This window comes from Melospiza georgiana, chromosome 23 (genome assembly GCF_028018845.1).
Source record: "Melospiza georgiana isolate bMelGeo1 chromosome 23, bMelGeo1.pri, whole genome shotgun sequence".
Lineage (NCBI taxonomy): Eukaryota > Metazoa > Chordata > Aves > Passeriformes > Passerellidae > Melospiza > Melospiza georgiana.
Genome location: NC_080452.1, coordinates 4,414,101 through 4,485,086, shown reverse-complemented (window position 1 = coordinate 4,485,086; position 70,986 = coordinate 4,414,101). Strand labels below are relative to the sequence as shown.

The 70,986-nt window shown below is 50.7% G+C and overlaps 1 protein-coding gene across 1 annotated transcript; it reads right to left on the bottom strand.

The window, feature by feature from the left end:
- Positions 1-22,255: 22,255 nt before the first annotated feature.
- Positions 22,256-70,752, bottom strand: PKP1 (plakophilin 1). Its single transcript, XM_058039888.1, has 14 exons — positions 70,551-70,752; positions 62,838-62,938; positions 50,451-50,872; positions 41,077-41,221; positions 38,107-38,314; positions 37,256-37,433; positions 35,054-35,168; positions 33,822-33,977; positions 33,542-33,718; positions 31,067-31,220; positions 30,434-30,620; positions 25,030-25,114; positions 23,649-23,748; positions 22,256-22,672 (listed from the first exon to the last, which is right to left on the bottom strand). Exons 1-13 carry the CDS (start codon positions 70,750-70,752, stop codon positions 23,677-23,679), a joined length of 2,202 nt encoding a protein of 733 aa, XP_057895871.1. The 3' UTR covers positions 22,256-22,672; positions 23,649-23,676.
- Between the last annotated feature and the right edge of the window lie 234 nt (positions 70,753-70,986).

Sequence of the window (70,986 nt, the reverse complement as noted above, 5' to 3'; positions counted from 1 at the left end):
GTAAACCCTACTCCTGAGCACAGGCAGCAGCCCCTGGCAGGAGCATGGAGGGGTTGGGTCCTGCCTGGAGCTGGGACTGCCCTGTGCCCAGCACTGGATCCCTGAGGTCCCTGACAGGTGAGGGTGGCGCTGCCCTGTGGGGCTGACCTGGAGCTGAGCCCTGAGGGATCCCTGCAGTGGCAGGCACAGGCAAGGGATGGCACATCTGGAGCACTGCAGGGAGCTGGTCCTGCTCAGCACGGCCCCTAACCCACCCCAGCCAAGGGCACACTGAGATGGGACTCACCCCATGGGGATGGGACTCACCCCGTGGGGATGGGACTCACCCCGTGGGGATGGGACTCACCCCATGGATCTGGGACTCACCCCATGGATCTGGGACTCACCCCGTGGGGATGGGACTCACCCCATGGATCCGGGACTCACCCCATGGATCTGGGACTCACCCCATGGGGATTGGACTCACCCCATGGATCCGGGACTCACCCCATGGATCTGGGACTCACCCCATGGGGATTGGACTCACCCCATGGAGATGGGACTCACCCCATGGATCTGGGACTCACCCCATGGATCCGGGACTCAGCCCATGGATCCGGGACTCTCCGTGGCTGAGCTGCTCCCAGAGCTCTGCAGGAGCAGTGAGTGTGAGGCAGGAGCCTTTAGCAGGGTCCCCCAGGTGCCACCTCTGGCAAACCCCTCAGGGACAGGTCCCAGAAACCACCCCTGCAGTTCTGAGACCACGGATCATCAGGACACAGACACACAGACAGACACACACAGACATACAGACACAGAGACACAGAGACACAGACACAGACACACACACAGACACACACAGAGACACACAGACACAGACACACAGACACAGACACACACACAGACACACAGGCACAGACACACACAGACACACACACACAGACACACACAGACACAGACACAGACACAGACACAGACACAGACAGACACACAGACAGATGTGTGCAGTCCCAGCTGTGCACACACACACAGAGGAGCGTCTACACTCCCAGCACCAGTCCCTGTGGAGCCCCTCCAGAGGGAGGTGGAACAGCAGCACCGGGGAGAGGGGGCACAGCTGGCACAGGGAGCACAGGGGGTGCAGAGGGCCAGAGGGCACAGGGGGTACAGCTGGCACAGGGGGCTGTTCCCCTGGCATTGCCAGGCCCTGCTGTTGCCTGGGCTGTCCCAGAGCCTGGGATGAGGCTTTGGGTGTCCCCCACTCCCAGACCCCCGTTCAGAGCTGCCAGGGCTGTGCTGGCAGAGGGGGGCCCGGGGGCACAGGGCAGGCAGAGGGGCACAGGGGCTGTGTTGGAGGGCTTGGGGCCATGCTCAGGGTCAGTTTGGGTTTCTCTGGGGAAGCCCTCAGGTCCCAGCTCTGCTGGTGGCCCAAGGCCCCTCCATGAGCACGGTGAGGGGAGGATGGGATTTCAGAGACCAAGAGCAAGGTCCCACACCCGGGGCTGTCACCGCAGGAGCTGCGAGCCCAGCGCCACAGCTGGGGGAGATGGAAATGCAGGTGTGAGCTCACAGGCTTTCCCTTCAGGTGTGAGCCCACAGGCTTTCCCTTCAGCTGTGAGCCCACAGGCTTTCCCTTCAGGTGTGAGCCCACAGGCTTTCCCTTCAGGCCTGAAATGACCCGAGCCTGGGAAAATCCTCATTCCACAGCAATTCCCTTTGGATGTCTGGCTGTGAGAAATGAACATGGGAGCAGCTGCTCTGGTGCAGGTGATGGAAGGGCCTGACCCCGAGGTGCCAGCACACCTCCCTCAGCCCTGCCTGCTCTCTGGGGCTGCTGCAGCCTCAGCACCTGCACAGAGCACTGGGCTTTATCCCAGTTTGCCTCCGAGCTGAGCCTTAAACCATAAACAAAGAGGAGGAGGGAAGAGCAGAGGAAGGGAAAGCATCCCTTATCTGACAGCTCAGAGGGCGCAGCACTTGCTGATGGGGTGGAAAATGTGAGTTCATGTCCTTGTCTGACACAAACATGGCTTTGAGCTCTGCTTTTTAACCCAGCTGAGGTGGGGTTAAAAACTGCAGCACTCAGTGCTGTCTTTGTGAGGTGCTGGTTTATTACAGAATCCCAGAGTGCCACCCATCCAGTGCCACCCCTGCCATGGCAGGGACACCTCCCACTGTCCCAGGCTGCTCCAAGCCCTGCCCAGCCCGGCCTTGGGCACTGCCAGGGATGGGACAGCAACATCTGCTCTGGGCACCTGTGCCAGGGTCTCACCAACCTTACAGGTGTTAAGAAAGTTAATCCACAAACACCAGAGGTTTATGCCCAAAAAGGAGACAGAGGAGTCCTTTCTGGCTTTATTCCAATAAAGGGAGAGGCCATGGGGCATTCCCCTGGGATCTCTCACATTTTCAGAGGACACAGCCTCCTTTTTATCCCAATTTCCAGCCACATTTCCCTTCTCTCTTTCCCCATTTCTGAGGTATTTGAGAGGTTCACACTTCCCAGAACACCTGAAACCAATGATTCCCTCTAATGTACAACCCTCCCTTTAAATTTTTAATTCTTATGGAATTTAGGGGTTTTCCTTCCTCATTGTTCATTTAATCTTTCAGTGTCTAATTTCATTTATCAGCAAACCTAAAGTTTATTTGTAAAAGCAAATATCTTCTTCCATTCATCAATCAGCGGAATCCTTCCCGTTGTTTCTTTTATCTCTCAGTGCTGGTTTTATCTACCAGCAGACCCAAAGGTTGTTTGGAAAGACAAATCCACTATTCCTCTCACAGGGGAGAATTTCCAATAACCAATGCAGATCTCTCCCTGTCACTGTCTGGGTAAGAAGCTGCTTTTTTTGAGCCCCCTGTAGGTCTCAAAAGGCCCCTGAGATGTCCCCGGTGGATAAATCAGCGCTCCAGGCTCACGGGCACGCTGGGATGTGGCACCCCGGGATGGGATGGGATGGGAAGGGAAGGGCTCCATCCCTCTGCAGCTCCGGGTTGGGAAGGGCTGAGAGCCGCTCACACCTTTTATCTGCCTGAAAACAAACACGGCAGTGCCTCGGCAGAGCAATAGATGCGGCTCCGATAGCACGACAAAGAGGGAACACTTTGATCCAGGGCAGCTCTTTGATCTCCGCTGTGAGTCAGATGCTGCTGATTAGCTGTAAAAATAGAGCAATTACGGGCACTGTTCACGTGGGGTGGCAGCGGCTGTGCCACGGGGGCTGTCCCTGTCCCCTGTCCCTGTCACACCTCGGGGAAAAGCGACAGGACACGGAATTCAACAGAATGTCAAGTCCAACTGAATATTAAAATCAACTAAGTCCTGTCATTCTCAATTTTTGGACCAGCATATCTGGAAAAGGAAAGTTCGGCTTTGAGAGGTTTCCACCGCAGGGTTTTTGTTTTGTTTCAGACCCGTTGGTGTAATTATAACCTGGCAAAGACTCAGAAGCATCTCTGGGCTGGAGGAGGACAGGTCTGGTCCCTCAGGCTGAGTATCTCCAGGATGTCCCTGCTCTCTGCACATTCCCAGGGCTGTCACCATGGGCTGGCTGCACCGGGCTCGGTGTGGAGCAGCTCTGAGCCCTCCTGGGTCCGGATGTCCCCGCTGGAACCCAGCCCTGGGTACCCCCAGGGCTCAGCCTGACTCTTCTCCAGCACTCAGAGCGGATCGGGCACAGGAGGGTCAGGTTTATCCCAGCTCTCTCAGAGCATGGCCTGATTTCAGCTCCAGGTCTCTCCCAGCAGTGGGTACAGATAAACATCTCCAGAAGGTGATTCAGTGCTGTGTGACTGGCAGGGCAGAGCCAGCACAGGGTCCTGGCTGGCATGGGAACCAGCTCCCGAGTGTTTGCTGGATGGGGCAATCAGTGCTGGATGTTCCTCAGCCCTGTGATTAACTGCGGCCTCCAAACAGCATCGTTGAGAAAACCAACTCAAGGATTCTGGAGATTGTTGGCATTTCTTGAACCCCATTTGCAGCCTGAAGTCTTTGGGACAAAAACCCACAAACAGGAAGGAAGGAAGGAAGGAAGGAAGGAAGGAAGGAAGGAAGGAAGGAAGGAAGGAAGGAAGGAAGGAAGGAAGGAAGGAAGGAAGGAAGGAAGGAAGGAAGGAAGGAAGGAAGGAAGGAAGGAAGGAAGGAAGGAAGGAAGGAAGGAAGGAGGGAAGGAAGGAGGGAAGGAAGGAGGGAAGGAAGGAGGGAGGGAAGGAGGGAGGGAGGGAGGGAGGGAAGGAGGGAGGGAAGGAGGGAAGGAAGGAAGGAAGGAAGGAAGGAAGGAAGGAAGGAAGGAAGGAAGGAAGGAAGGAAGGAAGGAAGGAAGGAAGGAAGGAAGGAAGGAAGGAAGGAAGGAAGGAAGGAAGGAAGGAAGGAAGGAAGGAAGGAAGGAAGGAAGGAAGGAAGGAAGGAAGGAAGGAAGGAAGGAAGGAAGGAAGGAAGGAAGGAAGGAAGGAAGGAAGGAAGGAAGGAAGGAAGAGCTTCTCTTTTGGGAAGAAGGAAAACCAATGCAAATGCCCCCAAGGCTTCTGCCCACGAACCAGGCGAGGAACCAGGGTGGCTCCAGGCAGGTGGGTACAGCATGAAACCCATCCCTGGATGGTTCCTGAAGAACCAGGTTCCCTCAGGCACAAAACTCCTCTGCAGTTACAGACCCCATTGTCTGGGATGGGTATTTTGGAAATCTGCCTCAGTGCTCCATGGAAAAGCACTGGGCCCAAAAGTTCTGCCTCAGGCTGTGAGGGTGACAGGTGCAGAAATGTTTCTCTGGCTCCTCCAGGGGAAGCTGCAGCTCTGGCTGGGGCTTTGCAGCCCTCAGAGAGCAGAGAGGGACAGCAAGAGCACGGTGGCAGCATCCTCAGCATCCTGCTGTTAAAAACTGGACCACACTCCCAGTGCTAGAAGTGATTTCAGCATGAGAGGAATGAGGGATTTGTCTTTACAAATGAGCTCTGGGGCTGCTGGTAGATAGAACCAGCACTGAGATAAAAGAAACAATGGGAAGGATTCCACAGATTGATAAATAGAAAAAGATATTTGCTTTTACAAATACACTTTAGGTTTGCTGATAAATGAAATTAGACATTGAAAGATGAAAGAAACTATGAGGAAGGAAAACCCCTAAATTCTGTAAGAATTAAACATAAAAAATTAAAAGGGAGGGTTATACATTAGGGGGAAATCTTTGGTATCAGGTGTTCTGGGAAGTGTGAACCTCTCAAATACCTCGGAAATGGGGAATGAGAGAAGGGAAATTGGGATAAAAAGGAGGCTGTGTCCTCTGAAAATGTGAGAGATCCCAGGAGAATGCCACATGGCTTCTCCCTTTATTGGAATAAAGTAAAAAGACTCCTCAGTCTCCTCTTTGGACATAAACCTCTGGTGTTTGTGGATTACTTTTCCTAACAAGCATTTATTATAATAAAAAGAAAGGCCTAAAGCAGGGGGGCCCAGGGGCTGAGCAGGAGCTCCTGTGGAGAATGGAGCGGTGCTGGGACAGCCCCAGCTCAGCAGGGACGGCCCCAATGAGGTCCCCAGTGATGTCCCCAGTGATGTCCCCAGGGATGTCCCCAGGGATGTCCCCAATGATGGCCCCAGTGATGTCCCCAGGGATGTCCCCAATGATGTCCCCAGTGATGTCCCCAGTGATGTCCCCAATGATATCCCCAATGATGTCCCCAGTGATGTCCCCAGGGATGTCCCCAGTGATGTCCCCGGTGTTCCAGGTGGAGTGTCACAGATTCAGTGGTTCAGATCCCCCTTTTTATCCTGTGTTTTCTCCCTCTGGATTGGTTTCTGTTTGGATCCTTCATTTACATGAAAATTTAAGGCACTCGGTGGGCCCATGACAGTTCTGCCCAGGCTGGCTGTTGCACTGGGGGTGCTGTGGTACATTGAGTATTTCTTATTGTTGCAGACATCTTTTCATTAAAATCCCTTCTTCAGGATTTTCCCTTCTGGGAAGCTGAGGCCCCCGAAAAAGAATGTAAACAATGGTTATCTGCTGCTGTGGAATGCAACAGGTGCACCTGTGATTGGCCCATGTTGGATGTGTACAATTAATGGCCAATCAAGGACCGAGCTCTCTCTGGGACAGAGTTGGAGAGAGCTCCTTTGTTATTCATTCCTTTCTATTCTTAGCTTAGCTAGCTTTCTGAGAACTTTTCCTTCTCTTTCTTTTTAGTATTGTTATAATGTAGTATATATATAATAAAATAATAAATCAAGCCTTCTGAACATGGAATCAACATTCTTGCCTCTCTCTTCACCTGAAAACCCTTGTGACCACCGTCATATCTTATAACTACCCTTTTAACCCTTTTACAATAACCAAACTAACAGCACATGCTCAACGATTATCAGCTATTTTACAGAGGTTTCTAACCTGTTTTTGACACTGAATCCAGGTGAGATGGGAGCCCATCCAGCACCCCTGGGACTGGGGCTGGTGGGATGGGCCTGGCATCCCTGAAAGGGGTCCTGGAACTGGGCACCTCCCTTGGAAAGGCCCCTGCCCTTGAGCAAGCCCCACAGTTGTGTTCCCTTCCCAGCAATCCCCCACAATCTGTGGGCTGAAATTTGCTGTGGATCTGAGGAAATTTGGTTTAATTTGGACTGAGGTTTCAAGGTTCCGCCTCAGAGACAGAGCAGGGATGTTTCCTGCTGGAAATACACACAGCTGGGCAGGAATCTCCAAGACAAAATTCTTGGCCTGAAATCTCCAAATTCTTCTGTAGGGCTGAGGCTCTGACTTCATTTATCCACGTTAAAAAACAATGTTCTCATCTTTATTTTGCCCAGGTGAATGTGACCCACGTTCCCCCAAAGCCAAGGACCTGCAAGAGAAGTCACATTCTTGTGGCATTTGAGAATTTGCCCAAAGCAAGGAATAAGAGCTGGGACTTAACAGAGCTCCTCCAGCTGGAGGAGCATGGACTTTGTAGCACCCAGAATTATGTTAAGAAAAGCTAATTCTACACTAACAGACGGTGGAATGGAGTTCATTTGTGTCAGGAAAATTAATCCACAAACACTAGATGTTTATGTCCAAAAAGGAGCCAGAGGAGCCCTTTCTTGGCTTTATTCCAATAAAGGGAGAGGCCATGGGACATTCCCCTGGGGTGTCTCAGATTTTGGAGGATGCAGCCTCCTTTTTATTCCAATTTCCAGCCACATTTCCCTTCTCTCTTTTCCCATTGGCTGAGGGACTTAAGAGGTTCAGACTTCCTAGAACACCTGGTACCAAAGATTTGTCTCTAATGTATAACCCTCCCTTTTATTTTTCAATTCCTATGGAATTTGGGTTTTTTCCCCCCATTGTTTCTTTCATCTTTCAATATCCAATTTCGTTTATCAGCAAACCTAAAGTTTATTTGTGAAGGCAAATATCTTTTTCTGTTCATCAATCAGTGGAACCCTTCCCATTGTTTCTTTTACCTCCCAGTGCTGGTTTTATCCACCAGCAGCCCCAGAGCTCATTTGTAAAGACAAATCCCTCATTCCTCTAATTTAAATCCACAATGCTGGGAAGGGGCTGTGTGCAGCCCCCTCCCCAGCCCAGCTGAGCACTGGGTGTGAGCCCAGCAGTTTCACCCAGAGCCTGCAGATTGAAAGGAGGAGCCCCACGTTGGGTTTGGGGCATTCCTGCCCAGGTGCTGCTCTTTTGAAGTTGCTTCTCCCGGGTCTGTCCCTGGAATGTGGATTGGGGCGACCAGTTGGGCCAGTAAAGCCCTTCCTCCAAAATGAGTTTTTACTGAAAACTGCAAGGAGCTGTCGTAAGCACATTGACTCACTTGGTTTCTCAGCTCTTAGTTATGAGCTTGTGCTCTGGACAATTAATTATTTGTTCTGTGGAGGCTTTGAAGATGCAAAGCAGGCTGGGAGAGTGGAGTGTTATTAGCTCATCTGAAATCCTTTTTATGTGACAGAGCAATGAAGTCCAGGATCAGCCTGAGATGCTGAACAGCACTAAAATCTGAATTGTCCTCACACCCAGCTCTCTGATTTCTCTCTGTCCTCATTCAAGGCTCAGTGACTCCTCAGTCCAAAGCTCTTTAACACAACCCAGGCAGATCTGGAGGGCTCAGCATCCCAGCCCTGGCAATCAGCAACAGCTCCAGGATTGACCTTACCCCGACAGAACACCTGGAAATTTGGAATTTGGGCCATTAATTTAAATCTTCTTTCTACTTATTTCCACTCAGACACAAAAGGGGAGATTAAAGACAGTTTGGGGTTTTTACAATTTCTGCCCTGATGTGGGTGTGTTCAGGTTCAAGTTCAGCATCTGAGAACCTGAGATTTTTATAGAGGAGTAAAATGAAGCAGCCCAGAAAGCCATGAATGAGCAGCTGGGGCTGACTGAGGGGTTCTGACCAGCTCTGTCCACAGGAAGCAGCTCCTGTGTGTCTGGCTCAAAGAACAGAACTTGTATTGGCAGTTTTGTTTGTGTTTCTGCCAAGGAGAACTGGCCAGGTCCCTGCCCTGGGCACAGCAGCTCCAACAGCTCTGTCACAGCTGGGCACTGGTGCTGCTCTGGAAATTTGGGATCTCACCAGAGGCACCTCAAAAGCTGGAATGTGCTGGGATTTGGGCTGCTTCAAGGAATCGTGTGTCAGAACTGGTGCTTCACCTCTGCTGGCCCCATTGCAGTGGTCTCACATGCAGAATAAGCCTCTTGCTGAATTCCAGACCATCCCTGAGCAGAAATATCCATGTGTTTCTCACGTGGGCTGTGCTGGTCACCCTGCAGAGCCCAGCCTGAGGCTGCAGCTCCAGGAGCAGCACAAGCCCAGCCTGTGGGAAAGGCTCTGCTGAGTGTGAGCCTCAGCCCTGGGCACGTGCAAGGCCTGAACATAAATGGGAATTCAATCATGAGCTGCTCCCAGGGCTCACTCCTCACTGCAGGTTTCACTGATACCATCTCATGAGCACTCCTGAGACCTTCCCAGAGTCTGCTACGAGTTTTGTTTCTTGGTGTTGCTGGACAGAAATGATTAATTCCTCTTATCCCTTGATACTAGGATGAATTAATGGTATTCCTTGTTTGAGGAACAAAATGTTTCCTTTTCACTGCCTTTTGTGGCTCCTGGCACCAGTTCCCAATTTCCAGCTCCCATTTCAGTGCTGGCTCAGAGCCCCACGAGGGCAGGGCTGGACAATCAGGTGAAGCTTCCTTGGCTACCCAGCCTCCCTTTGCACTGCTGTGTCCGACCAGAGATGGGGAAAGCAGCCACAAATTGCCAAGGAAATGCAGGCAGAAGGGTTTCCACAGAGGCTGAGCACAATGAACATGAGTCAGAGCACTCAGGATTTACAGAGAAATCTCTTAATCCTGGCCATAAAGATGCATTACCCTGCAGCACAAGGGTGGTGCTGAGTGTGCCAAGCTTTTCTCTGAAGACTTCTGCTTGCAAAGAAAAGAAAGCAAATGTCCTGGGCAGGGTAATGACTGCAGGAGGAGGGGATTTCAGAGGAATGGGGATGGCAAGGCAGGAGCTGGCAGCCCTGCAGTGCTGGGAGCCCCTCAGGTGCAGCAGGAGCTGCAGAGCTGCTGTGGTTTCACCTCTTTGTTGGGCTGGCAGCAGTTTCAGCTCCTGCCAGAGACACAAGGAATGTGCTGTTTGCCATCCCAGCCTGCCAGAGCTGGTGTGGCTTCCTGGAAAGGAGATTGTTCCTCTGCAGGGAACACAGGCTGCCTGAGCCTGTGCTCTCCCAGCAGATAAAGGGTCAGGTTCCAGCCCTCCTCTACCTGTGCTGTGCCTGTGCCTGTGCTATAATAGGAGTCCTAGTAAAATCTATGTATTGTATAAGTGGCCTTTCCCAGTCGAGTTGTTCTAAATGGGCTGGAGCTGTGATGTCCTTAATTGGGTGGCAGCTGTGGTTAGTGAAGATAACTGGGATAAAAGGGGGTGGGCTGGCTGGTCAGGGACAGCCTTGGAGGAGCCCTGATGAAGAAGCAGGAACAGCACTGATGTGAAGAGCTGATTGTGAGAAAACCACTCAGAAGGTATGGGACTCTAGGAATATGAAGACAACAATATGAATATAACAATTGGTGACCCCGATGTGATAGAAGATAGGACAGCTGTGAGCAGTGGCAGCCTGAGAGCTGTGAAGAAACATGGCCTTTGAGCAAGGAGCTGTGGTGAGACATGGCTTTTGAGTCATGAGGAAATGTATGTATTGTACTTAAATATCTATATCGTATTTGAATATCTGTAAGTAAAAGAAAAGGGGGAAATATAGTAGGAGTCCTAGTAAAATATATGTATTGTATAAGTGGCCTTGCTCTGATCTTAGTTGTTCTAAATGGGCTGCAGCTGTGATGTCCTTAATTGGGTGGCAGCTGTGGCTAGTGAAGATAACTGGGATAAAAGGGGTTGGGTTGGCTGGTCAGGGAGATCCTTGGAGGAGCTCTGATGAAGAAGCAGGAACAACACTGCTGTGAAGAGATGCTTGTGAGAAAACCACTCAGAAGGTATGGGACTCTAGGAATATGATAACAACACTGTGCCTGTGCTCTCCCAGCAGATAAAGGGTCATGTTCCAGTCCTCCTGTGCCTGACATCTGCTTGTCTTAATCTGCACTTCCTCAATCAGCAGTGGAAATAGAAAACTGTTCATTTGTCCCTCCATCCACCTGTGCCTGGCCATGAGGTGAAGCACGTGCTGGGCAGTTTATTTCTCCCCACTGGCTGTGAAGGGAACCCAGAACAACCATCTCAGACTCCAGTGTCTCATTTTAAGCTGTCCAAGTGTGGGTGCATTGACCTTTGGAGATTCCGCCTAACAAGGAAGGAGCAATAAAGGCCAGGAAGGTGGGGAAACCTTCCTAGATGTGGTTGTTGAGCTTAGTTTGTGGACAGGTGTTGGTGGCACCTTAAAAAAAAACAACCAAAGAAGCTGCCAATGCTGCAACTCCATCCATCAGGGGTGGGAGGGCAGGTGCTGTGGGCATCCTCTGCTCCCACACCTGGCATGGCTGCCCTGCCCTGCACTAGCACTGCTGGCACTGATTTTTTATTTATCCTGAATAAATTATGCTTGGAGACACCCCCAAGCTCAAAAATACAGAATCAAAGAACCACAGAACAATTTAGGTCAGAAAAGACCTCAAGGATCATCGGTTCCAGCACCCTGCCATGGGCAAGGACACATTCCATGAGTCCAGTTTGCTCCAATCAGGTGTCTGAGGGTATCACAGAGCACCTGAGGTTATGTGAGAAGTTTTCTGCCAGGATTTCCAGGAAGGAGGAGGCACAGGGAACTCTGTGGGATGCCTGAGCTGCCTCTTCTGCAGGGATTTGTGGAGGCAGCTCAGGACCAAAGCAGGTGCCCCATGTTAATGGCCTGGGACCTTCCCAAACCAGCAGAACAGACAACCTGGGGCCAACCAGGCACCTGGAAAGGAGAGAAACCCACTCCTGGCTGGGCCTTGAATGCTGAAGGAAGGAGGCAGTCATGGTGTCAGCCCCTCTGTGGCCCAGGGAAGGGTGATAGGGTGGTGGCAGCACCTGGGCTTGGGAACCTCGTGCTCCTGGCCCTCCTGGGAAGGAGGAGGAGCCCAGTGTCCATAAACATGGACAGAGACAGCCACAGTGCTCTCTCACATGGGGATTGTCCCTGCAGCACCCACCCAAGCACAGCTGGACACACCAATGCTTTGGGCCTGGTTCCTCCTCAGGGCTTGGCCTTGGGCTGTGCCCCACTGGTGCTCCTGTGGTGAGAGCCCAGCTCTGCACTGGAGGGTGTGGAGGGGCTGTCCGTGGACAATTCTGGGCAGGCTGCATTCCCCTTTGGATAGTTCATGGTGGGTGCCTGTGGCTCTGCTGCTGCTGGATCACAGTCACCACCCTGTCCTTGGCAGAGCCATGGGGCTGCAGGATACTGCACGTGTCCCCCAGCTCAGGTAGAGGGGAGAAGGGTCCCTCCCTCTGCCAAACCCCAGGAGATGTGTGGGACAAACCCCAGCCCCAGAAATCTGCTGGCACTTCCCCCTGCAGAGATGGTCCATGGCAGGAGGGTGGTGGCAGGGGGAAGATATTCTCACATCCCTTGCTCTTGGCTCTGTCAGCACTGGGCTCAGCTTGACCTGTCCCAGGGCAAAGCTGAGCACTCCTGCCCATAAGTAAAGGTGTCTGCTCATCCCATCCCATCCTCTTCCCAGAGACCTGAAAGTCACCATCAGCCTATCACTGCCTCAATCACTGGAGGAAAAGCTCATCCATCCATGGATTCCATCCATCCATCCATCCATGGATTCCATTCATCCATCCATCCATCATCCATCCATGGATTCCATCCATCCGTGGATTCCATCCATCCATCCATCCATCCATGGATTCCATCCATGGATTCCATCCATCCATCCATCCATGGATTCCATCCATGGATTCCATCCATCCATGGATTCCATCCATGGATTCCATCCATCCATCCATCATCCATCCATGGATTCCATCCATCCATCATCCATCCATCCATCCATCCATCCATCCATCCATCCATCCATCCATCCATCATCCATCCATCCATCCATCCATCCATCCATCCATCCATCCATCCATCCATCCATCCATCCATCCATCCCTCAGCACACAACTCTGTCCCTGCTGTGGCCGCACTCTCGGGCAGTGGGATCGGGTTGGCTGTGCCCTGGCAGTGGGATGGGATGGGATGGGATGAGGTTGTTTCTGCCCCTCTCTGCTCAGCCTTTCCTGGGATCCCCCTGGGCTGTGCCTCCTGCAGTCCCTGCGGGGCAGGGCAGTGACTCAGCCCCAGCCGGGCTCCCGGTGGATCCTCCTGTGCTGCTGCTGCACGTGGGTGCTGGGTGTGGGATCTGCTCCCTCACCAGGCAGCCACCACTGCAAACACCATAAACACTCCCTGAGACATCTCCTGCTGCTCCCTCTCTCCTGGCTCCTCTTCCGCTTTGGCATGTCCTATGGGAAATCATTTGTGTGACTTCTGGCTTACCCTTGGGAAAAAAAAGAAAAATATTTGGGATAGGCACAGCCAGTTTCTCATTGCACAGCCAAGAATGACAGAAGCCATTTAAGAGATGTGCTGCTGCCTGGGAAATCCAGGGTCCCACTGAAATCCTGCCAGTGACCCTACTCCAGTGATCCTTTCCAGTGTCTTTCTCCCTCCTGGCTGTGTCTCCTCCCCTGGAGGGAAACAGGAATCAATTTTCTGCTCAAAGACTCCCAGATAATCTTCAGTTCTTTCCTTTACATTTTTTGAGCATTTCTTTCAGCCCTGGGAAAATCAGTGGGACTGATTTTCCTGTTCTGCTGGGAGAGATCCTCGTTGGTTGAAGCAGGAGTTACCTGCACTGGGAGGGAAGGAGGCTTCCTGGAGAAAGAGGAAAAAACTTTGGGAAGAAGCCACTGAGATGCACAAAGCAAATCTCTGCTGCCCTTCCCTGGACAGCAAAGGCTGGGGCATCTACCACACCAAAACTTGCCCTGGGGACCCAAAGCAGGGACAGGGACTGCCTGAGTTCAGCTCTCAGTGAGATCCTTACCTTGTGAGGCTCTTTGTGGAGACAAGTGCCAGGGAAAGGCAGGAACAACTCTCCTTCTCTGGGAAAGTTTTTGGGTTTTGCAGTGCCAGGAACAGCCAATAAGTTTATGACCTTTGAAAATTTCCACCTGCTTTTTTCCCCATGGCATTCCCTTGGGAAGCCAGACCCACCCTGGACATGAGGGGATTCTTCCCTGCTGCCCAGCCTGGGGGTTTGGCTGCTTTGCTCCTCCTCTGCAGAAATGCAGCAATGCAGGGCCCCTGCAGGCTCTGCACACACACAGTGCTGAGCTCTGGGACTGCTGCAGGAACTGTACTCAGCTCTGGCCACCTCTGTCTTGGTTTGAAAGCCAGGTCTGTGCTAAGGAAGGCGGGAGCCTCTCCTGAAATGGAAAATGTAAACCTCCCCCCCCTCCAAATTGCCATAAAATTTAAATTAGGGGGCTCTCATGCAAAAAATATGGGAGCAGGAATAACAGTTCTTTAGTAGGGAAGAAAATAAAAGGATAAAACAAACAATGCAGTAAACCAAAACAACACTGCCAGAGTCAGAGCCCAGCCTGACACCCTGTGGGTCAGGGTGCTGGCAGCAGTCCCATTGGAATTGTGGCTCAGCCCTCCTGCAGTGCCAGGGCTGGTTCTGCTGGAGCAGGGATCCTGGAGAAAGGTGCAGTCTCTGCCTCTGAAGATGCAGGGGAAGAAGAGGCAGCTGCTGTTCCTCTGGGCAATCCAGTGCAGAAGCTGTGCTGGTGTTCCAGAATCTCCAGATTCTATCCGGGTAGGAATGCTTGGCTCCTCCCTCTGGGCTCCCATCTCCCAGTGGGATGCTGTAGTTCTTATCAGCCATGCAGGGACATTCAGTAGCTGTTATCAGCAGATGTCTGCCCAGTTGTGGAAGAGCTAAGGAAAACTGCCCACTGAACTGAATACATCTGCCACACAGATGGTAAATAGAATACAATTTGCTTGACAATCCAGGACAACCTCCCACCTTTGGGATACCCGAGGTCTCATCCAGGAGCTGAAATATTGGCCAAAGTGTTGATCAAGACCAGATCTGCTGCCTAAAAATGCCTGTCAGCAGTTCCACCTTCCCAATGGCATTCCCTGGTATCCTGCAAGGATTCTTGCTGTGCTCTTTTTGTGCTGAAGCATTTTCTTGGTCTACATCTGCTGTGATGATGAGGCTGGGAGCACCAGGGATCTCATTTCTGCCCCAGGGATCTCATCTCACTTCTGCCACCACATCCAGGAGGGGTAAGAGGGAGGTAATTACATCAGAACCTCTCATCAAAGCCTTTTCTGCATGAGAGGATCAAGCTGCAGAGAGCTGGGATGGGAGAAGCATTCCTGGGGCTTGGGAGTAGATGCCACATCCTGACAAAATGTTCTCAGTTTTCTTTATCTGGGAAGTGTTCCTCTGGGTGTCACTGCCTCACATCCACCCCGATGGAGACTCAGGCTCAGTTTTCTGCATCCCAGCAGTGCAGAGGAAAAATTTCCTGGTGCTGGATGCAACGGACCTGGCCCTGTGCTTGGGGTGCTTCCTGGGCATCCCTCAAAAGGCTCTCCTGAGACAAAGACAAGCTTAGGAAACGCTGAAAAAGGGCCCAAGAGCAATGTGGGATCTGCAACACCTTCTGTGCAAGATCCAGTCTGCAAGGCTGGGTAACTGTGGGATGGGAGAGGCACAACTGGGGGTGTGCAGGAGCCCAAACCCTGCCTGTTCCAGGACAGGCAGGCAGGGACTGAGTCCCTGTGGGGCTCTGCCCCCTCTTGAGCCAGCCCAGATCCCAGAGGAGCTGCCCTGGACTGGGGGTTCTGGGTGCCAGTGCCAAACCCTGCCCTGGGGCTGTGGCAGTGCCAGCAGCAGTGTCTGTGCCTGGCCATGGGGCCACAGCACAGCCTGATGATCCCTCCCAGCAGCTGGGAAACGCAGGCAGAGGGGCTTTGCTGAGCCAGCCTGTCCCTGCAGGGGCTCTGTGTGTCCCTGCAGGGGCTCTGTGTGTCCCATCAGGGGCTCTGTGTGTCCCTGAAGGGGCTCTGTGTGTCCTATCAGGGGCTCTGTGTGTCCCATCAGGAGCTCTGTGTGTCCCATCAGGGGCTCTGTGTGTCCCATCAGGATCTCTGTGTGTCCTATCAGGGGCTCTGTGTGTCCCATCAGGAGCTCTGTGTGTCTGCAGGGGCTCTGTGTGTCCCATCAGGGGCTCTGTGTGTCCCATCAGGATCTCTGTCTGTCCCATCAGGAGTTCTGTGTGTCCCATCAGGAGCTCTGTGTGTCCCATCAGGGGCTCTGTGTGTCCCATCAGGAGCTCTGTCTGTCCTTGCAGGGGCTCTGTGTGTCCCATCAGGGGCTCTGTGTGTCCCTGCAGGGGCTGCTGATGCTGGGGGGTCCTTGGGGCTGCTCAGGTTCCTGCCCTGGGCTCGGTGCTGCCTGCACAGTTCAGGCTGGAGCCTGGGCCATGGAATTCTCTTGCATGGGGAGCCTGGGAAAGTCAGGCAGTTCTGGTGCCTGGATGGGATGGAATCCCATGGACCTGAAAATGCAGAGTGGGGTCTGTGATGCCCTGAAGCATCACAGGCACAGAAAAGGATCCAGACTTTGTGCTGTGGGATGGGAAGGGGCAGTGCCAGGGGCTGCCTGGCTGTGGGATGAGGCTTTGCTGGTGGAGCCCCATGGATTATTGGGGATCCTGGGGCTGTAAGACCTGTAGGTTTTCCACGGATTTGGTGCCTGCTCTCTTTGGGACATCAAGTGCTCTGTGGATGCTGTGCACCCTGTAGTATCCATTTTCTCCCCTGGATCCTGCTGCAAGTCCCATTACAGTGAGCTAAATCAGTGCTGTGTGACTGTCAGCACAGCTGAGCCCCACCTTGCCCCCTCCCTGTGCTCTCTGTGTGTCCACAGACTTCCCTGTCCAAAACTGGCTTTTGTCTCATGTCCACACACAGGATGCAGACCCCAAAAGGACCCAGTGGTTTCTTGGGATTCATTTCATCTGCTGCACATGGACAGAGATCCAAACACGGGGTTGTGTGTTGGTTCCACTGGTGAGCAAGAATTCATTTCCCAGCTGGAGATGTGTTCTGAGCTACACTGTCATGAACTGCCCTTCTCAGTGTCCAGGGAGCTACTCAGGACTGGGCAGCAGGACTGACCTGCACCCCTTGTAGACAGATTGGGTAGAAGGCAGCTCCCAGCCTGTCCTTGATCTGACCTTTCTTAGATGTGACTTCAGGTGGGATTCATGCCTGAAGAAGCTGCACACTGGACATCCCCAGCTGTGATGTTTGTGATGTCAAATTTAATCCTCCCTAGGACTGCTGGATGTGCTGCTCCCTAATGGGCTTTTATAAAACAATTATTATATACCACACTCAAGGTCAGTGACAAACACTGCTGCTGTGCCAGGGCCCAGGAACATCTGAGTGATCACAGCTGAAATGCAATCAGGCTTTGAAGGGCTGTTGGGTCCACCCAAAGCTGGTTTAGACATTTGAGTTTGGATGCTTTGCCTTTGTGCTTAATCCTTTAGTGCTCACCCACCCTGAGCAGCCCGAGCAGAGCAGCAGAGGGTGCTCCTGGAAAGCAGCTCTGAGCCACGTGCAGGGAGTGGCACCTGTCCCTTGTCCCCTGCACGGCTCACAGAGTGAGCCCAGCCTGTCTGATGGGCTGCAAATCCTCTGTTCATGAGATCCTGGCAGTGGCAGAGGATTATTCCTCAGCCTTGCCTTGAGTAAATACCAAACACAGCTCAGAGCTGAGCTCATTCGCCTTAGCCAGGGGTCTGCTTTGAAAGCTCTCTGAAGGAGATCAAGAGGAGCTGTTCCTTATCCCCTGTGTGGGGCTGCTCCTGTGCTTGCCCACCCCAGCCCTGGCAGTACAAAATCCTTTGTTCATCCTGCACTGGGCTCTGGTTCCTGCAGGTCTGATGGCAAGACCAAATCCTTTGATGTTGTCACCAGCAACTCCATGGAGCAGGCTGGGGGTCCCCAAGGGCGCAGGTGCAGCTTCCAGTTTGGTCCTGAGTAGCAGGAAAAGTCTGGGCTCAACAAAAGCCACTTTGTATCCACCAGCACAGGCTCATCCTCCAAAACGGGAACTCACAGGGAGCTGCTTTTAAAGGGAAAAGGAAAGGGAGAGTTAAAGTTTCCAGGCAATGTGGGCTGCATTCATCATCCTGAGGCTCAGCCCAGCATATCCCAGCAGTGAGGAACTCCCTGAGGAGCAGGAGATGGCAGCTGGCCTGGGTAAGCAGCAGGAGGAGGAAGTACCAGCAGGTGCTTTTCAAACAGCTGAAGACAAAAATAGGAAAGGCTTCACAACCTCTTCCAAGTTCAACATAAACTACACTAAACCTGCCAAAAGCACTTGAAGGAACAACCAGCTGGAGTCAGAAGAATGAGCCAAAAATTCAGAGCATCTCTCAATAGAGGGGAAGGCCCTGCCAGGAGATTGGGGGATCAGTGGGGATCAGTGGGGATGACAAGAAGGAGAAGTCAGGAAGGAGAGGAGCAGAGAGGAGCAGTTATTTACCTTTTCCAGTTTGTGATGCCGGTGAAAAATGGGGAGGATTCCTACAAGCTGCTACATCAGTGACATTCCTGAGGATGGAGGAATGTCTGTGGAATTTTGGGGAGGTAAATGACAGACAAACATCAGCACAGTGAAATGTTGATACATGTGGGGTGAAATTATATTTTCTTTTGTGAGATGGGCGTGGAGGTGACTCCATGGACCATTCATGGCCAGCCCATCCCAGTGACAGCTCAACAAAAGCTCAACCTCATATTCCAAGGGAATATTCCAAGGGAATATCAGCTATTGTGGGAAGGGGCTAACAGCAAGCCTGTTAGCTAAAGGAGTGAGAAGAAGGTGAGAAGCAAGAAGAAGCTGATAAGGAGCTCTCTCCAAGGCTGCAACCAAGACAAGACACCAAGAGAAGTGAAGAATTGAAGAAAGATAAGAGAACTTTGCAGCTGGACAAAGAATTTTTAGAAAGTTAGTTGAAGTTATTTTCACCAATAGTGTTATGTTAACTTATTGTAGCCAACAGTTAAGGTAGAAGAAGTATAAACAATTAGAAAGTGTATAAAAAGTCAGCTATGTTGGCTAATAAAGAATTGCCATCTGTGACTGCTTGTGGTCTCTGCTTTGTGTCGTGACCGCCTCGACAATGAGAGGGCAAGGGCAGGGTTGGAGCAGAGATCAGCTCTGCGATGTCCAGCACAGGCCTGGCCTCACTCCCCCTGTGCCCTGTGCTGCTCCTCGGCCCAGGGAGGAGCCATCCCATGGGGCAGGGCCCCGAGGAGGGCCCTGAGTGCCAGGAGCTGCTGGGTCTGAGTGAGGAGCTCCTCTGAGCTGGGCCTGCCCAGCCTGGCCCAGAGAAACTGGGGAGGATCCCCCACCCTCACCTCACCTTTGAAATGTCAGAACCACAGAGCTTCAACCACAGCTCAGGTGGGGCAGGTCTAGGAAAAGCTGAGGGGTTTTCCCTGCTGCAGCCTTTGGATCCTTTCAAAATGACACCCATGGTAATTAACTTTTCCATGGACTGAAGTCATGGCTGTGAAAGCTCTTGGGAGAGAAATCCACCGAGGATGAAATCATGGAATCATGAAGATCCTGGGCTGGGAGGGACCCACAGGGATTCCTGAGTCCAACCCCTGCCCTGCACAGACACCCCAACAATCCCACCCTGGGCATCCCTGAGAACATTGTCCAAAACCCCCTGGAGCTCTGGCAGCCTCGGGGCCGTGCCCATTCCCTGGGGAGCCTGGGCAGTGCCAGGCTGGAGGAAATTTGATTTACAGCTTCCCTGCTCCTGTTGGATAAGACAGATCAGTCCAAGCTGATTCCTGCTGCAGGGTAACAGGGTTTTTTCCAGACCTTTCAGACCTTTCTTCTTTCCTAACACTGGCAAAACAACTAAAATAAAACCATCCAAACCAGAAAGCTTGAAGAAATTTCAGCAATTTTTATTGATTTCAGCTTTTCCAATGAAGCAAATACATACAGTACAGCCAAAACAAAACTCTGAGACATTTTTCTCACATACCTATATCTTACAGAATACACTGTAGAGCTATGGACTGGTAAGGCTGAGTTGGTCTCACACTGGTGTGTGTTCAGAAAGGAATGAAACTGCCTTTGACTTGTCCATGAGGCTTCTGAAATGCTGGGGTGGGATTGTACACACACAAAATAAACAAAGCATTTAGAAGGAAATAGACCAAAAAAGCTCTGCTGTGCCCAGGACAGTGAGGGTGGTGTTTATTTACATGGCTGGGTGTCCAAGTGCTCCTGCTGGCCACACTCCTTCCTCCTCCTCAGGAATTCTCCATCCCTGTCTCTGTGCCCTGTCCTGGGGTGTGCCCTACCCCGGCTCTTCAAGGAGCAAGGAACAGGAAACCAGCTCAGAGAGAGGACGTCACAATTAAAATTATGACTTAAAAAAAATACCTCCCCAGAATAAAAAGAATTATATTGGAGGTGAAAATAGCATTAATTTATGTTGGGGAGAACCTCACTGGGCTCCCAGAATAGCTGGTTATGAGCAACAGCAGTTACTCCCATGTCTGAATTTCCCTTCACTTCTCAGAGTTGGGCATCAAAGTCACTTCACTGACTTGGGTGTCCAGATTTTAGAGAGACTGGGAGGAAAACAGAGGGTATCAGAGAATTTCCCAGGGGAGATCCAGCTGCAGAACAGCTCTGGAATGGCAGAATGGTTGTGATTTCTGCAGCTCATGGCTCTCCTGAGTGGGCTTTGCCCTGAGGTTTGCAAGCAGTGACAAACAGCATCCTAAAAACAGCTCAGGGGAGGAACCTCTCTGGTGTGCCCAGCTCAGGGCAGGGACAACATCCCAGCCAGGTGAGGCTGCTCAGGGCTGTGCCCAGCCACATTTGGAAGAGCTTTGAGCATGGAGACAGATTTTATTTTTAGCTTTAAAAAAACCCTGTAATAAAAACAAGAGTAACAATGTTTTTTGTAATAAAATTTATGTGAATGATGAATCTGCCTCCTGGAGTCCAATACTCACTAATGAAATCTCCAGCACCTGTAAATTTAATTGTGAGTTGATGATCATAATGCTGTGGCTCTTTGTGCCTTGTACAGTGACTCAGTAACTGCATTAGGGGAGAAAGAAGCTGCACTGTTTTAAAATAAAGCCTAAATCACAGCCAATTAGAGTGAATTTCCTCTATATTCCATCATTCAATTTTGTAGTTGTTTCCCTAATTAGTTTTCCAGAGGAAAATATCTGCTCCCAGGACTTGTGTTGGATGTGTCATTACAGATCAAACCTGAATGCAAAATTGCACAGAACACTTCACACCCCAACTGAACCAACCCTGCAGATGCTGCAGCCCTTGGGGACATCCACAGATGGGCCTTGCCCAAAGCATTTCCAACATTTTGCATCTGGGAATGCACATGGAGCAAGGGAACTGCTGGAAGGGCTTTGCCCACAGACAGGGGCTCTGTGCTCTGTTTGAACCCTCCTGGAACACTTCTGTCCAACTGGATTCTCCTGGTTCTGCCTCTCCACTTCAAAGGGGCTTTTTTCCCTTTCTCATTTGGCTGCAGCTCAGCACAGACTGACTGAGAAGGGTGGCTGCTCAGTAAAGTGCACGAGATGAAGCCACCCTTTGTAGGCCAAGAGGAAAAGCAGCTGGAAATGACCTCTCCCTATGGGCAGGAGCTCCCTGTGCTCCAGAGGGGAACCAGCAAGGGCCACCTGGAACTGCAGCAGAGCAAACCCAAACCTCACAGGGCGTTCTGTAGTGGGCACAGGTCACGCCATGGATGTGAACTGAATATCCTGAGTCCCACCAATTAATGAGCCTGACACTTAAAATGAGACTGCTTTTCTATTTCCAGGCTCATCATCCATCCTTCCCAAGCACCTCCTGTGCCCCTGATGTTTGAGAAACAGGGCCCTGTGCCCCTGCAGCCTTTGAGGAATAATAACCAGCACAGGCAGCACAGACAGCCTCAGCTGCTCCTTCCCTGTGGGTCTGAGCTGTGTCCCCTCCATGGGAAGGATATTTTTCTTCTGGAGAGAGGAAGGTTGTGAGAATTGAGTTGCTCTGAAATGAGCTCAGCAGTCCCTCAGCACAGCCTCAGCATCACAGGCAGATGAATGCAATTCAAGATCCCGAGAAATAAAACATTTCCAAACCTGACATCACACAAGTGCTCACATTCCTTTGCACATCAGTACCAGTTCTTTACATTGATCAATAAAAACAAAGTATGATTGAAGAGGACACATCCCTCCCCTCTTTCATTCCTGTGGCAGTCATTGATTCCAGGGGGAAAACACTTGGCCTGTCCTGCTCAGCTTCTCAAATGCCACCTTTGTCCAGGCACAGTCAGGAACTGGAATTGCTTTGGTGCCCAGAATGGATCAGGACCTGGGAATGTTCAAGCTCTGCAGCTGTGTCCCAACTGTCCTCTCACAAACAGCTTCAGGGAAGGGTGATGGAGGCCTGGGAGAGAATCTGCAGGTGTCAATTTGCTTCTTGAGATAAAGAGTTCATGTGACAGGAAAGAAAATGTTAACAATTATCAGAGAAAAATCCTAAGCAGAGAAGAAGCCCTTGTTCATAACTGTGAGGAATAACCAGCCTTGGAAAGAAGAGAATCCTTGTGTGTATCTGTTAATAATGGACAGATGCAAAGGGGGAACTTGACCTAAAATTGACTTTTTATGTGTTTGTGGACAAAACCACGTTGTGACAAAATTTTAGCATGGCAGTATTTGGTGCATGGATAGGGTGAAGTTGGAATAAAATCCTGCAAGGGGTTAAACTGCACAATCACCCTGACTTTGGGTGGAAAACAGGGGACTAAGCTGGAGGAAGATCCTGCTCCCCACGTGTGCTCTGTGTGCTGCCTGCACACACCTCTACATCACACCCAGAGTTACACAGACACACTCTTGGCAAAAAAAATAATTATTGACATCGAGAAAGTATATAAAAGTCCCTTCTCCCCCCTAAAAAGAAGAAAATGCTTAAAAATATCAGTGTCATCCACATGAAATCCACATGTTTGGTTTGCTTTACAGTTGAGTTGAACTCAGAAACTCTCTACATCTTTAACATCCTCAGGAATCATGGAAGTGTTGCTCTTCCTGGACATGAACCAACTCCAAATTCTGAAATGGAAAATAAATAAAACAAAGAAAAAGCAAAACTCCAGATAATTAAAGCATTCAAGAGATCTTTTCATTACAGCAAACCCCAACTTTTAATCTTTTCTCTGAGCCTGGCTGCAGCTTCTCAGCTGCACAAACCTTTTCACTCTGGACTTTCACCCTCCTCAGAGTCCCAGTGCAAACATCCCAACAGAGCAGGAAGGGAAATCCATTCCTGGGCAGAGGGAGGGAAGGAGCTTTGGCACTGTTTTCCCTTGGTTTGATCACAAGGAAAATGCTGGGGAAGGCAGCAAATAATTCCCTCTGCATAATCTCAGACACTATCCAAGAGACCTCTGGTCTCTCCAAAGTGCTTAAAGCTTTTCCCTTCAGTGGGAATCATGAGTGAAAAGTGCCTGATGGGTTAAATCCTCATTTCTCACTGAATATAAACCCATAACAATGCCCTGGAAATTCTGCCCATGGTTTCTCTTCCCTGATGCTCTATTGGGATTTTCAGCTGACAGAATGTGGTTCTCAACTCTGACCTGAGGTTGGCAGGCAGATTAAGGGCTCAAACAATTAGTTAAGGCTAATGAAGCCATGGATGTGCTGGAATTCACTGCACATCACTGGCACTGTCTGGGTAACACTGCTCAAAGCTCAGCAATGAGGGCAGTGCCAGGGAGAATCCCAGAAGAGCCTCACCTGTGAGGGTTTGGGAAATGCACAAAATCAGTGATTGCTTGGCAAAGAAGGGAGAGGCACAGCCAAGCTTTGTCTGTCCTGTCACATCTGTCCTGTGACACCTCCAAAATGCACAGCTGGGCAGCGGGGGAAACATCTGCCCTGGGTCCAGAGACAGCACAGCCTCTGATCTCTCATAGAAACAGACTGGGATGGAAATCTCACAAACACACTTCTGGGGTGATCAAAAGTAGCAACAATCTCAAAGGATTCCTGTGTCCCAAATCCACCACAAGGGCCATGTTCTCACCTGCAGCCTGAATGTGCATGGAGAGGCTCTAAAATCTGGAGGAGAGGGTCCTGAAGGTCGTTCCAGCTAAAGATCCCATCATGTTCTTATCAAACCCTTGCTAAAAAAGCAGAAACATAAAGTGCATATCAATTTCTACACTGAGAGAAGGAATTGAGCAAAGTGTGCTTCATCCTCAGCCAACCTCCTCTGTCAGCTCCCTGGGTACTTCTGTCACCCTCACTGCTGAACTCCACAGAACCACAGAACCATGGGATGGTTTGGGTTGAAGGGACCTCAAAGCTCATCTCACCCCACCCTGTGCCATGGGCAGGGACACCTTCCCCCAGGCCAGGTGGCTTCTCCTTGCACTGCCTTCCACCAACCCAGAGCTGGACCCTTACAGGTTTTTGGAGGGAACTTTTATTGAATCATTCACTGAGTATTGTTTCATTTAGTTCCTCATCCTGCAAAAAGAGCAGAAGCCTTCACATGGTGCATGCACCCCTGCAGACTCCCATCCTCCTCCCTGACAGGCACCTCTGCAATAAACCTGTGTGTGAACACCAGAGTGACTCAGTCACACCAAAATGAGCTGGGCTGTGAGCAGAGCCTGCCACAAAACCACCCCAGCTCCTGTGCAGAAAGGCCTCACTGTCAATGTGGGAACAGACTTTGGGTGCTCTGCTTTTGCCTCCAGGTGCTCCCCCTTTGTAGGGATCCCTCCTTCTCTTTAATTTGGCCCTGTACTCCCTGCAGGTGCTGCTGCTTTTGAGTTGGAAAAACCCAAACTTGTTTAAAGAAAGCCACTGGGAGCTGGAGCTGGGAATTGGGAATTGGGAGCAGCTGGAGCTGGGGGCTGGAAATTGGGAATTGGGAGCAGCTGGAGCTGGAGCTGGCTCAGTGCCTGTTTGGCTCTGCACTTTCTCAGCTTCTGTTGCAGGGAGTAAAACAAATCCCAAATACTCCTCTCCTCTTGGTCTGAAAGTTACTCTGAGTGCAGGGGGGTGTAACCACAGGGCAGGGCTATGGACAGAGAAGAAAATGAGGGGAAAGAGAGGAGGGACCTTGCCAGGCACCTGCTGGAACCCGATGGGCTGCAGTGAAGGAATCCTCTAAATGAGGGTGGAACAGCCCAGAGTGGGGGAGCTGTGCTGGGGACCATTCCAGCACCCAACCCAGGGAGGAAGGTGTCTGACACAGGCATGACACCCTCTGCCTTGTGCCCAGAGTGAGTCCCAGCAGTGTCCCCCTGCCACCTGCTCAGATGCCAAGTGCTCCAGGCTCCTCCTGGGCCCTGCCCTCCTGGCTGCTGGATCAGGGCCTTCACCAGCTCCCCACCTGAGCAGGTGAACAGCCCAGGGCTGCTCCTGACCCCCAGAAGCAGGAGTGCTGTCCTTACCTGCTTCAGCACACTCTGCAGCTCCCTGTTGGACCAAAGGTCTGTCAGGAGAAGTCGAGCAGCTTCAGCTGCTTTTGGACAGGAGCTGGGAAGGTGAAAGCAACAGGAGGATTATGGCAGGCACAGAGCAGCACCCCACAGGCACTGCTGAGCACTGGGACAAACCCCACAGGCACTGCTGAGCACTGGGACAAACCCCACAGACACTGCTGAGCACTGGGACAAACCCAGGCACTGCTGAGCACTGGGACAAACCCCACAGACACTGCTGAGCACTGGGACAAACCCCACAGACACTGCTGAGCACTGGGACAAACCCAGGCACTGCTGAGCACTGGGACAAACCCCACAGACACTGCTGAGCACTGGGACAAACCCAGGCACTGCTGAGCACTGGGACAAACCCCACAGACACTGCTGAGCACTGGGACAAACCCCACAGACACTGCTGAGCACTGGGACAAACCCCACAGACACTGCTGAGCACTGGGACAAACCCAGACACTGCTGAGCACTGGGACAAACCCAGGCACTGCTGAGCACTGGGACAAACCCAGACACTGCTGAGCACTGGGACAAACCCAGCTCCAGCTGGCCATGAACAGGACTGTCAGTAACACCCTCCTGCTCTCTCAGCAATGTTGTGTGACAATTGTCACCAGAGCAGGGCAAATGAAAGAGAGAGGAGGATCTGAGTGGGAAAATGAGCATAAAACTGAGCGGAGTCTGGAATTTGAGAGAGGGAAAGAGAAGGGAAATAGTGCCAGCCCTTTGCTGGAGTGTGCAGGGACTGCCAGCGTGGGTGGATCTCCTGGGAGGGGGCAGAGCGCGGGCTTGGAGCTGCCTGGAGAGGACAAGGGATGGGAGCCTTTGCAATAACAACATCTGCAAGCAGCCCAGAGCCCTTACTCAGCACAAGGGAACAGATACCTGCTCACGTAACAGCTCGAAACCGTGAGTCATCGCAGGACCTTTTATAATTTTGGAACATTTCATACCCAGATATGCCCTCCCTGCTGGCTCCCATGGCTGCTCCTCATCTCCTGGGCCTCCTTCTGGCTGTGGGACTCCTGCTCTGGGCTCAGGGCAGCAGCCCCAGCCTGTCCCACCCAGGATGATGGAGAGGAACAGGACCAAGCTCAGGACCCTCCCTGTCTGATACAGCTCCACAGAACCTTGTGCCCTCAAAAACATTCCTCAAAACAGTCCCCAAAAGCCTACAAGAAATGGGACCAATAGATCATGAGGAACCTGGAACATCAACTCCACATTTGGAGTGTGGCAGGACAGGGATGGAACCACATCCAGTAAATTTTGAGGCGTTTCTCTGATATACACAGCAGCTGTTACCAAAGAAATGATTGAGTTTAACTTGGTCATAAACTTCAAAGGTGTTGTGCAGCTCCTAGTGTTGTGTGGAGGACTGGAGGACAGCCAGAAATTCCTGAGCAATGCTTTGGGACAGAAAAAACAGGTTTTATTGCCAAATCTGTTCTGTAGTTATAAGCACACTACGCTCTGTCACCAGAATGACAATGTTTTAAAACATTTTTGCCTGAAATGTCTGTGGCTGAAAAGCCATTAAATCCCTACAAACCCAAGGTACCTGTGATCAGACAGGCAGAGCATGAACTGAACTCTCAAGGATTTGTAGTTTCAAGTTGTTTCTCTCTTCCTAAGCCAGAGTAATTCTCTCTTATTTTTGAAAAAAAATTACTTCTAATAATGCTAAATAAGTGCTTTTTGCCACTATGTCTCCAGAGAACACCTCAGAAGTTTTGTATTTTCAAGCCAAAATTACCAGCATCAGTACCTGAGTCATTTATGAATTCAGGCAGAAGTTCTGAACTCTTCATTTGAAGAACTGGCATTGACTGTTCCTTCCAGCATTGACTGCTACAATTTAGATATAAAAACCACAATATGGGCTGGTGGAGTGTGATGCCACCTTCAGCAGGTAAAGCAGCATATCCCAAACAAAACAGTGTGAATATAGCAGTGGGTAACACAGAGCAGAATATCAAGGACAGCTGATTTGGGGGGGAAATTCCTTAATAACAAATTGCCTGAAAATCAAAGTTGATTTTAATACCATCTGTCTCTTACAAATAGAATTATTCATGAAAAATTGTGGAAAAGCAATGAGGGAGATGTCCCCTGGTGGCAGTGGCAGGAGTCATCCAAAAAGCTACAGATGTAACAAAACATAAACAAGACACAATCAGAAGGAGATGGTGGGGAATGGGGAAAAACAGAGTGGGGGCGACGAAGACAAACATCTTGTCCACAGATATCAAATAATGGGGAGGAATAATCCTTCCTCAAAGGACAAATGTACAAAGAACTTAAGGTGTGTCACTGAGAATGCCAAGGAATTCCCAGAACAAGCAAGAGATTATGAAATTGATATCAAGGTGCAATCTTTGGCAGAAATAGGAAATTGGAAATCTGTGGATAAGAATTCTCTGGCACAGGGAATAATCAAGGGAAGACCTGAGGCTCTTGAAAGATTAATTTTGGTGAAATGCTGTGGTGCAATTGAACTGCAAAATAAAACTGCAGTAGCAGAAGTGTGAAAAGTGAAGGAACAAAGAGAAACAGAAATAAATCCATGGTAAAGGGATAAACTGCAAATGTTACACTATAAAGCACAAGGAAAGATTTTGGGAAAAGCTTTGAGTGCAGCCAGTAGAATTAATGAGGAGAATTTCAATTTAATTAGTGAAATAAGGTTGCTTGAAAATGAGCAGAGAAATGTTTTTCAGACAGAAAAGGAAACCAAACACTCTAATAAATCTGGTCCAGGGGCTTGATTTTCAGAAACACCACCAGAAATTGAAGGAAGTATTAAATATTTTGGCAACTTCAATTAAAAATAATGAAGAGTGAAGGAACCCCATTGACCACGAACTCCATGTCATAGAGGAGAGCATCTGCTCTATGACAATTACTTAATTGGGATGCTCCAGGAAGAAGTAGAAACCACATCCATCAGATAAACTGCTGAACCCTTTCAGCCTTTCTGTCAGAACCCAGCTATGAGAAACATGAGGAGAAAGAAACATGGGAAGGGAGGAGAACATGGGAAAGGACAAGATGCATAACTCACTGGTCTGGAACCTGGAGTCTCTTTCTAAGCTATGCCCCTGCAGCTGTTTGAGCAGGTGGAGCTCCTGGTTTGCAGCTGGCAGTGCAGTGAGAGCCCAGCTCAGCAGCACAGGGCAGGATCTGTGGGTGGCACAGGGAGGGAGCACCCAGACACCAACCCAGCCTGGGGGTCAGGGAATGTCCACAGGGACCTGAGGCAGATTAACAGAGAAAACTGCAAAGTCCTGACAGGGTGCAGGGTGTCCCTGGGTCCCCCCTGGTAATCAGGCACCCCTGAGCCCTCGTGCCCCCATCTCTGCTGCCTGCAGTGCTGGCAAGGAGCAGGTTGATGATGTGGGACTCACCACATTGAGAACCACAGTGGGCACCTGGGGGCTTCAGCCACCCCCCAGGAGACGTGGAAATTTATTGATTTCCAGTGGGGAGGGGGAGGCTCTTTCTGATGTAGGACTGGACAAATCCCACCCTAATTTTTCTTGTTTATCTTCACAGGCAGCATGTGACACTGGGAAAATTTCACCTTGGACCCAGCAAGAGCCAAAAATCTCTCCAACATCTGCTCTGTTGGGACAGCCTGAAATAATACAGCCTGGACAAGTAAGATTAGTCCTGGGTGGAAATTGTTCTCTTTTTCTTTTTCTGTAAGAAGTGAACAGCATAAAAATCTTTGAGGACAAAAATGAATAATGGAGGCAAAGGAACAACTCAAGTGTTGGACATTGTAAGAACTGGGGAGTTTGTCAGAGGACTCTGTGATCCAGGCAGGACTGGAGACATCTCCAGAGTTTGGTAACTCCTCACAGCTCAGTGACTCACCTCCAAGAAAGCTCATCCCCAGCAGCCAAGGCAATTAAAGTGTTCCCAGCCCGGGTTGTGCAAGGCTGTGCTGGAGCAGCAAATTACTGAGCACTGGGCTGAGGAGCCACAGCAGGACTTCAGCACGAGTAAATAGCATTCAAAACAAGGAGGGCTTAGGAGAGGGCTGGGTTTCATGGTAATTGGGCTCATTGGAGAGTGGAAGCAAGCAAAAGCAGCAAATAGAGCAATGCTCCTTGGCCCAGGCCCAACCCAAACAAGGAGGCCCCGTGTAATGACAGAGAGTGTCTCTGCCATGGAACAAGAGGTGGATTGGAATAACTTTATCAAAGGATGATGAAGGCATGTAAATGGATTTTCACAACAGAAAACAATGGGTTACTTGTCTAAGGCATTTTAAAACAAAGACAGATGGCAGGAGAGATGAAAGCCTAGGAAAGAGAGAACATGGTTGAAGATAATAGAAGTTTAACACCAGTTTGGCCAGAAATGAACACAGAACTTGGCAAGGCTTGACAGGCTTGTGCTGCAGGGAATATGGATAACAAACAGGACAGAATTCCTACCACCAAACCCCAAACCAAGTCCTAAAATAGAAAGAGGTAAAATATGATAAGATTGCTCAGCTGGTGTAAAATACAGGAGTAGATCAGGAAGGTACCTAAAATAATTCCTGCCTATGTTCCCTCAGAGTTGCCTCTTGAGGAAGATGATTCAACTAAAAGATGAACAGATTTGCCCATAAAAGTTAAGTACAGTCCTTGAGTACCTACAGTATTGAACCGCAGACCTGACCTTCATGACAAGGTTTGAGGGAAGCCCAAGAGTCAGGAAGTCACTGACATCCCCTGCTCTGAGGGCTGGAATTTTTCATAGATCAGAGAACCCCAGAGTGGTTTGAGGTGGAAGGGACCTTAAACCTCATCCAGTCCCACCCCCTGCCATGGCAGGGACATCTTCCACTAGACCAGGTGGCTCCAAGCCCTGTCCAACCTGGCCTTGGACACTTCCAGGGATGGAGCAGCCACAGCTGCTCTGGGCAACCTGTGCCAGGGCCTCACCACCTTCATGGGGAAGAATTTACTCCTAACATCCAGTATAAATGTCTCCTCTTTTAGTTTGAAACCATTCCCTCTTGTCCTGTCACTATCTGCTTGTGTAAAAAGTCACTTCTCCTTTTTTTCATAAGCTCTCCAAGTACTATTTTTAAAAGACTTTAAGATATTGGTGCTTCAGTTTTTAGAAATTCCTAAAATTCAGCCATAAAGTTTCCAGAGGACCTTCTGCAAATCCACCTTGGATGGATTTGCCTCCATCCTGCCTGTTTCCAAGAAAGCAGTGCTGAGGATTTCTGCCCACCAACACACCCAGTTCCTTTATTGGGAAGGAATAATGCTCCAGCCTGGCTCCAAAGGGTGCTGGGAAGGCTCTGGGCTCAGCCTGGCTCTGTCCCTGCCCCTGCCTCGTGCCCCACACTCACCCATTCCGGCACAGGCTCACTACATTATTTAGCAAGTTGCTGGACAGGTAAGACTTTCCCAGGTGGGGGTTGGACATGATGAGGTTCCTCAGAGTGTAACAAGCTGATGTCATGATCTCCCCATAGCTGCTGGTGTTTCCAGACTGGAACGACAGGAGACGGGACACATCTGGGAGCACCTGGTGAGCTAAAGAGGTGGAGGAATGTTCCAATCAACATTTAAACACAATCTGGCACAAGTGAATGATGCTATTTGTGTTAACACCAAGCAGAGTTATCTCTGCAGGGAGACACTGAAGTGTTGGACAGCAATGGCATCGTTGTCATGAGTGGATTTTCCCAAGACAAAGTGAGGTCTGCAGCCCTTTGGAAGGGCAGTGTCGTTGGCCACAGACACTGAAGTCCAACTCAGTTCCCAAAACACTGTCACCCTCATGGTCCTGCAGGTTTGTCACTGTCCACAAAGCACAGCACGTGTCACACAGCACTGGTGACTGTCCTTGGGGCCAGAGGAAATGACACTGCTCTGCCCAGCTCTGGAGCATGGCTAGGTCTCCTTATGGGGCTTACAAAGCGAGCTGGGCAGATCCCACAGAGCTGAAAGCTGGGATCCAGCATGGGGGAAGGACTTACCCATGGTTTTGTGGAGCACAGGATGCCTGGACATGTTGCTGAGCAGAGAGGCCCCGGAGCGCACGACCTCGGAGCTGTTGGACTGCAGCAGCCGCGCGATGCGGGGCAGCCCCTTCTCCTTCAGCCCGATCATCTGGCTCATGGCATTGGACATCTGAGGGACAACACAGCAGCCCATGGTTACAGTGCCAGGGGAAACAGCTGGCACGATGGTCAGGCCTGGAGGAATGTGACTGCACCATAAAATGAGCACTGTACCATCCTTTCTCCTGCTGCTGTAATCCCACTCTGTCAGTTTTACCTCTCTTCCCCACAGCTATGGGAGCCTGGAGAAAAGGAGGCTCTGGGAGGATCTTCTGGCTCTCCTCAGCTCCCTGACTGGACGGTGCAGGGGGTTGGGCTCTGCTCCTACAGAACAAGGTACAGGACAAGGGCAAATGATCTCAAACTACCCCAGGGGAGGTTTAGATTGGATACTGGGGAAAATTCTTCACCAAAGCAGTTGCCAAGCAGTGGCACAGCTGTCCAGGGCAGTGGTGGAGTCACCATCCCTGGGAATGTTCAAAAAGTACGTGGATGGGGCACTTGGGCACATGGGATAGTGGTGACCATGGGTGAGCAGCTGGACTTAGTGATATTAGAGGGCTTTTCCAAGCTTAATGATTCCATTATTCTGTGACATTTGAAAAGTCAGCCTCTCATGTGCTGTGCTGGTGCTGTTCTTTGGAGCCCCAGAGGAGCAGCTGATCACTCAATTGACATTCCAAAAGCTGGAGAAGCTTTGCTTTCATGTCCACGTTGCCTTCACCCTTCACAACCCCCTGGCAGCTCCCTGCCCTGGCCCTTCACAGCTCCTACCATGCCACAATGGGCTGTTGGGGAGCAGGAACAGATAATGGATGCCTTTAAAAAGCAGTCTGAGGAACAAAAATACTCATCTTAGATGTGATCTTGTGCTTGTAAATGTAGAAAGTCTAAGGATGCAGCCAGGGCAGAGGAGCTCAAGCACATCTCCTGAATAAACTGCCCTTATTGACAGAACTTAAACTGGACTTCTCAGCTGCCCCACCAGAAAGGTTGATGGAGACACATGTCCATCAACAGTGAGATGGGAGTGGACAGAAGGGTCTGGAAAACATGTGCCCTGTTCCACATTCACACCAGCAGGACTGGGGTGTGAAAAGCACAGTTGAAGGATATTCAGAGCCATCCTCTATGAGCTAAAGGATCACAGCAAGCTCCATAAGCTCATCCCCAGATTCACTTTCCATCAAATGAGAGCAAACTCAGCAACTCCAGCTCCAGCTCTGAGCTGGAATGAGACCCTTGAGGGGAGGAGCCACTTCTGCACACCCAGACAAATTTCAGCCATTCCATGCCAGGAGGCTGAATTAAGTTGCTCCAGCACTGTCAGAGCTGGGTTTGGTTGTTTGTCCCTTGTGCAATGTTGTTGATTGCTGAAATTTTCTTTTCCTGGGAGCACAGAACTCCAGCCCCATTTCCCTGACCAGCTCTGCCCATATGTGACAGCCTCTCTCCACCTTCAGGTTCGTGGCACTGCTTAGTTAAATTGCCAAAAGTCAAGGTTCCCAATTATTTAGCATGGAAATGGTTGTGACAAAAGGAGATCAGAGCTGGCAGGTTAATGCCATCCCAGCAGGGAAGGCTCAGAGTGAGTCACCTGTGTCTCTGGGTGGGACACTCCCCACACGTGACACGCCTCTCCTACCTATGGAATCATTATCTCTTTATCTCCCCATCCATCTTATTTAAATTGGGATTGATGGAGCTGGGCACAAACAGACAAGTCAAGGGCTGTCCCAGGGGAGCAGCCTGCAAGGACGTGCCCAGGGCAGTGACGTGGGCCTGTGAGCCATGGCTGTGACGTGTCCCCACGGTGCCACAGCATCACCCAGCCCCTGGCACCGCCACGCTGCGTGCCCACGGGTCAGGGCATCTGCCACAGCTGTTTTACAGGTAGCTCTGAGGTGTGGACAAGCCACAATCCACAGCACAACCCACCCTGTCATTAGAGCCACCTCCCCTTGGAGCACATGCACAGGCGGTGGCTCAGCCCTTCTCCCATCTCTCATCACATCTGGCTGGGGGTGCACATCTGGGCTCACCCTCACTGCCACCCTGGGGGAGGCTGCCAAAACCAGCAGCTGCTGGCAGTGTGAGCAACAGACTGGGAAAACTTGGAAACCCAGAGTATGGGTCTGGGATAGATCCTTGGGATGCTGGCTGTAGCTCCCCATGAGACCCTGAGCTTGGAGTTAGGATCCCACTGATCAAACACTATGGAGAGACTGGCTGTGATGCCCTGAGGTTTAAGGAGGACATTTGCCTTTTTCATGGCCAAGAAGTGATGCTGATCAGGGACCTTAGAGGTCTTCCCAACCTGACTGACTCTCAGGTTCCATGAAGTGCTGACACATTTGGGTGCACACATGAGGAGGGGAGGGAAGCTCTTACCAGCCCTCGGCTCGCAGTGAGGTTCTGCAGAGCTCCAGCACAAGCCTCCAGGGTGGCATCCTTCTTGCTCTGGTCCATCAGGGACAGGTAAGTGCGGATGGCATCTGAGTGGTAGAGCCAGCTGGGGCCTTTGGGCTTGAAATCCTCCTCAGGAAGGGGAACCCCATACTCATCATTCTGCAAAGACATGAGAAACAGGGAGTTGAGATCCTGCTCTTCCTTTGCAGCCCCTGCCTGGGGTTGAACATCCCATTCCCAATCCCTCTGTGGCACATCCTACCTCCATTTTCCCACTCCTGCTGTTGAAGCAGCCTGTGAGAGTTTTGTCCATGTACACGCTCCGGGCCATGTGGTTGAGCTGGGTGTATTTGTTGGGAACTTCAGCATCCAGGCGGTAGGAGAGGTTGTGCAGGATGCAGATGCAGTTCTCCACAGACTGCATCACCCCCAGAACACAAATGCAAACATCACATTAGGCAGAAAACTATGGAGCAGCACCAGAGAGGGCATGGACTGGGCCATAATCAGCTTTTTAGCACCATAGATGCTCTTTAGCCCTTTTCAGGGAGCAAGGGATGGGAGGGAATGAGCTGGAATAGATGTGAAGGAGAGATCTCAGTGAGCTGCTGACCCAGAAAACCTTGGGAGGTCTCACTTGCCACAGACAAGTTGGCAAACAGGAAAAGAGAGTGTGAGAGTGGTTGGATCAAACCATGAAATTCTGAATCTTGAAATGCCCCTCTCACCAGGGGTAACTTCCAATGACTCTCTGAGTCACAACTACAGATCAGGTGACACTTTTTACCAAGAACAGGCTTTAAAGCTCCTTTCCCTGAATGCCAGAGTGCCCAACGGGACGAGCAAGAGAGAATTTTGGCTGGATACCCATAACCAATACCAGAACCTGTGGTTACATTTCCAAAGAACTGTGTTTTGTGTGTGCTGCTGGAAAGGGGCTTCCTGCAAAAGCCATCCCCAAAAGAGGGTTTGCTCAATCCAGAGAGAATTCAAAATAACTTTGGTAACTTTGATGGTTACATCTGAACGGTGTCTACAAACACATTTTTGTCCAAGGCAAGTGCTGCTCACACACAGCCATCAGTCACAGTCAGGGGACTGGCAGAGAGATGCCAACTCCTGCTGAACATGGTGCCAAGCTGGGGATTGCACACTTGAGTCCTGCTGGATGGCAAGATGTGGGGGTAAAGAGCAAGAGATGGAGACTAGGATGGTGGAATGGGGAAGGGGAAGGGGAAGGGAAGTATTCTGGGGACTCAGGAGACAAAGTATTTTACTGTTCCTCTGTGTCTGTTAAAATTTTAAAGCCCAGCTCTACTTCAGGCCCAGAGGCCCAAGGACTTACAACCCTCCAAGAGATCCCACTGTGGCTTGGAAGGACAAAAGCAGCCAGAGAGTCCAGCCACGTCTTGTTTGTTGGAAAGGGATTTTGAGGCATTCCCAGGGTTGCAATTGTTAACTGTGGGGCTGGGAGCCCAGGGCAGCAGCTGGTACCTTGTCATCAGGGCGGCTGGAGGCCACGCAGTTCTGGGTGTAAGTCATGACAGAGTCGATCAGGCCAGGGTAATTCCTCATGGTCTGGCGCCCCATGTCTGCAGAGCTCAGGTTCCTGAGAAGCCATCGAGGAGCACAGCAGGGGACAAAGAGGAGAGAGGGTGAGTTGGGCTCTGTTCTGGCTATGGTTGTCACTGAACTGGGGGATTTTTTGGCAGGTTCAGCAAGGCTGAAGAACTGCTCCTGTTCTGGAGGCCTTTGGTGGGACTGCACCAGTGCACAGCTCTCTTGCTGCTCCTTGGGACTGATTTCACTTTGAACATGTCCTGCAAGGAGCTCTGCATAGAAGACACCATCCTAGGGACAGTCCCCAGCAGGAGGCTGCCTCAGAGGCTCTGCATGTGCCACTACATAGACACTGTGTCTCCTGAGTGGAGTTTCCAAAGGGAAGACTGGCTAAAGGCTATCGGGGCTTGTTGTGATCATCAGGAAGGTGCACAGGGTTGTAAGCACAGACCTACCCAGAGTCAGCAGCAATATCTGGGTGGGAAATGGGCTGGAAATGCTGGAGAGCAGCAATGGCTCTTGCCAGAGGGACTGACCCATCTGTGAGGTCAAAATGGGTTCTTGGACATTGGCAGCTGTCAGGACAGGGGAGCTTTTCCAGTAACAGGATATGGGTTTTGTTGTTTTGCTCTGTTTTTTTGGTTTTTTTTTGTTTTTTTTTTTTTTTTTTTTTTTTTTCCCCTATTTTATTGCCTTATAGCTTGCAAATGAAAAACAAAGAGAGGCTGGCAGTGGTTGTGAGATATTCACTGCAGGCGTTCCAGAACTGGATCTGATGTTCACTGTGATTTGCAGCCTCCTCATTAACATGGATTCATCTGCAATCCAGAAATGCTTGAGCAGCAATGGCTCGGGCCCAGGGCAAACCCAGGGCTGTTCTCATCCCTGTGTTCTGATGTGGCAGGGCAGTGACTCAGAGTAGTCCTGGCTCAGCCCTTGGAGCAGGGGCTCTGGATCCAACCCCAACTTCCCTCACTCTCTCTGCTCCCCAGTCCTGCTCCCTCAGGCCTCTGGAGCTCCCTTGCTGACCTGCAGCTGCCAGTCTTCCTTGGGATGTTGGGCACTGCTGCCACAGACTGGATCATTTTCAGGAGGTAGAGCCTACCTCTAGTTAAACTCCACAAGATTTTTACAAGCTGTTGCCATTGTCTTTCCCTCATTTTAATGGGATATTTTATGGTGTTGTAGGCTGGGATGGCCTTAAAGCAGAGCAGCTCATACCCACTGCACCCCATACATCCCGAGCTGCAGCTGCTCGGGGAGCTGCCTTCCAGGACAGGCAAGGAGGGAGCAGCACTCCCTATCTCCCAGACACGGTTCCCAGCCACAGAAGCTGATGGTATCAGGTCTCCAAAGGCCCTGCCATGATCAGCCTCTCGTTTCATAAGCAGCTCCAGCTCCTGCGAGCTGCATGTCTGGGAAGGGCGCGGCCGGCGCTGCCTCCCTCGGGGAGAGCTTCCCTTGATGAAAGCACCTCATTATACAGGGCAGGTTTTTTGCCCCACTTGTTCCCATTGAGACAAGGAGCTCATATCCAAGTGGAGGAGGAAAGTAGGAGAAACAGCAAGTCAGGGCGAAGATCCTCTACAAAAGAACTCTGGTTTCCCGTGAACAAAATAAACTACTCTGGGCTCAGTCTGCACCTCCTGTTTCGTAGCTGAGTCTCCAGATGAAATGAGCCAGGAAAAGTCCTGTACTGCACTAAAACAGTTATCAAAAGAAGTGGGAAAATGCTTGTTTTCCCCACATAGAGAATTCTGTCTTTTTGTCACCTAAATCCTAAATCGGTTTGTTTTCTCTGAAAGCCTCAAAACTCTATAAGCAAAGTTTGTCCAGTTTCCTGGTCTGAGCTAAACACTGATGGTGATGGGTTTCCCTAGTACACAAAACAGCTTCCATTTTTTTCTGAGAAGAGATTCAGTAAGAACAAAATTATTAAAATAAAAAGCTACTAGAAAAGTATTCTACATGCAAATTTTTTCTGCACCTTCTCTTATTCAAGAAAACTTTCTCAAGGAGAATTTTTCATGACGCAATTGTAATGAGCATGAATTCAGCTCATTGTAAGAGGATTTAGATGGCTTTAGCTTTTGCCCACAGACACAAGCTACAGTCAGTCCCTGCCTGGTGACTCACCTCAAACACCCTGTGGCATTGAAGAACACTTCTGGGTCGATAATTTCTCGTGTCCTGTTGCAGCTGCCATCAGACCAGCCCGAGAAAGGGATGATAACACAGTCTGTCAGCACAGGCAGAGCCTCCTGTATCAACTCTTCTTTTAGTTCATCAGTGGAGGAGAGGTTCCAGAGCAGTCCTAGGAAGGATGTGGGACACAAGCTCAAGCACAAGGTCAGGGCATTAGGAACTTTGTTTAGCTCAGGGTGATTCCAGCACCAAAATCCTTCTTCCCTTCACCTCTCTGAGCTGAGGGTGCAGAGGCTGACTGAAACCTCAGTCCCTGTCCACCCCTATGGGAGACAGGCAGGATGGGTCCACATGGAGGTGGGCATTTAAGCATCCTTCCTCCTCCCAAAATTGCTGTTTATTGCTATTAGGTTGCGGGGGACAGCATCTCTCCAGGGAAAGACAGGCTTGCACATAAAACTTGGGACAGAGTTGAGGGTGACCTGCATCAAAAAACTCCCATCAACTCCTCAGGCAAAGGTGAGGCACCAAGGAGAGAACCCAGCCAACCCTACTGGGGTTGGCAACTCCCTCAGCCATTCCTGGAACAGCACAGGGGCCAGAGTGCAGGGAGGTGTGGGAATGGCAGGGTGACCATATCTGGGAGGGGACCTGGGGCAGGTGCTTCCCCAACAAGCACTGAGGAAGTGAGGAACATGGAAGGGCCAGGACCTCCTCTGCTTTCTGATCTAGGTCCCCCTTTGGTGCAAGAGGAACAGAAGAGCCCCCCTATGTGCTAGGGTAGCACCAGGACTGCAGACCCCAGGCAAGGGGAACCTCATGGCTGAGCAGGCTCGGGGTACCTGTGAGCTGTTTCTGGATTTCAGTGTTCCCTGTCCTGCGGAGGAGGCTCACACACTCCCTGATCCCGTTCTGCCGCCGGGTTTCGATCTTGTTGGTGGGGTTCTTGAACACCAGGTTCCGGAGGGCTCCGGCTGCTGCCCGCTGCACGTTCTGGTTCTGGCTGCGGAGCAGCTCCACGAGCTTGGCAATGCCCCCCAGCCGATAGACCTGGACAGGACAGACACGGGACATGAGCATGGGGCACTGGGAGAGACATGGGACAGACATGGGACAGACATAGGACATGAGCACAGAGCACTGGGAGAGACACAGGACAGACACAGGACATGAGCATGGGGCACCAGGAGAGACATGGGACAGACACGGGACATGAGCATGGGGCACCAGGAGAGACATGGGACAGACACGGGACACGAGCATGGGGCACCAGGAGAGACACGGGACAGACACGGGACATGAGCATGGGGCACCAGGACAGACATGGGACAGACATGGGACAGACACGGGACATGAGCATGGGGCACCAGGAGAGACACGGGACAGACACGGGACACGAGCATGGAGCATCAGGAGAGACACAGGACAGACATGCGACATGAGCATGGGGCACCGAGACAGACACGGGACAGACATGGGACATGAGCATGGAGCACTGGGACAGACATGGGACAGACATGGGACATGAGCACGGCACCAGATCAGACACAGGCCATCAGCACAGAGCACAGGACACTGCTGGGACAGGGACATCCAGAAGTGCCCCAGCAGTGCCAGGGATCAGACAGCCCACCCTGGGGGAGCTGAAGAAGCAGAGCTGCCAGGGAATGAGGGCCAGAGATGACAAATCTGGTTCAGGCTGTGGGTCACGAGCTGCTGGGCTGGAAGTTGGAGCCAAAAGCTCAAACTGCAGGAGTGGCTGTCTGTGAGTAATGGCCATGGACAGAGTCCTTTGCTGATGGAAATGGGCTCCTGCAAACTTTCACCCACCTCCACAGTCTGCACCGAGTGGAAATGCTGCCTTGCCCATGAGCAGAGGCCATTTATAGCCATCTAATGACATGCTGTGGTCATTTATCTGCAGCCCGAGATCACAGGCTGAGCTCAGAGGGATGGTCACGGCCGGTGTCACCACCCTGGAGGTCAGCCCAGGCAGCGGAGGGAGCCCAGCCCCGCAGGACCCGCACACGGAGCTCTGAGGGCGGATCCTGCAGCTGAGCTCTGCCAGCAGGCAGTGGAGGCAGCCCAGCCCCGCAGGACCCGCACACGGAGCTCTGAGGGCGGATCCTGCAGCTGAGCTCTGCCAGCAGGCAGTGGAGGGAGCCCAGCCCCACAGGACCCGCACACGGAGCTCTGAGGGCGGATCCTGCAGCTGAGCTCTGTCAGCAGGCAGTGGAGGCAGCCCAGCCCCGCAGGACCCGCACACGGAGCTCTGAGGGCGGATCCTGCAGCTGAGCTCTGCCAGCAGGCAGCGGAGGGAGCCCAGCCCCGCAGGACCCCGCACACGGAGCTCTGAGGGCGGTTCCTGCAGCTGAGCTCTGTCAGCAGGCAGTGGAGGGAGCCCAGCCCCGCAGGACCCCGCACACGGAGCTCTGAGGGCGGATCCTGCAGCTGAGCTCTCCCAGCAGGCAGCGGAGGCAGCCCAGCCCCACAGGACCCGCACACGGAGCTCTGAGGGCGGATCCTGCAGCTGAGCTCTCCGAACGCTGAGCGCTCCCGCTGCGGGATGTGCTCTGCAGCGGATCCCGCCCGGAGCCCGTCCTGCCACAAACACCCTCGGCTGAGCCTGCTGAAAATGGACAATGAGCGAGCGCCTTTGGGAGGGAAGGAAAACAAGCGCGAGCTGGGATGAGTCACCGACCTGCTCTGGCACATCCTCCTGGGAAGGATGGCACGGCCCAGCGCTCAGAGAGGGTTTGCAACGGTAACAAAGGGTGTGGCCAGCCCACAATGGGGCACCTGAACGTGGGCTGGGCACCTGCACTCATCCAGGCACCGCCAGGGCACAGGGGCACAGCCCCACATCCGGCAGTGCTTCCAGCTCCACTGCTGTGCCAGCACAGGGAAAGCCACTTCTAAAGGGTTGGCATGTCAGTAAAACCAGGGTGGGGATAAACTCTGGTGACATCCTTGCCACAGCAGATCCATCCCTCAGTCTGCCTCCTTTGCTGCATGTTGGCAAAGGAATTGATGAGTAAGAGCATCAGAAAAATAACCTGTGCTATAAGAAGGGCTTCTCTGTAGTCAGGTATCACAGAATCACGGAGGGATTTGGGTGGGAAAGAACCTCAAAACATCCTGTCCTACCCCCCGCCATGGGCAGGGACACCTTCCACTGTCCCAGGGTGCTCGAAGTGCCACCCAACCTGCCTTGGACACTTCCAGGATGGGGCAGGCAGCATTATGGATGTGCAAAATTATCTTTGTACATGGTCACTAATTAGCCCATTGTCTCAGGTGGCCGAAATAGTCTGGAAAAGGGCTGTGGAAAAGGCTGGCAAAGGGCTGCAGGGTCACTGGCCAATGCCCAGCAAAGTTCACAGTGGGATTTAAAGCAGCTTTTATCTGGCTCTGACTCTGTAGCTCCGAGATAGTGAAAGATTGATGTGGTATTGGGTGCAAGATTGATGTGGAACTGGGTACAGTTGCCCCCAGGAGAGGACACTGGGTGGCAGCTTCCACACTGTCAAGCCCCATCACCCTGTGCCAGAGCAGCTTGTGGTGACAACAGGAACAGTCTCCCTGCTACCCAGAAACTATTCCAGGCATTAAATCCTGACCAACTGCTGTTGTGAGAAAGTGGCCATCAATAGCTGAAAAATCTACTTAATTAATACCTGGGCCTGACTAAAGAGGCACAAAGCACCCTCATGAAAACCAAGGGAACCTATGGATCCTTGGCATTAAGGAAACCAATCCCATCCCTCTCTTGTGCCATCAGCCCTGGTGTGGCACTGGAGGAGTCTGCTCACCTCCTGCTTGGCAGACTCATCCTGGAAGCAGGTGTGCTGCAGGTAGTAAGCCCCCATGGCTTGGTACTTGTCATCAGAGGAGCACAGGAGCTGGATGGCCTTCTGGATGGTCATGGTGCCAGCATCAATCTCATCACCACAGATCCTGTGTCAAAGAGAAATACAGAACTGGGTGAGTGCTCAGCCCTGACAGCTATGCCAGCACTGCGAGTTATTGGGAAGGAATCAATGACAAAATATTATCACATTGCAACACAGACCACACAGTGCACTTCTAGTGGATCTCTCTGTCTCAAAAAAAGAGATGGTAAATGATGGAAAAGACAGTGAAGAGCACTAAGGGTAATAAATTCCAGATCCAGTCTATCCACAAGCAAAGGAGACAGAAAATGAAAGCTGGGTTGAGGTGGTGGATGTCTGACCATGCCCAAAATGGAAGTTTAATAAAGAGAGAGCCAGTTCAGTGTTCCCCAAATAAAGGAGTGAGTGGACAGGAGTGAAACCATCCACCAGGTGATGAGGACAAGGTCACACAGGCAGGTGGTTTTCCCACAGCATGGGATTCTTTGATGTGAAAGGTGATGCAAGCAGAAATGTGAGTGCAGTTGATGGTCTTGGGAAGCTCAAGCAGATCCCTCAGTAAAAGGCCTGTCTGGAGTGATGGGATGGACAAATAGGCAGCTTATGAGATGCTAATAATAGCTCTGAGACATCCTGCTCCCAGGGGATGTTCACTCTGGCTGGCTCCAAGCTCTTATAAAAGCTGACCACTGTCATCATCCCTGTTAGAGGTAAAGAATGTGCCTGCAACTCAGGAGGAAGGTTATGAATTCCTCTGGCTTGTGGCAGGACTGGAACCTCGGGAGAAACACAAACATCTGGAGGTTCTCCCACTTGTTCAGAAACGTGAAGGTCCTGCTCTTTTTGGCTTGTTCTTATTCAGTACCATCTGTGATGGTTTAACCACATAAAATTAGAAAAGGGTCCAAACAGCAAAGCTTGTTTGTGCTTCCAGTTATAGAAATTAATGTAATTGAAGGTTCCTGTCTCCTCTCAGCACCCTTGCAGCTGAATCCTGCAGAGGCTGCATGGGGATCTCAGCTCATGGCAGTGGTGACTGCATTAATTTGCAAAGTCCAGGACTGAGGAGAGTCAAAGCCAAACTCCTGCTTGGTTTTCTGTCAGCAGTGACAGGATACAAATGAGAAAGGCTTCATTAGCAGTGGATGGAATCCAGAAGTGTGACGGCTTTCCCAGGCCAGTGAAGCTGTGGCTGTGCCTGGCTGATGATGTTCCCTGGGACTGATGGGGAGATTCACCTGGAGGAAATCACTCCCTGATTGAACCACATTTATTTATACACATTTTTTTCTACATGTCATACCAGGAGTGACTCTGTAGAGGGGCTGCTCAGCTTCAGACAATGCCACAGATCAGCAGAGCAGTGGTTTTTAATAAGTTCTTTAAATAAACCCATTACATTTGAGGTGTTAAACTTCACCACAAGACAGTAGCACTTCCAGGCATGGGATGGACAGAGTTGCTTTGACTGTGCCAAAGGAATGTAAAGAATAAAGGTCTGGAAAGGACATGTGGTCACCAGCAGCAGCACCTACAGTGAGATAAAACATTTCTCCTTATGAATCTAAGGGCTCCCCTCCACACAGCACAGAGCAGGGAATAATATGCACAATTCCACAGGGAATTTCACACAAAAGGCAGCATGAAGGACTCTGGTCTCACTGGCATAAAGCTACATTCAGCTTGCATCACTCAATCAAGCACCTGTGGAGTGAGTGGAAAGAATTCAGTGTTTTCAAAAACCACCTTGCCTATGTGTCTTGGACATTTTTCCTAAAAAAGGAAGAAGCCCTGCCCTCTGGAGACACCTCTGCCTCTCTTGGTATGCAGAAATGAAAGACAACAGTCTGGGGTTGGACCTGAAGCATTCCATGTCTAAGACTGGGTAAACCTCATTCCACTTTTATTTCTACACTGCAATAAAACATCACTTCCTCATAAGACTTTCCATCAGTTTGAACCTCTATCAAAACCTGGCACCAAGGAACTTCCATTACACTTGCAACAAGGAGAGACAAAACTGGAAAGACTAAGTAAACTAGAAATTATGGAGCCCCAGAAACCCTTGGGTTGGATCCAGGATGTGATTTTTTCTCAGTTTTTTTCATGCTCCTGAGACGATTGAGCTGAGAACTGATGGATCCTGCACCAGGGAGGGGCTTCTCCTTTGGGAACTGGGACCTGGACTGGAGGTATGGGAAGAGAGGCAGATTGGGAAAAATACCAGGTCAGTGGCCATGTAATCATAGTGATCTGTTTTGCTTTATAATTATTGAATCAAATGCACTTTTTCTGAGACAGAAGGATGTCCTCTTGATCCAGCTGCTCAAGAAAGGCAATTTGCTTCATATCCACTCTATAGAGGGACAAACCCTCCTTCAGCTGGGAAAAACTGGGATGCAGGTGCAGTTCTGTGGGAGGAAATGGGGAAGGTTCCCTTTCCCCTGCTGTGTCCTCAGCAGAAATTCACAGCAGCTCAGCAGTCAGGCTCAGTCACACTGTCCAGGAAGCAGCAGGGATTTCTCCTACCTGAGAATAAAATCACCCTGGCAAAGTCCAGCAAAGGGGAGACTGTTCCTCAGCTAGTCAGGGATATTCCCAACCAGATGCACACTGTGGGAACAACAACCTGCTTCAAGACAAACTCTTGGACTGAGCCATCTCCAGCCTGGGCAATGTGACTGGTAGGAACAGCTCCAAAGGTTGTTCTTCCACAAGAAAGAAGCAGACTAGGAAGAGAACACAGCTAGAAATTATTAAATGGAGACAAAGAAGATCAGATTCTGGAATGGAAGGCAAACAAATACTGAAGAGGATCAGTATCAGAGAAAGGAAATTTCCCTCACCTTTCATGAGCAGATTGTTTTGTGTTAATTCCCATCTAAGTTTCTGTCCTGCTTGTTAGGGCTACAGCTCCCAAGAGAGGAGGAATTAACAAATTCCATTGTTCATAAATAAAATCAGAGTAGAGACTCTCAAAACAGTGCTCAGCACATCCCAGCATTCTATCCCAAATAAAAACAAACCAAAATGAAGGTGCCTTTCATTGTACTCGGTTCTGCTTTCACCACCTGGCTTAGCCCTGAAGAATTAATGTTTTGATATTGATCAGCTTTAATTATCCCAAAAGACAAGAGATAGATCAGAAACCACCCTCAGCACCTTTCCTGTTTCAACAACTCCTGTCCTTCCCTCTGTTTGCTGTACTGCCAGAGAAGCTGAGCTCAGGAGGGAATGAATGGCTGTTGGGGACACAGTGTCCCTGAGCTTCAGGCACAGCACAGAGGCTGCAGCAGCTCAGCCAGGGCCAGGTCAGTGTCACCAGAGCCAAACGTGGCACCAAGAAATCCCAGAGGGTTGTCACAGTCTATACTGGCCCCTGCACAGCTGCCAGCTGAGGCATCCAAGACCTCTGCCAGAGCAACTCTGAGATGTTCTGGATCCCCAGGTGCCTGGACAGACACTCACATGGTCTCTAATGAGGTGTTTCAGTCTCCTCCACACTCAGAGGACTCCAAAGGGAAGAGCATCCACATCTCCCAGTGGGGCCAAAGGTAAGTGTGGGTTTGCAGGTGCCCATTAAAGGCTCCTGATCCCGATCAGCAAACCTCAGCCAGGCTGTCTGCAGACACCCAGCTCCCCATCCCATGCTCCCAAAGAAGAAACCCCCCTTCTCCAGGGGTGGGATGAGTCTGGGCTCTCAGCCATGTCTGCAGCTCAGACATCTGGGATTCCCTGAGAACAGCAAGAGGTGTTGGCTTTGTTAGGGGGTAACTCAGGGACCTGTCTCTGAATTCAGCCCCACTGGCACTGGCACCTCAGCTCAGAGAGAGGCATCTCCTGCAGTGCTGTGACCAGCTCAGACCACTGCAGGGCCACTGATACCACAGCCACCACCTTTCCCTGGCTGTGCCATGAGGCCCCTGGAGCACAAAGCACAACAGCTCTAAGCAGAGCTAATACAATGTCAGTCCCTGATGGGCACAGATTTCTTGTACCTCAGGTTCCAGTTGGAGGGGCACAAACATTCCAAATTTCCCAGGAGAATTAAACATCCCATTGTTTGTTACTGCTTCTTACCACTGCTCCCTGATGACCAAGCAGGATGTAGCAACTTTTATCCTGAGTGGGCATAAATAGTATCAATAACATCAATAACATTGCAACATGTAATTTAGCCAAAAGCTGCCTGCTCAGGGTGCTGCCCTGTCACCTGGAGCATGCTGCAAGTGCCACCCAGCGGAGGAAATGGTTCCAAGTGGGCAGATGTGGGTGGTCTCCACCAGCTGCTGAAATCACTGCAGTGCTGCAGCTTCTAGGGTGAAGTACTGCAGCTCTGGGGGATGTCACAAGAGATCAGGAAGGAGAAGGGTTCTGTGGAGAACAGGGAGTCCTGGCACCAAGAAAACTCCTCCAGCTCTACCAGACTCCAGAGAGCAGCATTTTGGCAAAATGTGAGTGCTGTTCATTGAGAGCAGCCTTTGGGCAGGAGCCACTGGAAAACCCCGAATGTCTGAGCCCAGGCCAGAGATGCTGAGCTTGGAAATGTTGATCCAGATATGACATAGTGATTACCAAGGCTCAAGTCTCTGAGTGAAGAGAAGTATGTCTGGAATCCCAGAATCACTGAGGTTGGAAAAGATCTCTGAGACCACTGGGCCCACCTGTGGCCAGTCCTCACCTTGTCACACAGCCCAGAGCACTCAGTGCCACATCCAAGTGTTCCTTGGGCACCTCCAGTGATGAGGACTCCTCCACCTCCCTGGGCAGCCCCTTCCAATGTTCAACAACCTCTTCTGTGAAGAAATTTTTGATGTGAAATTTTTCTGTGAGGAATTTTTTTTTTCCACAGACAGTGTGTCTTCCACAGACACACTGTCTATGGAAGAAATGGAACAGACATGAGAAGGTCCCTCTCTGCTCACTGAGGCAGGATCATGACTGGGGCTGGTGGAGGAGAATAAACTGCATGAGGAGTTTTAAATAGTGTTCAACCTCCTGATCTGGCAAACTTTGCAGAACTCAGATTTCATCACCAGGACCAACAGCACGGGGTGAGTCAACCCCTGTGTCATGATTTAGTTTTTAAGGGAATCATAGAATGGCTTTTCCTGACAAACAGTTCAGTGTTACACTGCTCAGCAGGCAGTTGGAAAAAAGGGGCTGTGGTCAGAGCTGCTGCTGTAAGAGGGAGGACTCTGAGAGATATCAGTTATCAGCTGTTATCAGTTATCAGCTCTTCCCTGTCTCATACAGCCAAACCCAGTTCAATAAATGGCAGCAATCACACAATCAAGGCCAGTTGTGGAAATTAAATAACTTTGTCACCAAATGCAGAGGGACTGCTTAGCACAGACAGTTTGACAGTTACTGCACAATCAGAATTTTGATACCTGCACACCACTGTTGCCATCTGAGAACACTCAGTGACCCATCCAGGTCACACCATCCAGGGAGACCAGATCCACAGCAGAGGATGATTGAGAAGCACCACTCTGGAGCCAGTCCATGGGCATTACAGAGTTTTGTGTCACAGACAGACCCAGTGGAGCACAGGTCCCACTGCAATCCCCCTCACAGCAATGGAAATCACCCCATGGATCACCTCAGAAAGCATGAAAAGCATCCAGCCCTTCCCTAGCTCTTGCAGGTTATTGGCAAACCTGCAGACAAGACATCCAACAGATCCCAAACCAGGAGATCTGCAGCACAAAAACTGAACACAGAATTCTCCATGTCATAGAGGGACAAACTGCACCTGGAGAATGACCACAATGGAAGGACAGAGCCCCAGACTGGGAACTGGCAGCAGCTGTGACCCTGCATGGGGAGGTTAATAATGGGGTACCTGCAAGCAAAGCTCTCCTTACTCAACATCAGGGGAGCCAAGGGAAGATTGAAATCTCTAAGTGGACAATCCTCCAGACACAACAGCCCTACATAGCAAGGAGAGCCCAGACGTGTTCCTGACCCACCTCAGAAGACCCTCCCCAACAAGAGCACTCTGAGAGCAAGGCCAACAGTGCCCTGCAAGACACTTGTGAGGGCTAAGAGTCATCCAAAAGAGTCATTTTTCCAAAAAGGACAACTTTGTATGTCTCCAAAGCTTTAACGACAACCTCCTCCCCTCTGAACACAACTCCTGTACCAGTGCCCCCTGCACCAGCCCAGCTCTGCAGAGCTTCAGCCAGAGCAGGGGCTGTGCCACAGCCACATCAGATTCACCCAGGGGACACAGCCCCAGCTGAGCCCACAGCTTGAAGCCCAACTTGGAGCCTGAGGTTTCCACAGCAGAACCAGTTCTGCCAGATGAGCCGTGCCCCAAGCCAGGAGTGTGTAAATGGAGCCACTCCCTAACCAAGGGCAACCAGAGCTGGAGAGGATCCCTCTCAAAACAGCAGCTCTCCTCCCAGAAAATGCCATCATTCTCCAAGTGACCTCTCCAAAGCCATGAGCAAGCCCCTGACCATGGCTTTGGCCAGAGCCTGCCAGGGCTTTTGCTCCAAAGCTGTGTCCTCCCTAGGAGAAGGCAGCTGCAGCCCTGAGTTCAGGCATTCTGCCATCCTTCCCACTATACTTTTCTGCTCCTCAGTGAGAAATTCCCTAGAACAGATCACTTCCAGTTTGTGTAACATCTCTGGATCCTGTTCCAGAGGATTTACAGAGCTGCTGACAGCAGCAAAACAAGGCTACCAGTGCTCTGGGCTGGCCAGGGCTAATTTGGCATGTGTCAAACATGGAGAACTGGGCACATGAGCCAAGGGCTCATGATAACATTCTAATGGGGCAGTGATGATTCTTGGCATCCATGCTCTGGGACATACCCTCCTACTCAGTCCCAAAAGAGGGAGGCTTAGCCAGAGTAACCTGGGACATTCAGATGTGGAAAAGGGCACAGTGTGGCTTAGGCTGCTGAAAGGGAAGGGGATTTTCTCAGTATCTCCATCATTCCTTGGGGCAACAATTCAACGGTTTCAGACCTTTGCTGGGAGTCCTGACAAAGCCTATGAGCCCTTATAAACAGTCTCACACACATCCTGCAGTGGGAAATTTCTCCTTGGGACCAGGGACCACCAGGAATGAGTGCAGGAGCTTTTACTGTTTGTGTGACAAAATTCCCCCTGTGAGAGAGTTGTGAGAGCTTCTGGGCTGGTGCAGAGCAAGTCCTGTGTGATGGTGATGCAGCACAGGAAGTGCAGTAACCCTGGGAACTCTTGTGGAAGCTGCAGCCCCTCCTTCTCCAGCTTTCACTGCAATGTTTTGCAGTTCAAAACATGCAAACCATGGTCTTCCAAGGCTTCCAAGACTATGGTTTGTGCAGACCAAGCCTCTCCCAAGACTGCAACAGGACATGGCTGGTGCTCCAGAGCTGGAGGTAGCACAGGGCATTGGGGCAGTGCTCAGTCACCACCCAAACCAGGTGATTGCCAGTGGGAACTCTGCTGCATTCACAGGTACAGCCTTGGGAGGGTTTGAGCTCACTGCTGGGATTTACACATCCTGTGCTTGTAGGCAACATCTACAAGAAGGGATCTGATGCTCAAACATGATGGACTATCCTCCACCCTTATATATTTCCTATCCCAAATGGGACTGGATGCTCTGGACAGGAAAGAATTGAACAGCTTCCCCTGGCTCCTCTTTCCTGGTTAGTCAGATTATTCCAATTAGGATATTTATTTCAATTTATGGCTCATTTTTTTTTCTGGAACCAAAACCAGACCTTTTAGGCAAATGGAGCAGAGGCTGGGTGGAGAAAAGAGAGGGAAACATCATTGCTTAGCAGGCTCTCAGCTCTGCTCTGAGTCAGATCCTCTGGAACTGACTCCTTCCAAGACAGGTTTTTTTGGGGTAAGTTTTCTGCCAGGCTGAAGCAGCAGGACAGCCAGGACAGACACCATGACTGCACACCAGGCCTTCTGCTCCTCACCTCCCCATCCTCATATCATTGTGGGTTAATGCCACCACAGACACTGAGGGATTGTGTTGCCCAATATCACAGAGCTACAGCAGAGATATCTGCACTGAGCCAGTCCTATCAGCTCCCCTCCACAGCCCAGGAAATGCAATAAGGCCCTGAAGAGTGACTCATCTGACCCACTTAGCTGCAGGATGCGCTGCTGAGGGCTCTGCAGCACCTCAGGTGCCCGGCTCTGGTGGGCAGAGCTCCCAGCACTGCCCAGGCTCCCTCAGGGTCAGAGTGTGAAATACCAAGCTGTGTTTGGTGTCAGGTACATACAGGTAAAGTGTGTATTTGTGATTGTCATGTGTGGAAACCGACCATGGGACAGTTGAGAATTCTAATAATAACTGAGGAAAGTAAAGCATGGAAGAAGGCCTTTGAACCTATCTTTTGTTTGCAATTAACCTTGGTTGATTTAGGAGCACTGGAATTAAAGTGTTAAGGATGTTGCATTTGCTTGTAGTTAATCCTTAAAGAGTTCTGCAATAATAACCTTTTGAAGTATAATTTTAGAATATTGCTTGTATCCTTGAAACTATAGCTTTGGAATATATAAAAAGGAAATGTGCTTATCTCATGCCTTAATAAAGCGGAGAAAAACAGCTTGAGAAAGGAAGATGAACATCATCTCAAGGATTTATAGTTTTGACCAAGGGAAGCTGGACATCACCGTTATGAGATTTATAGTCCTTGCAATTAAAAGGTGGATCCACATCTGGAGAGCTGGACCTCACCAGATGGGATTCTTCTTTCAGAAACCAGACCAGCACCATCTGAGGATACTCCTTTTGGGATACATCCTGAGAAAAACTAAATCACAATGGGTATAGAATTGTGACGTAAAAATTGGGAATAGAAACTGCTGATGAGTAAAAATTGGAATAGAAACTGCTGAGAAACTTTATGAGTACCCCTATAAATACCTGTAACCCTCAAGTATTGGTGTGCAGCTGGAGGGAAAATATCCCCGACTGTACCCAGCGCTGTATTGCTCATACTTCACCATATTAATTAATAAATTGATTGCTGCTTGAATATTGGCCTAGTCACAAGCTTCTTATTTATAACAGGAGCACTTACTTGGATATATTGGCCTAGTCAAGCTTCTTATTTATAACAAGAGCACTTACTTGGATATATTGGCCTAGTCAAGTTTCTTATTTATAACAAGAGGACTTACTTGGATATATTGACCTAGTCAAGCTTCTTATTTATAACAAGAGGACTTACTTGGATATATTGACCTAGTCAAGCTTCTTATTTATAACAAGAGGACTTACTTGGATATATTGACCTAGTCAAGCTTCTTATTTATAACAAGAGCACTTACTTGGAGCTGGACTGGGCCTGTCCATAGACCCCGTCCTGCTTGCAGCTCATCACGGGCTGGGCATAGACCACGTCGGGCTTGTTGCTCGAGGGGCAGGACAGGGCCCGCGCTGGCACCTTTTTGCTGGTCCTGCTGGTTCCCTGCTGGGTGCTGCAGCTGCTGTAGATGCTCTGGCGGTTGAGGGTGGCCTTGTGCTCGGCGCGGCCGCCGCCGTGCGCCTTGCGCAGGGTGCCGCGGGGCGGCTCGCAGTAGAGGTCGGGCTCGCTGCGGCTGCTCTTGATGTTCTGCACGAAGCAGTAATCGCTGCCGGCCCGGGGGCTGCACAGCGCCTTGCTGTGCGCCCGGCTGGCCCAGCCCTCCATCTGGCTGTACGAGCTGTAGCGCCGGTTCTCCACGTCCCGCTTCAGCGTCCCGTTGTAGAGCTAGTGTGAGAAATGCATGTGTTTTGTGATATTATGATTTTAAGATGAATCAAAGATACGGTTTTGCAAAATTCCTTCTTTAAAATGCTACATAGTATCTTCACTGCTTGTCTGGTCAGTGCTCCTTAGACTGTGGCGCAGTTCATCTGAGTACATGGATACATGCATATATTATATGTGTAGTGTTAGAAAGTAATGCTGTATTAATGCTCTTAAGTACTGTGTTAAATATAGTTTTAGGTTATAAAAAATGTTAAAATAGAAACTATGCTACGTAGGATTCTCTTTTTAAAGAAAGGACTTGCAGTGAGATAGCAGCCACAGGACACCTGAATCTTTCAGAGAAAAAGAATTCATTGCCCTCTTATCAGAAGAAACGAACTTCTTCCCAACTTGAAGGCGCTGTTAGGATTCAGAGGAAGAAGTTGATGATGACCAGACAGAATCCTGTATTTGAACAGAATTTATGCACCGTGTATGAAGTGTATGAATATGCAACAGGCCATTGCTTTTAAGGGTTAATCCTCTGTTAACGTGGGTCCTTTTTCAGGCTCGTGCAGCCCAGGAAAAGGTACCCGGACATCCGTAACTCTTTGTATTTATTGTCTCATATTGTCCTAATTCAATTTGTCCAAATTGTTATTACTCTAATTGTGTTACTATTATTTTATAATCATTTTATTACTATTACACTTTTAAAATTTTATAAGCAAGTGATTGGCGTTTTTCACAGCTGCCAAACACAAACACGGCGTCAGGGCTGAGCTGGGCATGGCCAGGCCCGCCTGGCTGCCTGTTACTGCTTTCCTGGGCCTCCCAAGTGTTTTCATGACCAAAATTGATGGGAGGCTTGTTGGGATCCAGGACATCCCTCAGGCTGCCCTGGAGGGCTGGAGCCCCTGCCAGGGGGCTCAGAGACCTTGGCACAGAGCCCTAGACCCCTGTGCCTTTGATTTTGACCCATGGAAAAAAAATTACTAACCTTATATGAGGAATTACAAGCCACGAAAATTTAAGTAGAATGATAGTTAGTTTGTCACAGGGCGAAAAGTAGAATTTGGGGGTTTTTAGAATGGGGTTAGGAGTTCCAAGATGGAGGAATTTGGGCGTGCCTTGTCCTTCTTTCTCCTTCTTCCTAGCCTCCATCTTCTGGGTGATGGTGGCACTTTTGGATTGGATTAGAGTAGGAACACACTGTCTAACATAGGTGATAGGTATTGGAAAATAATTGTAAATAAAGTACAGATAGTTTTTAGTATAAAAACACAACACCACCCTGAAGGCAGGCAGTGCGCCACTGACTGACCTGCTGAAGGAACCTCAGCAGGCCAGGGAAAGAATGTTACAGATAACAGAAAATAAACAACCTTGAAAACCAGAACAGAAGAATCCTGACTCCTTCTTCGGTTTCCAGGCTGGAAAAAGAGACTTTGACACACCTTGGGGTCGGCAGACGCCTGAGAGAGGTTATCCAACCTGCAGCCCTTACAAAGGAGCCAGACCCCACCTGGGTACCAGGGACACTGAGGGATCAGGATGTGGCATCCAGGAGCTTTAATTAGAACTGAAAGCTGAAAGCTGGCAATAGAGAAAGTGCTTTATTCCCAACACACAGGGTCTAACCCACCCTGTAACTACAGCACCTCACTGCATATCTCTCATTGTCATGGAGCCTTCCAGCAGTCCCTGCACTTATTTTTAATTTCCTTATGCTCCTTTCTTCTCCATGCCATCTATTAGAAAGGGAGTAAAGGGAGTGAAAAATGAGTAAGAAGGGATTCTTGAATCTTGTTTCTTGAGCCAAGAAACAAGTGGAGACAATGAATATCAGCTTATGAGTTACAAGGTGTGTAGTATCTGCTCAGATAATGGGATGCTGTGGGAACAATGGGCAATATGCAATAAAAACTGAGATGACTAAGACAGGAAATAAAAAAAGAAAGGATAAAAGATGGTAAAATAAACCATCTACAATTAGCAAAACAAAAAGATGGCTTTAGCTGCCCTGCTGTCAGTTCAAAATGCCTTCATCAGAAGTCCTCCAGATTTGCATCAAATTTGCCACACCAGGACTGAATTCAATCTTCTGCCATGTTAAACCTTTGGGATGTCAGTTCTGGCTTGTGGGAGCCTGCAGGGTTATGCCCAAATGAGAGACAACTCATTCAGGTGTGTACTCCAGAAAGGAAAAGAAATTGTTTTAGGGCTGTTTGTCCCTCGATGCTGAGTTTGTGCTCTGCATCCCCTCAGCAGTATGGTGAGGAGATCTCCAAGATATACAGCAAACAGGGATAAAAAGAACTAAGGAATAAAACTGCCTTCTCCATGTCCCTTTGATTATCCTGGGAAAGCTTCTCCATGGTCTCCTGTTGGATCAAAGTGTTTTTTTCTCATCCAACTCTAAGCAGGGGCACTTTGGGTGCTGCTTCCTGCAACGGCCACTCAAGGGTCCCTTTGGCTGGGAGAGAAAAGTCAACACTGGCTCCTAATAATTTCCTTGGAATTGTGAAAAGCCTGTGTCTGGTGTAATAGTTCACGTCACTGAAAAAAAAAATTTCCATATTTCCTAACCTAGAAACACTCTGTGATGGAGAAATGGGAATCCTCTGCTGGCTCACCCTGGAGTCCCTCAGCTCTGCCCTAACTCCATCCCAGCCCCAGCACACTCAGCATCATTTCTGCCTCCAACACTCTGCAGAATTGTCATTATGTTAATTAATTAAGCTAAATATTTCCATTAACAAACTGATCTTCAGGAATGCAGGGAATCCTCTCAGCTGTGTCCCAGATAGCTGCAGAGGTAACGGCTGAAACCCTTCCCTGGCACCACCTGGGTGGGACTAAGCCCTTTTGTCCAGCTCTGCTGATGCCCAAATCACTATTCTTTGAGTAGTTTTCATATTTTCAGATGTGCATCTAAACAGTTGAAGTGCTGCAAGGGGACAAAAGGCGAGCAGCTTCTCTCTGTGCCTTCTCCAGAGGACATAGAACAAACCTGGTGCTGAGTGGGGCAGGGGCAGGTTTGGAGCCTCCTGCAGAGGGGTTGGGAAGGACAGGTTGCAGGTGAAAAGAAAAGCCACATCACAGTACAATGTGATGAGTCTTGGGGGCTCTCTGGCAGTGGGACAAGCCCTCTGCTGCCCAGGATAAATCCAGGATCACCACATACACAGGCTCTCTGATCCCATTGCTTGGGATGCAGCACACGCACAGCAACAGCGAAGTGACCTTCCATGAAGTCATGAGCTACCATATATTTCCTTCTGAGCTGATGTCATCCTCATTTCAATTTATTTTCCTGGGTTCAGAAACCCTGGGGACAGTGAGGGATGGACAGGGCTGCAGTGGGAAGGTGCAGGGTGGACTTTTTGCTCAGTGGCAGCAGCCACAGGACAGAGAGCAGTTTGTCAGATGTGAGCCCTGCTGGTTTTCTTTATGAGTCAGTTTAAGCTGGGATTATTCTGCAGGGCTGTCAGAAGCTTGGCAGAGCTGTGGAGCCCCTGGGCATCTGCTGAAACCGACTCAGGAAACCTGGAAGAGGAACTCGTTGTTTATCTAAAGCTGGATTTGCTCTGCAGTGCACTCACTGAGGGGAGGGGGGACTCTCTGTTTACTGTGACAGAATCACGGGTTCTCGATTTCCTGCTGGGTTTTAGAGGGGCCATAGCGTTGTCCTCCTCCTTGGCAGCCCTGAGCCGGGTGAAGCTGTTTGCAAAGACACCTCTCTGCAACACAGGAGCCCTGGCTGCAAGTCCGAGCAGGTCCCAGCAGGGCGGGGGAGCCTTTTGCAAACTCATGGGAAAATCGTTCCCGTGTGATGTGAAGCTCATTACCAAAGGCAGTCCAGGACTTTTATTGCTGATTCTACCAGATGCTTGGCTGAGCCCATTTTAATCTCTTTCAAGTGGCACGGACCTAATTGGTATCTCAGAATTCCTTTTTGCAGCAGGAGCCTGATCCAACGGCTCCAGATCGATGAGGATTCTCCTGCCAGCTCCAATGGACCTCAGACCTTGAGCCTGTGAATCCCTGCAGGAGTGGGGCTGACCTGATCCCTTCCTGGTCCTGGCAAAGCTTCCCCACAGTAAAACCGAAATCCCTGTGTTGAATTCTGACCCAGCTAAGTCAGGGACTGGAGCAAATGTGGCCAAGGGAATGGAATTCCTGCAGCCATCAGCGAGACAGGACACCCAGCGAGGAAGAAGGGAAGCACTCTGTCTGCAGAGATGCCATCTCTGAGAGCAAAGGTGTCACACAGTCTGTGGTTTTAAGAGCTACCAGACAACAGCTCCCAACTTCTGCTGATGCCACTCTGGGTGCAGGGAGCTCTCCCTGTGCAGAAGAGCAGCAGTGAAAGGAAAGAATCAATCTCTGGCCTTCAGACCTCATCAGTGCCCAGATTTCCCACTGCTGTGAATTGCATCTGCCCACTGCCCACAGGTGTGTGCATGGTGTGCCATCCACCCCTCTGCCCTTCAGGAGTGTGGGGAAATGATGGGAAAGACCAGGAAGTCCCTCACAGTGGGGTGGAGACAGAAGGCAGTGATTCCCTGTGCACTGCAGGATCTGGGCAGCATTTTGAAGGGTTCAGGCTGTCACTGAGGCTTCTCCCCACAGGAGCTGAGAAGCCGGGACAGCTTGGAAGGTGTCCCCTTCCATCACACAACTCCTTGGATTGCCAAGGAGCAGCCCAGAAAAGTCATCCGTGTCCCAGGCTCATCCCCCAGTGTGGGCTGCAGGGAGGGAGAGGATTCTCCCATCTACACTGCTCTTGTGACACCCCACCTGCAATGCTCTGCACAGTTCTGGTGCTCCCATCATGGAACTGTTGGAGCAAGTCCAGAGGACCCCACCAAGCTGATAAGGGGACTGGAGCAATTCCCCATTGGAGACAGGCTGGGACAGCTGGGAATGTTCAGCATGGAGAAAAGAAGGTTGTGTGGAGACCTCACAGCACCTTCCAGGATCTGAAGGGGCTACAGGAACATAGAGAGGGATGTTTCATCAGTAACTGGAGTGACAAGACAAGGGGAAAGGCTTCAAACTGCCAGAGGGCAGTGTTAGATGGGATTTTGGGGAGAAATTCTTCCCTGTGAAGGTGGGGAGGTCCTGGCACAGGCTGCCCAGAGAAGCTGTGGCTGTCCCATCCCTGGAAGTGCCCAAGGCCAGGTTGGACAGGGCTTGGAGCAACCTGGGCTAGTGGAAGGTGTCTCTGCCTATGGCATGGGGGGAATGAGATGACCTCGTGAGTCCCTTCCAACCCAAACCCTTCTGTGACCCTGTGATCCTGTGATTCTGATTCCAGCCATTCCATCAGGCCCTGGCAGTCCCTGTCTTTAGGCTTTAGGATGCAGGAGGATGCTCAGGTGCAGCCAGGCCACCTGACATTCAGAATTTTAGTGTGAACTTCTCCTCCCCACTGTGAAATGAGTGTGTCTGTGTGAGGCCAGGCCTTGGGAGTTCATTCACAGTCAGACAGGGAAAGCAGGGAGGGAGGAAAGGCACTGGAATGAGCACTGCTGTCTCTGCTGCTCCTGGCAGGCCCAGGAAGTGCTTCTCTCCCTGGCAGCAGCACCCACCTGCCTTCAGATTAATGAGCATTTGTGGATCTCCAGTTCTCAGCCTGCAGTATGTTCTTGGAACAACAACTGGAATATCCAACACGAGACAGGTAAACAAACATCTTTAACCTCTTATTTCAGCTGGAATAAAAGTGGTACTAGAGAGAAAGTCAAAAAGGCATTTCCCCAGCCATCAGCCATGAGTCCTTTTCTGTTTTTTTTCTTCCACAAACCCTTTTGCTTGGCAGGAGAAGTCTCTGTCCTCCCCCTAGTTTCCAGAGAAGCAGAAGCACAGAGCAAGGTGCATCAGCCCAGGAATGGCACCCGGATCCAGCTCTGCCTTCCCACGTCAGAGCCCTCCCAGAGAACTGGGTGGTTCTGATTCTGCATCTGAGGACGCCATCAGTTCATTACCTGCCTGGATTTTTTTTCCCTTGCAATTTGTTTGTTTCTAGAGCTGCAGACAGAGAAGTGAGGGCTCCGTATAAACACGTCAGGAGCAGGTTTCTCCCAGGCTGGAGGGCAAAGCACAGGAGATGCAACCTGAGCAGGTCCCACCCTGAGTGCTGGGTGGGGAGAGCTCCTCACGCTCCTTGCGAAAGCCTCTGAGTGCTGCTCCCTCCATGGCAGGGAGAAAAATTGCAAAACCAGCAAATACATTGTTTATCTATTTCTGAAATGCTCCTTCCCACCTCTCCCAGGAGCTGCTATGATTTTTCATCTCTTCTTTCTCATTCAGCTGAGATTTAGGTCTTGCTGATTCTGTTTGTTCTGGCCAAGGAAGGCAGTGTCCAACTTGCTGCTCCAAAGCCTAAAGCCTCATGCAAACCTCCCAGGGATATCCAGCTCTGACCAAGCAATGATGTGCAGTGACTCTAAGCCTTTGTTTTCTCTGGCAAGATTATCCAAACCACTCTCTTTTGGGGGTTTTTTTAAGCTTGGATGCATTGTCACAACAGACAAAAAATTTTGATCTGAAATCCTTATGGAACAAAGCTCCCACTGACAATGAGAGGTTTTGTCCAAAGAGGCAAAGGCAGGCAGGGACAACAGTGACCACCTCTTGTTCAGGTAATGCTTTTCAGAGAGAAAGCTCTGACACTTTGTCCCACAGAGGAGTTTTGGTTATAAATATTCCTACAGTCTCTGGTGCAGAGGGATCACTGGTGTGTGTTTCTCATTAGTGCCATAACGGATGCAATTACTACAGATAATTGCTTTAATCCAGTACCACCAGACCAGCCAAATATTCCTTGGTCTGGGAGCACGGCTGCTCCTAGAACCATTGCTAAAGTAACACCTGGGCCTCCCCTGGAAGAGAGACACTGAGGGGCTGGAGCTTGTACATGTAAGGGAACGGAGCTGGGGAAGGGTCTGGAGCACCAGGAGGGGCTGAGGGAGCTGGGAAAGGGGCTCAGCCTGGAGAAAAGGAGGCTCAGGGGGCCCTTCTGGCTCTGCACAACTCCTGACAGGAGGGGACAGCCTGGGGAGGGTTGGGCTCTGCTCCCAGGGATCAGGGACAGGACAAGAGTAAATGGCATCAAGTTGTGCCAGGGGAGTTTCAGGTGGGACATCAGGAGGAATTTCTCCATGGAAATGGTTGTTAAACATTGGAGTGGTCAGCCCAGGGCAGTGGGGTGGTCAATGTCCCTGGAGGTGTTCAAGAAATGACTGGACCCTGCACTCAGTGATGGGTCAAAGGTTGGACTGGATGATCTCAGAGATCTTGTTCAAGCTCAGTGATCCTGTGATCCTGTGAAAGCCCCAGTTCAGCTCTGTGGGTATAAGGATCTGCTGGAGACAGGTCACATCTGAGATTCCCTCCCCAGCACATCCAGGGTTTGTTTGCCCTCGTTGGGGGCAGTGCTGGGGGGACACACTGGACACATCCACATCATGTGGGGGATTTCCTTCTTGTGGAAGCAGCAGCATGGAGAGCCAGGGAGGCTCTGTACCTCGTCCTGGTCATGCTGTGGGACCTGGGAATGCCCAAAGTCCCTGTCAGCAATGGACCTGCCAACCCAGCAGACCCAGGCAAGAGCTGGGTGGGAACTGAGCCTCAAAGGTCTTTGCTGGTGGAACCCACATGCTGCCCTCCATGTGTTTAGGATTTGGTTGTGCCTCTCCAAAGCTGTACCTGCAGTTGGGGTGAGCACCAAGGTCCCTCCAACCCATGGACCCATTTGGCTTTGGCTTTGCAGCACTGCTGGAGAAACTCCATTTCTGGGGTGAACTGAGCTGTCAGAGACAAGGGTGTGGCTCATGCTGAGGCTTCTGCCATGACTGCACTGCTCTAGGTGCTCAGTTCAGCCTCCTTAACCCTCCCCTGGGTTTGTCTGTGTAAATCGTGGTCACCACTGCCCCTCCTGTGGGACCTGAGGTGTTGCTCACACCAGGACACAGCTCCTGAGGCTGGAGGGCTTTGGGAACTGCTGGCCACTCCCAGCTCACAGTGGCAGTGGGGTGACAAATGTTTCTAAGGCTCCACAGCACCTGGGTTGAAGTATCACCCTGACACAGAGGGTCCATTACTGCATCCCAGTGTGGATCTGAGCAAAGGGATTCCCAAAGGAATTCCCATCCTTGAAAGCTGTGCCAGCCCCTGACACATGAGGCAAGGAAATGCTGCAGCCAGGAGCAAACCCACTGCCCTCCAAGTGCCTCCTGGAGAGCCCCACTGGCTCAGTGCTCCTTGCACTGGCAGTGAGAAGGGGCTCACTGGGGACAGTGATGCTGCAAATGAGGCAGCCCACAAGGGGAATTAACAGAAAAGAATGTCATTTGTAATAATGGGTGAATTGGAGAGTTTAAAAGTGTTAGAAACAAGGAATTATGGAATCATTAAATTAGAAACGCCCTCTAAGATCAAAGAGTCCAATCATTAACCCAACACTGCCACATTCACCCTAAGCCATGTCCTCAAGAGCCACATCCACAAGTTATTGAACACTACTGGGGCTGGGGGCTCCACCACTGCCCTGGGCAGCCTGTTCCAAACTGACTGATCCAGAAAGAGCTCTGTCTCCAGATCCATCATTTCTCTTACTCTAATATTTCAACATTAGTCTCACAAGATTGGGAAGAAAACACAGAAGTGAAAGTTTGACACTTCCAGGAAGACACAAAACAAGACAAAAGCAGGAAGTCGGGGATAGCAGCTTTTAGGAGCTGTGGGTGTGAGAGGACACCTTTAGTGTCACCATCTGAGGCAGTGCCTTAGATCAGGACACTCCAAAAGCAGTGTCTCAGGTGCAGGTGCTGCAGAACAACACCCTGGAAATGGATTTCCCACTGAACCTTTTTAACTCCAGGGGGACTGGGAGGCAGCTATTCCCCTGAATATTACACTGGGTCACTTCCCTGGAGTATCTGAGCTTGCCTGTGCACCTCAAAGGACTTTGCCCCTTTTCAGACACATTCACAGCACCAGCTCCAGCTGGAAATAAGTCCAGCAGCTTTGCCTTCAAAAATAGATTTGCTTTATCTTTTGTTTCACATCTTACAACCCAGGAAGTACAAACAGGAAACATTTTTTAGGAAGCCCAGAACCTGCACAGACTTCAAACAGGCCTGTAGACAAAAGCTGAAGTTATCCCAAGCTGGAGGCTGGTGGCGGATGTGTGGAACCTTTAATACTGTCTAGAAAAAGCAGAATGGAGGAGGCTGCTCAGTGTGCTTGGGGAGTCTGGTGTCTGTTGAGCTCTTTAAGCACATTTAGGTTTGAGGTTATGTGTTCCAAAGTGCCAGTGGCTCCTGGGACTGCTTGCAGTCATCTCCCTGTGCACTCATTTCCCTGCTCCATCCAGCTCCTGTGGCAGAGATAGGGATCCAGGGGCGCTGATTCATCCTGACCTGACAGATCTCCCAGGTGGAGCAGATGAATCACTGCCCCTACCTCTGCCTTCGTTGGCCAGGGGAGGAGTCAGACAACTTGTCAGGACTAAATGGCTGATTCTCAGATAGACTCAGGTAAGATAAAGTTTGCTGTGAATCCTTCACAGGTCCCAGTCCTTTTTGCTGAAGTAACACAGATCCTGAAGACTTTTATCAAAAATATCTAGAATTAAAGACTTGCATGACACTTAAATTTGGAGAAACAACTTCCCTCCTCAGTAAGTGCAGAGGAGTCTCTCAGAGAACAGACAGAGCTGCCTAAATCCCCAGAGAGCCTGAAGGGACTGAACTGTTTTGTCTAATGGAGGTCCTGAACTTTACCACCTTCATCACCACCTTCCAGCTGTTCCTCAGAACACCAACACTGCTGACTGAAACCCCCAGCAGCCAGTGGCATGCCCACCTACCCAGCATTTGTCCAGCTGCCATAATGATTGGGAACAAGATCAGGAACTAACAACTGGAAACAATAACCCTCACGCCAGCAGCAGCAACTGCAGCAGCACCTTACCAGCATGAGCAGAGCCAGGCCTTGGCTTCCTCCATCTTTACCAAAAAACCCATCTACAAACCCTTAGAATGGCTGAAACAGAGCAATTTTGCTTGGACAAAGCACAGCAAACTCCATTCAAGAATCACAACAGGCAAACAGCAACATATCAAAACAAAATATCCCAATTGTTTGAGTCTTGAAGCTCAGGTGCTCCACCTCTACCTCGAGAACTGCTTCAGTTGCATTTTTCTAGTGGCCACCAAAACCCTGCCTGGTTACCATGGCTGGACCTTCTGCAGGGCTCCACCACTGTCTCAGGGATAGAGACAGGAGACCTGGATGGATGGACCTGTGCTCTGACACATTACAGAATCCCAGAATGCCAGAATGGTTTGGGTTGGAAGGACACTCAAAGCCCATCTCATTCCACCCTGCCATGGGCAGGGACACCTTCCACTGTCCTGGGCTGCTCCAAGCCCTGTCCAACCTGACCTTGGACACTTCCAGGCATGGGGTAGCCACAGCTGCTCTGGGCAACCTGTGCCCAGGCCTCACCTCTCTCACAGGGAAGAATTTCTTCCATCCCTCTCAGGGAAGAAAATCCCATCTAACTCTGCCCTCTGGTTTGAGGCCATTCCCCCTTGTCCCGTCACTCCATCCCTTGAAATAATCTCTTTTCATCTTTCCTGTAGCTCCTTCAAGTACTGCAAGGCCACAGTAGGGTCACCCCAAAACTTCTCTTCTCCAGGCTGAACAATCCCAACTCTCCCAGCATTTCCTCACAGCAGAATTCTCCATCCCCCCAATCAACTTGGTGCCTCCTCTGAACAAACTTTTCCCATCTGGGGACAGGAGCCCCTCTGGCTGGGATTTAACCAGCACAGGAAGGGACACTGAAATGGGCCAACAGACTGGCTGGAAAGAAACATTTCAAAGACACTCCAGTGCTCCCAGTTTTCCTACTGAACACCCAGTGAAGCAAACTCAGCAAGTGACACCACTGCCTCGAAGACATCATGCTCCAACAAGGCTATTAGGAAAGACCCAGGTAAATCCTTCTGAAGCTGAGGAATGTATGTGCTCTGAACAAGCAGAGGATCTGGCAAGCACCAGGAAAAGCTGCAGCCCTGTCTGTGTGTTTGGAGCCACCAAAACCTTTCCTGGTTCAAACCCTTGATGGCTGACATGGAGCTGCTTTACAGTCCCAGGGTTGTTGAAAGGAGTCCTTTGCTTTTCTCATATTCAAATCCCAGATCTGTGAATTGCTCCTTTCTGCTTTAGAGCTGATGAAAAGCAGGGAACAGCAGAACACAGGCCTGAAATGGAGGGGCAACATGAGCACAAGCTGTCCCAGTGGACTGTGGAGAGGTTTGGAGCAATTCCCTGTGTACCAGGGATCTGTCCCCAAGGACCAGGAGCTCTGTGGGATGTCCAGACTCACACTGCACAAAGACAGGTACCATCTCACCTGTGCTTTTTCTGGAAATCTACAATGATTTTTTTGGAAATCACTGTGGAAGAACTGGACCCACTTTTTTGCAAGCACAGAGAAAATATCTCTGAAGGGTCTGCTGTAGCACTGAGGCTGGGAACAGCAGCACAGCAGTTCTAATGCAAATCCCCTGCTCCACATTCCCCAGCCACATTCATGTCATTCAGAGCCATGTTTTGGTGCACAGGAACAAAGATGGGAACCCCTGGATGTGCTCCAGGCTTGAACTGAGCTGTGATAGTCTGAACCCAACCCTGATCCCTCAGGCAGCTTCCAAACTCTTGTGCCATTGGATACCAACCTGCAGATGCAAACTAAATCTTGGTTACTCTAAAATCCCCACAAAAAGCAGCTTGGGGCCCTCAATCCTCCTCCTCCACTGCACTGAATCCCTTTCTAGGAGAGTCAGGATCCCTATCAGGTGAGTTTCTGAAGCACTGTGACCTCCCTATGTGACTGTGAGATTTTCTTGCTGTCCAGGGGACCTCAGACCATGCCACAGTCCCAGATCAAGGAGGGTCTTACCGGGTATCCCCAGTTGCTGTTCCCTGTCTGGGTTTTGGTGTAGTAGCTGCCCCGGGATGTCCCGTAGCCATAGCCATCAGCTAAACCATCATACATGGAACCTGCAAATGGAAAAGGCATGGTCAGCATGAGAAAGCATTCCCAGGAGAAAGGATTCCCAGCAGGTCCCTTTCAGAGCACAAAGCTTTTTTTAACAGCGAGATTAGTTACGGAAAAGTGACAGTTATAAATCTCAACAGGAACACAGGGAATATAGGCAGGAAGGGGAGCCCTTGTCACTGCTGGGAACTCCAGCCCTCACACCACAGACCCCCCAGGGCTCCCCAAGGTTTGCAGCACAGATGCCCAAGTGCCATAAAACCTAAAGCAAAGGAGCAGAAAAGGTCAGAGTTGGGGATGGTGTCTGACATCATGGAATCACAGAATCCCAGAATGGTTTGGGTTGGACCTCAAAGCTCATCCAGTTCCACCCTTGCCGTGGCAGGGACACCTTCCACTGTCCCAGGTTGCTCCAAGTTCCATCCAACCTGGCCTTGGGCACTCCCATGGATGGGACAGCCACAGCTGCTCTGGGCAACCTCACGACCCTCACAGCGAGGAATTATTTTCCAATATCCCATCTAACTCTCCCCTCTAACAGTGGGAAGCCATTCCCCCTTGTCCTGTCCCTCCAGGCCGTTGTAAATAATCTCTCTCCATGTTTTCTGTCAGTTCCTTCAGGTACCGGAAGGGCACAATTAGATCATCCCAAAGCTTCTCTTCTCTAGGGCTGAACAATCCCAGTTCTCTCAGCCTTTGCTCACAGGCAAGTAGTTCCTTTCCTCTGATCAACTTGGTGCCTCCTAGTTGTAGTATGAGAGGAACCTGATGATATTTTGTGCTACATGTCCCAGAATGTCTGGCCATAGAAGACTTGCAGTAAACAGAATTTCTCTCTCTGAAGGCAAAACCTACCCCTGACCCCTTCACCAGTTCACTCCATGTCTGAATCCTACCAATCCCACCAGCACGAGCAGCCTGAGCAAGGCTTGCTAAAATCAGTCAATGGTCACTAACAAACACCATGGATAAAGGATGACCCAGTCTATTTAACACCTGGGGATCTAAAACAATCAAACACTTCAAAACCTCATTGCACTCTTTGAATTCCAGTCTTGTCTCTAAAACATCACTTTGTGTGTCTATACTTTCTTTTCCTGAAAATGTATAGATCTCCATCATTATTTTTGGGATGCTAGAGGAATAAATGAGACTGGATCTCAGATTTGTTTTTTAAAGATGCAAATATCTTGGATCAGGAGGAACCCATCAGCCATTTTTTCTGTTTCTCAGTGCTTTAACCAGAATTTGGATTTACCAACCCCAGCCCTTCCAAGAGCTCTCCCAGCAGTCTCTGGCACTGCAACCTTTGGATCCCTCCTAAAAGTATTTTTTACTCAATACCACATTCATCACTACAAGACAAATGAAGTGAATGATTCTCTTTCCACAATGGAATTCCCTTAGCCCCCTCTGGATGGTCCAAAAGAGTTTAGGGTGATTTCAGCTTCATTTTCATTTCACATATTGAGAAGTGCTCAATAATTGTGGCATCTCAGGTCCCGTTATGAGGAAGTGCAAACCCTACACTCCAATTAACTTCCAGGGGAAGCTCTGAATGTCTAACAAAGTACAAAATCAGGACTTACCTGTCCTAACTTGTGCACCTAAACTGGTGGATAATGTCAGAAATATCCTAATCTCTGTGACTGTTTGATAAGACTCATCTCTGAGATAAACTGGATAAGCTTGACCACAAAGGCCCTGGAGCCACTCAAGTCTCCTCCAGCCACTGATCCTTGGAATAAACTTTATTTATTGCCCTGCCTGAGGCACCCAGAAAACCTGTTATGGTGATTTGGTTTGTGGCTAAAAATTCTTGCATTTTCTCAGGAAGATGATTCCTGTGGATGTGGTGTAAATAATGAGATTTGCTTTCTATTGCACCTGGAGAACATCCCTGGATGGAGAACAGGCAACAGCCAGCTCGGGTCTCAGCCCTGCCCCTGTCCAGGAAACCATAGGAGCTCCTTTTCCATAGTCTGGAGATTTGGTGGGCACTGCTCTTCAGCCAGATCTCCCCAGCCCCAAGTGCCTCATGCACAAAAAGCTGCACAGCACTTGCTGATAAGACAAAGAAGTGGCCAGGGAAATTCAATGGGAGATTCAGTCAAGCCCTTCACCCTGTGCTCCCTCTCCACCCTGGGATTTCCTTTCAATTCCACATCAGGACATCAGTATTGGGCCTCAGTAGCAGCAAGGCAGGGCTGGAAGTGGTGAGTTTGGGCCAGGTGATTCCCCAGGACACAGAGTTGGCTGATAACCATAATTCTGAACAGAAAGGTAAAGCCATTCCATGATAAATTCCTGGGAATTCCTTCTTCAAATCTGCCTCTTGTTCTCTGTAAACATTCTGTAACTGCAGGTGAGAGCAGCTGGACCATTTTCCTGAGTGAGCAGCTGTAAAAAGGGGTTCTGTGCCTGACTCACAGGTCTCTCTGACCAGTCCTGACCAGTCCTGCCTGGGAACCACACTTTTCCTTTCAGGATCTGTTCCTGCCATGCACTCCAGACTTTGGGAGTCTGGAGATACCAGAGCAAGGAGATACCCAAAACAAGCCAGTTTAGGCACATCTGTAACTTTCTTCATAAATTCACTGCTCCATGGCCAAATTCAGGAGATCAGGCAGCGGGTTCAAGTTTATGTTCTCCAGCAGGGAAGGGTTGCCTTCACCTACCAGAACTTGTACATAAGAGCTTATAAACACAGAATTATACAGAACCTCAAACATTCAAGGCATTTTGAAGTCACCCTGCTGGTTTGAGAAGATGTTTCTCCTGCCACTACTCAACTGGGATTTATTGCTTGGAGAGCTCAGTATTGAGACAAGGAAAAAATCTGGGGATTTTCTGGTGGAGGTGGCTGAAGAAAACCTGATCTTTGTGCAGGTTTGGACACTTCTCTGCTTGGTTCATCTTGACAGAGAGCTTGACAGCCAGTATCCCCAGCCCCCAGGAACAGGAAGGAGATCCCTCTTTCAAACACCTCAAGAATAAAGCCCACACAACCTGGTCCCAGGTCCTTGGAATTGGGATGAACCCAGGCAATCACAAAGACCATTTGGGCCAGGTGGAAATGCTCTCAGTAGGCGGTGCCCCCCTCGTGCTTTGTTCTGGCTGTGCCCACAGGTCTGTGTCCCAGCTGTTGTTACCCCTGCAGCTGTTTAGGTCCCTGAAGGGCCCATGTGCACTTGGGCAAACACACAGAGTCAGTAACACAGAACCAGGGAATCACAGAACCACAGTGAGCTCGGAAAAGTCCTCTAAGATCAAAGAGTCCAACATTCCCCCAGCACCGCCACGCTCACCACTAACCCACGTCCAAAGTGCCACATCCACACATATTTGAACATTCCCAGGGATGGTGACCCCACCAATGCCCTGGGCAGTTGTGCCAGGGCCTGACCACCTTTTCCATGAAAAAATTTTCCCCCAAATATAACCTGAAACTCCCCTGGCCCTCTCCTCCTGTCCTGTTCTCTGGGAGCAGAGTCCGACCCCTCCAGGCTGTCCCCTCCTGTCTGGAGCTGTGCAGAGCCAGAAGCCTCCTCTTCTCCAGGCTGAGCCACTTTCTCACCTCCCTCAGCTTCTCCTCATGACAGAGGACCCTCAACAGCTGGGACAGAGTTGGAAAGATGTGGCAGAACCACCCAGATGTGGTGCAGCCTCTCAGTGACCATGTGGGGCAGAAAACAACCCTGAAGGCTGCTGAGATTTCCCCCTCCCCAAATTATCACTCCCCTATGACATCTCCTTTAAAACTTAGACACTTTAAAATCTCTTTTATCATCAGTGGGACAATTCAGGAGGGTGAAATTCAATTACAGCAGATAAGAAGTGCAAACCTTGCGGTGCATCTCTGTGAGCCCCCCTACACTGCTCCCACTGCCCTCACCCTCTTCTCCATCCCTGTTATCCATTACTGCAGAGCAAACTGAGAGCATGGAACCCAGTGTAGCTGTTCTTGATGAGTTATTTCCTCTCCTCAATGGCAGCTCTCCTCTCTTGCAGCTGGCACTGCTGGCAGGAGGAGAGCTGCGCTCCAAGTGCCATTTTCCCAAAGCCAGCCGGACACACGGAGCCAACGTGGAGATTGTGGAAAAGGATTCTGTTAATAAATATTAATCTGTGGCAGGGAAAGGCAAGACAAGAACCAGTCACTGGCAGTGCAGGCTAGGCAAGTTAAATCATAAACTATGCACAGCTTTAAACAATAAGGATGATTAAACATAGGAAAAACACAGGGAGAGCAGAGGCCTGTGGGAGGCACAAAGCAAAGCCTGGGTGCCTTCTAGGGGAGAAGTGTCAGTGAAATCCCAGACATGGAGATTCCTGCAGGAATGACAAAGCTCCAGTTCTGCCTTCTGCCCTATGAGCTAATGGGGATTTTTTGTATCCCAATAATCTAAGATTTGTGGAAGAGTAGAACCTTTCACTGAATCATCTCAAGCTGGGGGAAGTTACAGAAGTCTTCAAAAGACTTTTTATCCCCTAAATCTCATCTTTCCTTCACATCAGGGTCCTGATCCCCACTAAAGCCAGATGGGGTCCCATCAGACCTTGGTGGAATTACTCTCCTCTTAGCCACAGCCAGCACAGAAACTTTTCAATCCCAGCTCAGCCACAGGACAGTTGGATCTGACACTCCTTGGATGTGTCTCCTCAGTGGCAAACCACTGGCAGAACCTTCCTTTAGCCAGAGGACTTTGTAGAACAGAGCTGATGGCTACAAGGAGCTGGTTCAGCTTGGCCTGGCCTTTTCCTCTGCCACGCTACTGAAATTAATTTTCCCTGGAAATGTGCATTACTCACAAATTCAGGGGGAGCCATCTAGTTTGGTGTTGCCATGGGGAGAAGGACAGATAAGCCCTAGAGCAGAGCCCACAGACCCAACCCCTAAGGAGGAGAGACCCCACACATCCCAGACTCCAAAGCCACCCTTGGGAGCAGCTGCAGCTGCTGTGCTGAGCCAGCCCCCCCTGGGCTCAGGAGTGTTCTGCTGGCAGCAGTTTTCTGCCCACTGTGCCACCCCAGTGCACACCAGTTGGAGCCCACACTGGCCACCTTGCCCTGGGGGACACCAGATCTCCAAAGAGGCCACAAGACCTTGACCTGCTGGACTCCCAATCACCAACTCACTTATGGCTCCATCAATCCCTGGGATAGTGAGGGAGGGTGTGCTCCCCCCTAAAGGATACAACACCCCCACCCTGCTGTGTGTTTGAGGGCTCCATGTCCATATTCCCCATCCTACACACACCAGGACACGGCTCCTGTAGGTGGGGGAAGCTCTGGGCCCTGCTCCAGCTCCAGCTCCAGCTCAAACCACAGCTCCAAACACAGCAACAAACCTGGACCTGGCCCAAGAGCTGCCCAGCCCTGCTCTGGGACTGTCTGGGAGCAGAGGGAACAAAGCACTCAGGCACTTGTGGGGGCCTTTGGGAATCCCCCAGCTTGTGCTGCCTCTGAGGAGCATCTCTGGGAAATCCCGGGGGATGCAGGGAGTTGAAGTTGGATGAGGGTTTGGGCAGGCAGAATCCATGCTTAACAGATCCACACAGCCTCTCTGTAGGAAAAACAAATTTTTCTCATCAGGGCATCCCACCTGATCTTTGGGCAAGGGCAGTAAAACTCAACACCTGAAAGCTGAGCCTGACCCACTCCGACACCAACAAGGAGACAGCCCTGGGAAGAACCAGCAACTTCTCACCCTTCTGGGATTCCACCCAGGAATCCATGGGATGAATCAGCCCCCAGCACCTTTGCTGGCCAACCACCCCTGGTGGGAACGAGGGGAGGGGGGGCCTGGGCCCTGCACTTGGAGGCAGCTCCTGGGAGTGGGATGTGACTCAGCTTCCCCGGGACACAGAAACCAAAGCTGCACATCTCCACGCAATTCCCATTCCCAGACATTCCCCAAAGTGTCTGGAGGAGGGGTTTAGCTTGTTGAGCAGAAACTGGCAATTTGGGAATGTGCTATTTTTTTTTCCCTTTCCCAGAGGTTTCACCTGGGCTCCTCTCCAAGCTGAATAATCCCCCTCTGCCTCCCTTCCTTCCTGCCTGTGGATCCCTCTGCCCACTTCCCTCTCCATCCAGAGCCACTCAGCTCATCCTGCTGTGAATTTTATTTTGTCAGGTCTGTCACTGTAACACCTTAGGCAATAAACCCTCTGGAGGTGGGAGGAGATTCCCATCTTCCACTTTGGTGGCAGAGGAAAGCTCTACTTGCCCCAGCCCCCCTTCACCTGTTGGAATCTGTGTTGACAAAAACGGAGGAAGCAGGGATTTGTTCCTGGCACAGCCCACCTGCCCTCACCCTGGAGATGCTCCATACCCTGTGTTCCAGCAGCTCCAGAGCAGGGATGGCTCCCGAGGAAGCACCACCTCCACACTCCCTCCAGCAGCCTGCAGCCACCCAGCTTCTCTTGCTAATCCAGCCCCAAACATGTCTCTGGACCATGGCAGCTCACCAGCACAGGATTCAGCCTCACAATGCAGCTTGGAAGAGCTGCTGGACAAGGCACAGCTCCTGAAGGAGGTATCGGAGCCTGGCCCAGCTCACCCAGGAGCCCCCTCCATGCTGCTCACTCCAGACTCAGCTGAATGCTCAGTCCCAGCTCCAGCACCCCAATGGCTCCCAAAGCCTCGGGATTTCCTCTCCCTGGTGGACTCAGTCAGGCCAGAGCTCTGTGGCTGCTGGAAAAAGCACCTCCAAAAGCCAGAAGGTTTTGCACAGAAGTTGTCACAACCCTGGGTTTGCAGCTTCCAGCTGGGGAATGCTGGGCTTTAGCTCCAGATCAGCTTTCTCCAGACACAAGGACGGCAGAGAGAACCATTTGCCAAGCCTTGATCCAAACAGGAGGGGTTCCAGTGGGACACCTGGCTGCAGGACTCAGCTGATTGTTTCTGTGGCACACACCCAGTGCACAGAGGTGGAGTGGCCGCCTGGACCCCAACACAGGCAAAGTGAAGGGGGCTGTGAAACACCCCCACCAACCAACACCAGGGACACTTCTCCCAACTCATCTCCTTCCTACCACTCCCATCAGGGTCCCAGAGACCCCACACTTCTCAGCCTGTAACTGGGAGATGTGTTGGGAGTTCCAGAGGTGAGTCCCGAGCTGAGGTTTGTGTCCCGTGTGTGGGCACAGCCTCCTGCTCTGCACCTGCCCTGCGCTCAGGAGCAGCAGAGCCCCAGCCGCAGCCCACGGCAGGGCGGAGGAGGAGCACCGTCAGCTTTGCCGTCCACAGGAGGGGGTGGTGGGGAATTCCAGCCGTGGGGGCACTTGCAGAGGAAGGATTTGCAAAATCAGACAGCTAGTCCAGCTTTAGACCCAGGGAAAATTGGTTATAGTACACACTGAAACGTCCAAGTGCCTCAGGGATGCGGAGCAGAGCAGCACTCCCAGGGATCAGCTCCAGCCAAGAAGGAGTTGACGCTTCCAGCTCTGTACCTTGTCCTAAACCCTTCCAACCAGTGCAGGAGATCTTGGCACCACCTGCCTGAGGTGAGCCAGGAGAGAAGCAAAGCAATCTGTGCCCCCTCCACAAACCCCACCAAGGCAGCCCCAGCACCAGCCCTGCCCCGGAGGCTCCCTCGCTGCGGGACTTTACCTCGGTTTGAGTGGCCCACGCTTGACGACACCGACGACTTTTGCTTCTGCCTCTTGACCGTCATCATCACCTGCTCCTGGACGCGCTGCTTGCCCGTGCCCTTGGTTTTCAGCTTGTGGTCCGAGGGCAGGGCCAGCGTGGAGCTGGCCTGGTCCTGGAAGCACTCGTAGGCCAGCGCCGTTTTCAGCGGGGAGTGGAGCATGGCTGGAGGCCGCGGGCGCGGGGCTGCACTCGGCTCGCACGGACAACACGGGGCCACCGAACACCGGCTCTGCTGGGCTTAGTCCCCCGAAGCCCTCCTTGCCATACGTCCCCTGGCCCAGGGTGTCTCAGGGCTGCTGCTCGCAGCTCGGCTCCCCGGCGTGTGAGCAGTCACACCCTCTGCCAGACTGGATATACAGCCCTGCCCGCACACACCCACGCCTCCCGCCAGCCC

What these genes read in the sequence shown, in the direction of transcription:
- PKP1 (XM_058039888.1), bottom strand. Translation starts at nt 70,752, where the DNA reads ATGCTCCACTCCCCGCTGAAAACGGCGCTGGCCTACGAGTGCTTCCAG. An exon ending in AATGCCACAGGGTGTTTGAG is followed by an intron (nt 35,169 to 37,255) that starts GTGAGTCACCAG and finishes ATGGCTTCTCAG; the next exon opens with GAACCTGAGCTCTGCAGACA. An exon ending in GCAGGAGTGGGAAAATGGAG is followed by an intron (nt 33,719 to 33,821) that starts GTAGGATGTGCC and finishes ATGTCTTTGCAG; the next exon opens with AATGATGAGTATGGGGTTCC.